The following is a 72089-nucleotide window of genomic DNA, read 5'->3' as shown; positions in this document are numbered from 1 at the left end:
GCAGAGGATCTTCGTCCTTGATGTATGATTTTCGAAGAGCTTAGTTCGTTCATGTTTTCCTTTTGATACGATTAATTGATGTTGCAAAATTAAGTCAAAATAAATATAATGCTAAGTGTGAGATTTTGTAGGGCCACTATCAACTGTTTTGAAAGTTTAAGATATTAAATGAATGTATGGTTTATTATTTAAATATTGTAATACTCCTCCTCACGCTTGGTCTATTCTTTTTGCCTAGTACGAAGTGTGGAAATTTAATTGAGAAGGTAAATAAAACTTGGAAAGATTCGAACATAGGACCTTTAACTTTGATATCATGTGAGATTTTGTAGGACCAATGTCAACTGTTCTAAAAACTTAAGTTATTAGATAAATGTGTGATATATTGTTTAAATATTCTAACACTAAGTTTCCCTACAATTGTGTTTCTGATTGGTGGTTATATGTTATTGTGGGACATCATTTACACCAAACTTATATAAATTGAAATGCAAGTGATGTCTACACTCGTAAGCTATCAACCAGAGACTAATTAGAAGAAATCCTCCGATTAGAGACAGAGGACAATATAGCCCAACGTTTTAACTAAAGCCTAATGCATAAAATAATACCGGAAGTACAATTTTGATTGAATGAGGAAAGAAAAAAACAACGTAATTCCTCTCTCATGGAAAATAGGAAGTCTAACTATTCCTCCGGTGTCATTTTCCTGTCTCTTGTATCAACTAAAGGCGCACTTTGCTCCCAAATAGTATTCCCAATTGTTGACTTGGAGGAATACGTGGTTGTAGAGGTTTCTTGGATATAGATTCTTCGGTGCAGAGTCATTTTCATAAGAAGACTTTGGCCCCGTTTGGTTCAGCATTTGGGAAAAGGCTTTTCCCAAATGCAAATGTCTTTAGCCCAAAGAGCTTTGAGGAAATGCAAGACTGCTTGGTAAACTATAACTGCAAAGTACTTCAGGGAAATGCAAGATTGTTTGGTAAACATATATTTGAAAAGCCCTTTGGTATGACCAAATTAAGTTTTTTAATTTTAGTATTTTAAAAATTGCAAAAAAAGAAACAATGACTATATAACATTTTACATTTTCATGTTGAGAGTAATGTAAAAGATACATATTAGTAAATTTATTTAAAAATTTTATTAAAAGAATTTGATTATAAATTAAATGAAAAACTCAACTTTTGGCCTAGGGTTCTTTTAGGTTTGTTTTCAACTTTGAATAATTTTTTTAATTATTATAGTATTAATCATCTTCGTTAATTAATGATCATTCTAGTATATTGATAAAAAGTTGGGCTATTGATTGTCAAAAGATAAAAATGATATAGAAAAAAAAACAGGTGAACTTATTCGGTGGACGATGAAGCAACTGATTGTAGATGATCATTCTAATTAATGATCATTCTAGTGTATCAATTATTTAGGTGAATAAAGGAGGCATCGGCATTCATTGAATAGGACCATATATAACTCCATGTAGGCCAATTGGCATCGAAATTGCATATTTGAGCCAACATAGATCATCATACATACTTACTCAGTTAAAAATTTCACAATATGAAAAGGGCATGACTACCGATCAACTTCAACGTTTGGAATCCATTTTGAGCTGAATACTATACAGCGATGTCGGGGCCCCGAAAAATGAAACTACAGAAGTGCTTGACGACTTGTATTCTGACTTTGAATGGTCTTTATTTTGGGCACATGAAGAAGCCAAAAGATGAGATAGACAAAAGGTTCTAAAGCATCCCCATTTGGTTAGATCGGATAAAGCCTCGAGTGCGAAAAGGCCACTATCTGTTACTTCAGGAATATGACACATTACTTTTCATGGGTGCTCTAACTTTGGATTATATCGAATTGTGCAAATTCCTTTCGCTTGAAACGTGCTTGATATATTTTAATTGGAAAGTACCAGCTAAAATGGCATGTCAAGATTGCAACCTTGAAATTCCTATGCCCTCCCCAAACAAATAAAAGAACTACCTAGGAAATAGTTCACTTAGAGACATTACTTTACCTAGACAAGAGTATATAGAGGCTTTCACATAATTACTGAACGGATACTATAATTTACTTGCCCAAAGCTGTTCTTACAATGCATTCATATGGCAAAGCTGTTACAGCAACATGTTTAAGAGGCATGATCATGCTGAAAATATTGATGATATCACATATTTTGCCTTAAAAAGGAGAATCAGTCAGCTCCAATCACCATTATTTCAGTGGCAAAAGTAACTTTACTTTGGAATTGTCATAAACATCTTAATTCATAGTAGGACCTTGTTACAATTTTCCTTAAGAAGTGAGAAAGGTACCTAGAAAGTGGCATTAAAAGCCTCTTAACAACATTCGAAAGAAACAGGAAGAAAATCCCTCTTCTCACGAGTACTTGAATGCCGAGAATTCACACTTCTTTCTCCTTTAGTTTGGCTAAAACTGCACACACATCTAACAATTTTTCCTCCTGCCAAAAGGGTTCATCAAATTCTTCCAGTTGAGCTAATTCCAGCTTTGACCCACCGGACTCGGCGCCACACAACAACTCGTCCTCACCTTCTTCGGTCAAAAATCCAAAACTTCTTCAAAAAGTAAGTCACAGAATCAGCACAATCAATCACAATCGCACAAGTAAAATTGCAGTGTCAAAATTTTCCCCTCTCATCAGGCCAAATTTGATAAAGCCGATCAGCAATCATATGGCCCCATATCAAGCCATGCCGCACAAACACCCCATGCTACCGATACTCCGGCATAATCGAACTCGCCACTCAGAAAATTTCTAAAAAGACCTACACAACCAATCCAATTAACACTCTAAGATTCATTGGATACACAAGAAGCAGCCCAACCTAAACTAGGTCTTCCCGAAACACACCACCAGCACATAAACCATCGAAACACATGCATGAGGGGGGAAACAAAAACCCTCCTTCCCAAAACACGCAGACAAGAAAAAACCTCTAAACAAGTCAAAAAAGCACAAAGCTTGCACCTGGTCTGCTGCTGCTGCTTCCTTCTTCCTCCCCTTCGCTTCAGTGTCCCCACGGAGTCGGCTCTAAATCTTGTCAGTAAGGAAAACACGAATCATACCCACGAATCGAAAATGAACAAATACCTGAACGAACGAACAAGAACAGGGGGAGAAATTCAGTCGATCTAGAAAACCAGAGAGAGAGAGCTGATTTGGGGACCCGAGAAACCCTAGGGATCGAACCCAGAGCGAGAGGGACGAAACCGAATGATCTCTTGCTCTTTGCGGAGGCAACAACGCAGAGAGAGACGATAGGAGAAATCAACTCAACAAAAGCGCATTCCACAAGGGAAGGCTTCTTCTCAAGGAGGTCCACTCACCGGGGATCGAACCAAGAGGGCGTTGGCCTTGTGATCAGTGACCCCACACGGCGCCTCGGGGGAGAGAGAGACGAGGACGACTGGTTGCGAGAGTGGAGGTGATGCTGCGAGAATTGGCGAGAGCGGACGTGCAAAGAAGAAAAAGCCTTTGCGTGGTGGACAATCAACAGGACAGAGGAAGTGGTCGAGAGAAGGGTAGGGTTTTGTTTTGCCTGGGATAAAATTGGACTTTTAATAAATTTTGAGGGTAAAATGGGCAATTAGCAAAAATTCATTAACCCTCTCACCAGCATCCTGAAAATGCTAAAATGCCACCTGCTTTGGGCTTTTAGCATTCCAAATGCTAGCATTTGGCCAAGTAGCCTTCAAATGTTGAACCCAAATACACTCAAATTTTTCCCAAGAGAGGCTTTGGGGGCTCAAAGCCCTTTTGTAGGTTAGCAAAAAAAAAAAAAAAAAAAAACATCTTCTTCTATTTTCTTGGTCTTGAACGAAACTTGAAGAAACTAAATGATGAAAACGCCCCATATGTTGCCTTGTGAGTTGACTAGGAGAAGCATGAGGATGGCTGCCGCCAACCACGGTGGGCGGTGGAGGCGTGACCAGCCATCGTTGGTGACATAGCCCACGACGGGGGGTACTATCTGGGGCGGCTCCCTCTCTTATTCGACATCATAGTTTACTCTTTCTTTATTATTTATTATTTATTATTTATTTTTAAATATTTCTTTAGCTAATAACCTTTTTAAGCTTAACTGGGTTAGAAGTGAGTTTGTCTTTAGACCCACTAAGATTCATATCTAAGTTGGGTTTTGCCTCTGATATTGGAAACCCACTTTAATCCGTTTTGAAATTTTCAGACAACCCATATTTGACGTAGCTCATTGAATTTGAGTTAAAAAAATTGATATTGAACCCAATTTTCAGCACTATATATATTTAAAAACAATACATGACACTAGCCCACATTAGTACTATAAGACAACATTTATGGCCCTAACCTCTTAAGGACAATCTGACATTACAATTTTTCTTCTCCTCTTTCTCACCTCACTCTCCCATACATTTGAGAAATTATTGAGTAAACTTTAAACGTGTACTAAATCAAATTGGAACTGATGATTCACCATTTTTAATGGTCCAAATTTAGTTTAGTAAAATATATCAAGCTCATGGATAATTGCTCCACACATTAACATCCCAAAGATAACTAAACATAATTTCTCAACCTCGCTGGCCTGTACGCTCTTCTGGTTGTTGCACGCACATATGCTCATTTCACAGAGAGCCGAACTTATTATGGAGGACAGGACCACAAATTTTAGGAGCAAAACGTGTTCCCCATAGGACAAAGTTTTGAGAATTCAAGTTCAGGTATGTGTTTTTTACCTTTGTATCACTAAGATGTGAGCTAAATGTGAACCAGTAAAATCCGGTATTTTCCTTTTTTTTTTGTCCTTTTCCTTTAAATGCGATCAGCGAATTTCATATAGTGTTGATGTATGCTTTCATGTTTTCCTTGATTTTTTGAAAACGACCGATCACTTCAATTGGTGTCTCCCACAATTCAAAACCCTTGATATCCTCAACGTTGATCATGTTTTGGCGCATGAATTGACTGAAAAGACCGCCGGTCAAACATGTGCCTAACGCCACCAGTTTAAGAAAATGTTTTCTAAGGATTCTGTTGCCGTTCTTTGTGCAGGTCTAACACGAATAGCGTACGTCATTTTTCCCGTGGGAAGATTTTAAGAAACTCTCATAAAGAAACTGGCCCTGATTACGACTTAGTTGAGTTTTGTTTCCTGTCTTTTTCCCTATATTCAACCTGGTAATAATATGGATTGAATGATGATTTTATTGTAACAATCTATTAGAAATAATTAAGTATCTAATACAATTGTTTTTTCTTTTTTTCTACTTTTTATTTATTGAATGTAACTGATCAGCCTTACATGAATTTGCTCTTGTTTATTACCACGGCAATGTCATGTTCTTCTATGATTTTTGGAGAAATTTCAAATAAAGAAATGAAGTTATTTTTTTTTTTTAAAAAAAAGGGTTTGGAGTGGATTTTTTTTTTTTTAAATAAGGACATATAGTGTCATCATTTTCTGAAATAACAATATGAAATGAGTTTTATTTCAAATAAGGGTTTGAAAACTAGTTTCAAATAACCTTATCAATGAAACATTAGTTTTTTTTTTTTTTTATGTTCTTCCTTTTTCTCTTTCTTCTTTCATTTTTATTTTGTTTTTTATGTTCGTAAAAGACAAATTTAAAAAAGAAAAGAGTTAAAACTTCAAATAATGAAACACAAAAAAAGAAAAAAATCCAAGCCCACCAATGGTCACCGCCCCTTTCTCGAGACAAGGCGTTGGTTACGGCCAATAGTCGCCAATGCCTTGACAGGGTCAGCTCACCCACTAGAGGTGAGGTCTTGCTATTCCTCGCTAGAACTAGTAAAGGGTTGCGACCCTATGGCAGAACGGGTTCGGTGGCGAAGGAGGAGGGGTCCGGACGGGAGGAGGTTGCCACTCGAAGGCCACATCAATGGAGGAGTTGTAGAGAAAGATTTAAGGTGCGATCGCTCCTTGCAAGAACTCCATGTTGCAGAACAACTACAAGGTCATGGTTAGCAATGAAATCTGAAACCCCCAAGAACCTGAAGACGAAGAATATGAGTCCCACCACAAAACTACTCGAATGCTTGCTTCATCATTTTCATGTGGGTACCTAAGTTTGGGCAAGTGTTGCGGCTCTCTCTTGATTCTAGCGAGGGTCACCGACCCTCACTAATGTGCTAAGGACCTTGTCGGCCATAGCCAACACCTTGATGTGATGGGGGCGATGGTCTATGAAGTATCAACACTCTCCAAAGGCTTTCGTGTCATGTTGAACACTTCGACACGTGTCTAATACTTTCGGACACTCTCGGACACTTTTGGACACTCGATCAATGCGTGTCGAAAAATCGACACCTGGTTAACATTTTCGACACTCTTCGACACTCAAGTTGGAAAGAAGAGCCTGGTTGTCCTTTTATGAAAAGAAAAAAAAATCAGGAAAAGGAAAAGGAAAGAAAAGTAAATCAAAAGGTAAAGAACAAAATATCCTTAACCAATCAGTGAGGTCAGGCCCTTCTTTAAAACCTCTCTCTTCTGCCATGAAAAGGCTAAGAATGTCCTTGTATTTCATCTACTATAATGTACTTCTACTTTTGATTCTTCTTCTATGTCGGCATCAATTCAAAATTGAAGCAATTGGTGAATTCTTCAATTGTAGTTCAAGTGGGATTCGTTTTGCTCCATGAATAACCTATTTACATCCTTTCTATCGTCTTGCCTTTTCGTTTCTCACTTCGATTTCTTGTACCGTCCACAACAATGATGCAAGTTTTTTTGAGAGTTTCTTCATTATATTCCATCTATTTTCCAAAGTCGAGATGGTCATTACTCGCTTCCTGGTTTTTTCAAACCATTGGTCACTGAAAATATTGTGTATCACTGATTCCATTAGATCGCTTGGGAACCAGACTGATTAGTCCGAAATGGGAACCGGTCTTGTTCTTGGGTGGGACTAGACTAGGAACTAATCAATCCTATGTGTGACACTTTCATCCTTTATCAAGGTTTCATCAATGGGCATCGATAAGTAATTTGCCTACATGGATGCCGTAAGCAAACAATATAGAGATGGTATTTACGTGACTTAAGTGAAATAAAAACAATGTTGTTTTAGCTTAAAAATCATGACTAAATCTTGATGGAAGGTAAATGTATCACATAGGCATAAGTTTAAAGTTTTTTTTTTTTTTTTTTATGTTATAAGATATACATCACAATAGATATAGTTTAGGATATTTTATGTCAAAAAGTTCACAATAAATGTGTTATGATGGGCATAATTTGAGAATTTGGTAGCTTTTTCCCTTTACATTGCTTAGCTAAATTGCAAGTACAATGTTTGACATTGTCCTGAAAGTCTTCCACCACGCTCGATGTCCTCATTTTGTGCCTAATTTAGCTAAACCAATAATTTATCTGAACAATGTATCGGGAAATTATATCACTGAATGTGTTAGCAAATAAGATTTATTGACAAGTCAGAGATATTGAGCAGTATAGAGGATTTAACGTGTAGTTAACATTAACTAAAGCGGGGTTATATTGCTGTCCAGTCATGTCATTGATTGGTAGATCACAAATTATCGACATCGCCGTATGCAAATTTAAGCTTGCATAACTCGTAACCTATCAATAAGAGACTCGATTGAAGAAACTTTTTGATTTAGGAATGGGGGATAACATGGACCTTTAAAATAGGTACATGTCCCCATCTCACAAAGGAGGTAGACAAATGTCGTATTGGAGCAGCAGTGGATCTTCGTCCTTGATGTATGATTTTTCGAAGAGCTTAGTTCGTTCATGTTTTCCTTTTGATATGATTAATTGATGTTGCAAAATTAATTCAAAATAAATATAAGGCTAAGTGTGAGATTTTGTGGGACTATTGTTAATTGTTCTAAAAGTTTAAAATGTTAAATGAATGTATGGTTTATTATTTAAATATTCCAACACTCCTCCTCACGCTTGGTCTAGTCTTTTGCCTAGTTCTAAACGTGGAAATTTAATTGGGGAGGCAAATAGGACTTGAAAGATTCGAACTCATGACCTTCAACTTTGATATCATGTGAGATTTTGTAGGATCACTATTAATTGTTCTAAAAATTTTAGTTATTAGTTAAATGTGTGGTATATTATTTATATATTTTAACACTAAGTTTCCCTACAATTATGTTTCCGATTGGTGGTTATACGTTATTGTGGGACATCATTTACACCAAACTTATCTAAAATTAAAATGCAAGCGATGTCTACACTCGTAAGCTATCAACAAGAAGACTAATTAGAAGAAAATCCTCCGATTAGAGACAGAGGACAATATAGCCCAACATTTTAACTAAAGCCTAATGCCTAAAATAATGCCAGAAGTACAATTTTGATTGAATGAGGAAAGAAAAAAGCAACGCCATTGCTCTCTCATGGAAAATAGGAAGTCTACCTATTCCTCCGGTGTCATTTTCCTGTCTCTTGTATCAACTAAAGGCGCACTTTGCTCTCAAATAGTATTCCCAATTGTTGACTTGGAGGAATACGTGGCTGTAGTGGTTTCTTGGATCTAGATTCTTCGGTGCAGAGTCATTTTCATAAGAAGACTTTGTAGGTTAGTAAAAAAAGAAAAAAAACCATCGTTTCTTGGTCTTTGAACGAAACTTGAAGAAACTAAATGATGAAAACGCCCCATATGTTGCTTTGTGAGTTGACTAGGAAAAACATGAGGATGGCTATCGCCAACCACTGTGGGCGGCGGCGTGACCACAAATTTCAGGAGCAAAACGTGTTCCCCATAGGACAAAGTTTTGAGAATTCGAGGTCAAGTATGTGTCCTTACCTCGTGTCTCACGTAAGATGTGAGCTAAATCTGAAACAGTGGAATAAAATCCGAGTATGCGGTCTTCCTTGTTTGCCGAAAAAGTCCTTCATGTCCTTTTCTTCTAAACGATGCAGTCATTCCGCTTCTAATTTCTTGAAGACCATTGACACTCGAAACCTCTCTGACATGTATATGCGTTGACGTATATTCAACGACGATGTTTCCTCCAATCGGGTTTTGAAAAGGACAATTGTACGTACCCAAGTTTCTCGCCCACAGCAAAGATTCCAACTGCAGAAACTTACGAAAAGATTTGTGCAGCACATTCCCCATCAATATATTTTAGGCACTTTCTGTTTTTACTATAAATAGGCCATCTAAAGCAAATCAACCTCCATCAAGAAACTTTCTTTTCCCTCTTGTGCTTTGGCTAGATCACCTTGTCCCATTCTTAACAATCTTCGCACTTCTCCTCTCCCTGTGATTAGGACTGGGAAAGAATCGGCCACCGGTTCCAGCTTCATAATGTCTCGACCTAACCAAATGCAATCATCGAGCATTGCCAAGGAGCAAACTTATCGGTAAATCCACTGATCTTAGCCTCTTATTTTCAACTTTCCTTTTCCTTCCTTAGCTCGTGAGAAAAAAAAAGAATCGCAGACGTAGTGTTTGCCTTCGAGCATTATTTCGTAGGGCATATATGACATCTTTAATGATTATTGGGATGTCTCCTCGTTCAGCGAACACAAAACTGTAGATATATTATATCTAAAGTTTTAGGGCAAATAATTACCATTTATACAAAAGAGGAAAATCCACTGATGCATAAACTTTCACATAATCTTTTCGCATAGAATTTCATACATTATGGCAAATAATTACCCAAGTTTGTCCTGATCACCCAGCTCTGTGGACGCCGTGGCCTCTTCTAGATCTGGAAATTCGTGTCTTGCCGTGCGAATTGTGTTGTGTGGATACTGGATAGGTGTAATACCCATATAGCTAATCCAAACATGACATGTTTATTAAATGTGTCGAAATGCTTTGATACGAATACAATACGCTTAATAAAACAGGTCACACGACACAACTTACATGGCTAAAAATGATTATTAAGCGGCCACCGTGTTCTTGTCGATACAAGAACACAATACTATAACTCATTTACAACTGGAAGTAGATAGAACTTTATACACAAGAATGCATGTCAACGCTTTTAGGACATTTCAAGGAGTTCCCTGATAATGTGAGTATAATTTCACTTTTCATTATAGCTAAAGTGTACTTTTTAATTTATATACTAAGGGTATGCATGGTAATGTTCTTCTTTCTTTTTTTTTTGGTTTTTTTTGTTCTCTAGAATAGAAAAAAGAATAGAAATTTGTTTGGTAACGTCAATTAATTTTTTTTTATTCTCTGGAATAAAAAAAGTGGCGAGGAATAGATTTTGAACAGAAACAAAAAGTAGAAAAAAAAGTAGTTCCTTATTCTCGAGAACAATTTCTAAAATAAGTCTTTTCTATTTTCATTTTTCTTTTCTTCTTCTTCCTCTTCTAATCGGTCGGTAGAGAATCGCCACCCACTTTCTTGCCCAAATGCTCGCGCTGCCTAGGTTGCTGTTGCCATCACTAGTTAGAGGAGGAGAAAGAAGAGAGGAAAAAAGAAAATTCTGAAAAAAATATTAAAATATTAAAAAGAAATTTTATGGCACAAAAAAAAAAAAAAAATTGTGGGTCGTACCAAACATATTCATGTTCTTTTCTATTTCAAGAGTAAAATTTTATATAGTTACCAAGTGTGATATTTTACTCAGAAATTGTTTTGGGGAATGGAAATAAAAATTTATTTCTCAAAAGAAATTGTTCCCCATGTTAGAAATTTTACCAGGCACATCATAATATTATGTTTCTATTGTATGAAATATGTTTTTGTTTTAACTTTTATTATCATTGACATGTGGATTATTTTAAATATTTTTAAGGAAACAAAATTCTTTATGTATGAGTATGAATCATATCTAAGTGTATAGTATTAAAAAAAAATGACACATTAACACCTAAATTTAAATATCTCAATTCGTATCTATATGGTTTAAGGGGAACCATCGTAAGACACAATTTTTGGTTTGCTTTAAACGTATTGACCCATTTATGACATGAACCATTTATGCCAAACCCAAATCTGGTTATAGTAATGAGTCATGAAATAAATGGTTGTGTCGACAATCCCCAGTTATATGCCAACACCTCTTTGGATTCTTCATTGGCCTATTGGTGATAGAAAGAGGAGAAAAATAAAACCAAAATAGGATAACAAGGAAGCTTATTTACCGAATATACGCAGGGAAACAAGATGTTTTCTTTCAAGGCTCAGTAGAAAGGAATCTGTAATAAAAAACCAACTTATTAACTCCCAGTTAGACTGGCTTGTAAGGTCATATATCACCTTGTGCAAATGAGCATACCAAGCTTTAATAGCATAAAATTAATATCAGCAGAAAACCTTAACAATCTCATACTAAATTACTATATATTACTATGAAAAATTATTGTCTTTGCTCTTTTGAACTTTTGCTCATTTAATATTTTTGCTTCATTACAATGATTTTTGTTAAATTACACGAGAAAATATATCGCCAATTTAGTTCATTCTTGCTTTTTTTTTTTTTTTTTCATTATAACATTGACCTCACTTGTAACTCTGGATTTCCATGATGTAGGATGATTCCAGGATCAAACACCACGAAAAAACAAAGAGCCTTATAGATTTTCTGAATAAAGTGGTGAATGAGCCGGTAGAAAGTTTGATCATTGTCGACATGATTCAGCGACTAGGAGTCAAATCCCTATTCCGAGAACAGATTAAAGCCATTCTAAGGTGGCAATACACACATTTTAGCTCTTTGAATCATGGCAAAGATGATGTCTATGAGATCGCTCTCCGGTTTCGACTTTTAAGGCAAGAAGGTTATCATGTGCCTGCAGGTTTGTTCCTATGAGTTTCATGTCGATTGCAATAGCAAAATATAGTGTTGCTATTTATACATAACAAAAAGAAGACAACTTTTTGTTGTTGTTTTGTCCAGTTACGTGGAAGCCCTAAAATTTCCAATATTTTGTTAAGGATGAAAATGGACAAGAATATAAGCTGATTTTTTAAAAATATTTCGCTGATTTAAGAATTGGAAATGTTTAATTGTGATGAACTCTCTAATGGATATCCATCAATGCATGTTACATCGTGCACTTATGCCAGATATTAAGCAATGCATTAGTGTTCTGGAGTTTTGTTCAAATGGGAAAGTAAGAACTAATTATTCATATCACAAAAACCGAATTGAAAAAACCTAGATATATGCCCATTTCCTTCACTTATTCTCTTTTTAGTTTCTCTACATTAAAAAATTAAAAATTTACATGAGATGAAATAGTTTTAACCAATTTAGGATTTTTTTTTCAAAACCAAAGTATGCACATCATAATTTTGAATGAGTGAAGCGACTTATAAATTAGATATCAGACTATGCTTTTTGATGTATTAGAGTTCGTGTGCTTTTTATGCAGATGTGTTTGAATACTTCAATGATAAGGGGAAAGGTTTTGTAATGAAACTGGAGGGAAACATCAAGGGTATGATGGAATTATACGAAGCGTCACAAATGAGCATGGAAGGAGAGGATATACTCGACGAAGCAGGATGCTTTAGCAGCAACCGTCTCAATGCATTGTTGACATGTGATCTTGATCATGAACAAGCGAGAATGATAGAAAGTACATTGCAATATCCATATCGCAAGAGCTTCGCAAGATTGCTAGCTCCTCAAAGTTTTGTAAACGATATGCCAGGCGCGAACTCGTGGATGGAAGACTCGCTAGAAGTGGCAAACAGAAAGCGAAGAATTGATCAATATGTGCACCAGGAGGAGATTCACCAAATTAATAAGTGAGTAACTAATTAACTACTTACGCAAAGTTATGCTCAATTGAAGGACTATAGATGACCAACATATAATAGTAGGCGAAATCTTAATAGTTGGCTCTAATACAAGTATATCAATGCATAAATAAGATGCTATATTTAAACTTATATATTTAAGGAGTTGGCATTAAGGTTCAAACTAATATCAAACTCACAAATCACAGTTTCAGGCATGACTTAAACTAGTTTCACCAAAAACTATAAGGAAAATGATGGACTCTATATCTCCATTTTCTCAAATCTCTATGTCATGAGATCAATAGAATTTGCAAATGAATAATTTGTTTCGTTTAATGAGTATACTCTTATGTACTTGTTGCTTTAGTTTTTCCTCATGCATATCCTATATTTCAGGTGGTGGAAAGAGTTGGGATTGGGAGAGAAGATGGAGTTTGCTAGAGACCAGCCACTAAAATGGTACATGTGGTCCATGGCAATTCTCACAGATCCAAGCTTGTCTGAGCTTAGGGTTGAGCTCATTAAGCCCATCTCTCTCGTGTACATTATTGACGACATATTTGATGTCCATGGCACGGTTGACGAATTAATTCTCTTTTACAGAAGTCATTAAAAGGTATACAATTGAAGATATCCCTTTTTACCTATTATGTTGCAACTATTACATCAAAAAAAAAAACTACATTCCACATTTATATTATGTTGACAATTTAAATATTTCTTGCAATTGTTTTTCCTTCAGATGGGATAATGCGTGTGCTGAGCAGCTTCCAGAGTACATGAAAATATGCTTCAAGGTTCTCAATGATATTGCAAATGATTTTGGCAAAATCATCTTTGAGAAGCATGGATGGAACCCCACGAGATTCTTGAAACAGATGGTATAAATATAAAACTATTATTGATAAGAACCTCCGTTAGCAACAATGTTGCTAACTCTATCTCAACTCTAAATGTACGTGACTTAATTGGAGATTCGTTGCACTGAACCAAAACTCAACCTTGACCATATCCTCGTCCCTTTTTCCTCTGTCTCACCACCCTCCAATATTTTGGTCATCATTTTGAAGTTTGTGTTCACTTCTTCAAATTAAAGCCACACAAACCAATTGCCGGCTTCATCATCGTCGAGTTTCGTTCACTCTTTTATAGAATTCTGTATAATGCCATACACGGAGATCTTATCACTGATAGGGTTAAGCTGCAATCGTCCTCCCTCCCCTCCCGCCCTCTCCCATACACACTCACACACAAATCTTGGCGAGATCTAGGCGTTTCTGTCAGATCTTGTAGCCGTGCCCTGGTTTCCTAGCAATAAAATTGAGCTCAGTGCAGCATTGAGTTCCCTTACTCTCTGAGAGAGAGAGAGAGAGAGAGAGAGAGAGAGAGAGAGAGAGAGAGATTTCCTAGATTTCCTAGATTTCCTAGATATTTGTCATTTATGACTACTACGAAAACTCAATGAGCTCAAGATTTTGATTTAAGACTACATTTTAGATATATCCTTTATCAGTCGGATAACATTTGATGTTGCAGTGGGCGAATTTGTGCAATGCATTCCTGGTGGAGTTTCAGTGGAACGCTTCTGGGAAATTGCCAAAGGCAGATGATTACTTGAAGAATGCGATTATCACTTCAGGTGTGCCCTTGGTGCTAACTCACCTGTTCTTTCTAATGGGCCAAAACATTGCCAACCAAAGTATGGATTCAAAGAAAGAAGAGTGCAGCTGCCAAATATAATATTCTTAGTCGCTGAAATTCTTCGCCTTTGGGATGACCTCGGATGTGCCCAGGTACACTAGTTCATGGTTTCGTGCTGGGCAATATTCGGGTTTTATTCATTTTTTATTTGCGTTTTGTCATTATTTTATTGATATAATTTTTTACTCGGGGGATTCGATTCCCTGAAGGACGAGAATCAAAATGGCTACGACGGGTCATACGTGGAATGCTATTTGAGGGAAAATGAAGGCTCTTCGTACCAAAGCGCAAGGGAGCATGTGATGAAGTTGATATCGAAATTGTGGAAGCTGCTCAACAAAGAGTGCCTCTCTCCGTGTCCGTTCTCTGCGCCTTTCCTTGAAGCTTGCGTGAATGCTGCTAAGATGGTTTCACTAATGTACAACTATGAAGACAAACATGGTCTTGGACTCCTACAAGACCATATGAAGTCGTTGACCTGTGATCACGAGACAATTTAACATCATTTTTCATGTTTTCATCTCTCATGCTTGATTACTTCGGTATAATGTACTACGGTCGCCTTAAATTGCAATAAAGTTGCCTTCTTTTTCCAAGCAGTATTTTTTTCCAGCTATATATTGTTTTAAGCGCTTTCCATCATAAGTGGCAATAATATTTGTTGGCATATCTAAATGAAAAAAAATGTGAATTTAACACGAGCAGAAAAATTAATTACTATTTCAAACATACTACATCGGCACATGTTTTGTTTTATTCATGCAAAACATCATAAAATGTAAGGAGATACTAAAATTTAAAATAAAGTATGGCATGTGTTTATGGAAACTATTTAAAGTAAGAACATCTGCTATATTTATGATGCGTTGTCAACAGAACACTAAAAAATCTAACTTAAAACTATCTTATGTGCATCTATACATTTTCTGAAGTTTGAATATTAGTGCACTTTGACAAAATGTCGTAAGGCTTTAATAAAAAAAGAAAAGAAAAGAAAGAAAGAGCATATTCTGCCGATGTAAAGAAAATTTTTCACAGTATTCCCATGCATCATTGACTTGAGAATTATAACTATGCATTCTCTCTAATGAATGTTGTATGAGGCTGCTTGTGTAAAACTTTTTTTTTCACACTAACGCTGCGTGTGTAGTTATCCTTTAAGTATTTATGACATTTTCCATTGGTTTATGACAACATAGTGTGAGCATTTGTAGTAATTTGTTAAATATTATAATATATATTTATCGTATTTTGAACCATGTTATGACAAAATATCACAAGCCTTAGAAAAAACATAAATTTTCTTTAGAAATTAGGATACTTAAATATCCGTGACATTGTTCATTGAGTTATGAGAGAAATTATAAGATACCTAAATATTTCCGACCATTGTGAATACATTATGACGAAAAGTAGGAAATATTTATGAATATTTATACACTACTGTAAAGCACAAATTGACAATGTAAAACACCGTTAAATCATCATAGATGTATTGTGTCGAATTAAATACCGTTAAATCATCATGAAAAACCTTATGGACCTGGATTAGTTTGATTCGAATAGGACCAACCCGTTCCATGTCTTGGATTAGGCTCAGTGGCAAAAGGTGGCTCAGTAGTTTGGATAGGTTGGACTTGGACGGGAATCTACTGGACATACAATACTGTGAATAATTGCCTTGAATTGGGCCGAGGAGGACCTGAATTGGGTTGAATGGGGCCTAATCCTCTTTCATTGGGCTGTATGTGGCCCTGTTCATCATTCTAGTTTTCTTTCTCCAGAACTCGTTGAGGATCCGATGGTAAGTTTTCGAAACCTTGATTGTTGGAAAAAAATCCTTCTGATTCGTTGGACATCCCCAACTTTGAGGTTTGATTTCTTGGCATAATTTATCCCTTTGTTGATTGATTCTAACCCAAAAAAAGAAAAAAAAAACTTTCACAAGTTTTGTGTGTGAAAAGAAACGAAGAAGGAAGAGAGTTTGATTTTCAGAGTAATGTGGAAGCTAGGTTGAGAAAGAACGCTGTGATACCATGTGAAAATATTAAGGGATGGAAAGGAGCTGAGAAATGGGAATAAGATAGATATTACTTTCTTACTTATAACATTATACAATCACAGCCCTATATATAATACATATGGTCAACCTAATTAAGGCGAAAAATATTCTAAAGACATGCAAAATAAAAGAATAAAATTCTCAAATATACAATATTCTTGTTTCCCATTGATGAATCAATTAGAAAAAATCAAGTGCAACCGTCTTCAACAATTTGTGCTCGTGAAGGCCGAGCAAGAAGGTTGGTCCTCAATTACTAGTGCTGCATTGCTCCGTCTTGTGGATCTCTCCCCGATTTGCTTGCAAAAACTCTAGCTGATGAAGTTCGCTCTCGAGTTGCTTTTTCTTTAAGCGTATCATGGAGCGTCTTGCTCATTTTATGATTCCAGTGAAGTTTATTTAACTGGAAGAGTCTGGTCAAGTTTAGGGGTCTTTGATTATTGGTATGTAATGTTAGTCCAAGGTGACGTTTTGATGGTTTTCTCTTTGCACTCTTAGTTGTTTTGTCTTCTGATGTTAGCTGAATTGATTGTCGATACTGAAGCATGGTGGTGGGGTAAAGGGGCGAGCGGTATGTGTAATATTGACAAAGCACCAGAATTAGAAATAGAATGCCATGCAAATTTTGGATTCCCAATCTTTGCAAAGAGTCAATAGCTAAGTACCCTACTTTTAGGAAGAAAAATAGGACTCACTTCTCCCACTTTTGAGCCAAATGTTATGCTCTAGGGCTCGCCCTTTCAATTTATGAGTCCTCATTTATGTGTAATAATACGACGGATGAGCCTTGTTGTTGGTTCAACCCATTACGTTCTGCCCAAACCAGTACGCATGGTCCATGTCCAAAATTCACCATTTTAAACCAAGATGCTCTCTGCTCATTCTTTCCTTCTAAACATGAAGAGTAAATGCTTTCTCTCTCGCTCTTATTAATTCAAATTTGGGGTCCCTGGTCTTCGCTCTTAGATTTTGCTGCGTCAACATTAGTTGCTGCTCGGACACTTCGGATGTCTAGTTTTCACTCTTAGATTTTGGGTCTCATTCTCAGATTTTGGCCTTCTCTTATGCTCACCTACTTTGGTCTTCGCTCTCCCTCTAATTAATAAAAATTCAGGATCGCTACTCTTTAGATTTTGCTGATGAAACGACGTGAGGAGGTTTGATATTTAACGCCCTTGGTTTGGTGAATTTTGGCTCCTCTTTTACGTTTGTTGAGGGTGTCTCCAGGAAGTTCATGGGAAGAATTTGATGAAAGATTTAAAGCAATAGGAAAAGAATTATAAAAAAGAAGAAGATTTGATTAAGATAAAAATAAAATGGGTTTAACATGAGATTAGTGTGGAATTGATAATGGAAATTGGGTTAATGTCACGGAAAACCCCAAATTAATATACAGTGACAAATTTATCTGAAAACTAATCTTTTATTCTTAAAAACTCTAAACTAATAGATTTTTGACAAATTTATCATGCGGTATTTTTCGTTAAATTTAATTGTTAAATCGTTGAGTTGGGTGACATATGACAATTTTGGATGTACCAATCTAAGATTTTGCCCTTATATAGTTGATGGTTTTTCGTGGTATTAATATAATTTCACGGAAACTAATAGAAGATAAAATTATCACAAATGCACTAATTTTAGGTTTTTTGTGATACAAAATTAATTTGCAGTAAACTTGTCACGAATGTATCAGTTTAAGACTTTTGAAGATAAAAAATTACTTTAAGGTAAAATTTGTCATAATTGTATTGATTTGAATCTTTCTTGGTATTAATCCATTATAATTAGGGTAAACAATGAGTTTAATGAGTTATAATGTAACTGGGCTTAAATTTGCTTAACGAGCTTGGGCTTAGCTTAGTTTGATAAATGTGGGTTTACTTCAACTTAGAAAATTTGGGTTTGCTTAGTTAATTCGATTATCTTCTTTGGACAATTAAACCTTGGAACATGACCCACATGAGTTTCCATGATCATAACATAACAAAGACCAGAGGAGATGGGGAGGTTTAAAAATCCATTTTGGACTTAAGGAATTGGTACAGTGGATCTTAGCCACCCCATTTGCGACCTGGTTGGCATTTTTGGGGCAATGGGCTAAGGAGACCCCCTTTTGTTGCCCCATGACTTTTCAGCAGTCTTCCACCACCGTGCACACGATCCAGAGGCTTTCTTCTTCGCCCAAAACCCACCTCACGCGCTTTTGGTTGTTAGATTCAACTTCCACACGCAGATTAGAGAAGCCACTATGCAGATCACTTTCCTTTTCCTTTTGACATCGAAGCTATAATGGAGAAGAGAGCCCTTTGCATAAAGCGAGGGTTTTTGCCATGCTAGCTAACGGGGCTTAAAAATCCTCGCAAACCTAAAGATCAAGAGTCCATCGTGGTTCCAAAGGACTCCCACAGCAGTCTTTGGAATTCCAAGTTGGTGATCACGTTTTTCTGAAAGTGTCACCAATGAGGGGAACTTCGCGCTTTGGTAAGAAAGGCAAGCTGAGTCCGAGGTACGTAGGTCCGTTTGAGATTCTTGAAAGAATCGGAAACCTAGCGTATCGTCTTGCGTTGCCGCCAAGATTGGCGCAAGTGCATGACGTCTTTCACGTGTCGATGTTAAGGAAGTACGAGCCTGACCCGACCCACGTGCTCAATTTCGAGGTGGACGTGGATGACCGTGTGTCATACGTGGAAAGCCCGGTTCAGATTGTCGATCGTAAAGAGCAAGTTCTGCGTACAAAGACCATTCAGTTGGTCAAAATGGTCTGGCAACACCACGGCACTAAAGGAGCGACTTGGGAGACTGAAGAATCGATGAGACAGTTGCACCCCCGCCTTTTTGAACAAAGTGTAATGGTTTAAATTTCGAGGACGAAATTTTTATAAGAGGGGAAGAGTTGTGACATCCTGAAATTCGACCCCGTTTCGATAAAGTGAAATGGGCATTTCGTCGGCGTGCCTATGGCCTTTTCTCGAGCTGATCACTCACGAGTTAACTAACCTATTGGGTGAAGCCGTTAAGGGATGTATCAGCTGTAAAATCTCTAAAAGCTACCTAATTGGTTTGATTGAGCTAAAATCACGTATGATCGATTTTAACCACGAAATTGAACTCGATTTCGGGAATCGAATTTTAAGTGCGTCATAATTCTTATTTTTAGGATCTGTCTCATCGCTCGTCAATTTATTGACGAGTTAAATAATAAAGAAATTATCGGAAGAAAAATTGAAGCCCAAAAGAAATTAGAAAGGAAAAGGAAAAGAGAAAGGAAAATTGCATAAAGGCATTATGCATTTTTGTTTTTGTTTTTCTCTCTCTCCCCTTTTTCTTTCTCTCCCTTTTCCTCTCCTTTTTCTCTTTTTCTTTCTCTCTCCTCTCTCTCCCTCTCCCCCTTGTGCGAATTCCCCACCGCCCATTCCCTCTCTCTCTTTTTCTTTGACCGGTCAATGCATATCCTTCTCTCTCTCTCTCTCTCTCTCTCTCTCTCTCTCTTTCTTCTTCTTCTTCTCCCTTCCTCCGCACGTCCAGCAAGCGAAAACCCGGCCGAACCGAACCAGCTCGCCCCTCGGCCGTCGCCGCCCGTCCCGCCGCCGCACCGCCGCTCGCACGCCCGCGACAGCCGCCCGCCCCGTGCGCCCGCCGTCCCGCCGTCCGTCGCTCGCTGCAGCGCTTTCCCAGCGGACCCGGCTGTTCGCTCCTGTTCTAGCTCCGTCCGGCCACCTCCGGCCACCGCCTAGCCCCGCCGGACTTCCCCGGCGTCCCCCTCGTCCTTCGCCGGCCTTCCCTCGCCGTTTTGGCCGCGGATCTGCTCCGACCAGCCAAGGCGAAACCCACGAAATGGGTTTCCAGCTGGTTTTGGGCCCGTTTTAGGCTGTTTCCCGGCCCCGAACCCGAGCCGTGCTTTGGGAACAATCGTTCCTCGCGCCGCCGCCGTCGGATTGGTCCGATTTGCGCGCGATTTGGTGAGTGATCTCACTAATCCAGGATTAGTGGCTAATTTATGCTTAAGGTTGGTTTAGATTTAATTAATCATGTTTAGATTGTTAGATTAGATTAAATTAGCAATTATTAGCCAATTGTGATGTGAATTAGATAAATTGAATGTGTAATTAGCAAGTAGACATGGTCTACTAATTATTGGAAGTGCCTCGGGATTTTTCCCGACCCTTAGTGGGCTCAATTAGGCTTTTCGGGCCTAAGTGGATTTTTAGTATTTAATTATTAATTTTCGGAATTAAATTAAATAATTATTTATTTTACGAAAATTCAACTGAGATGTCTCGGGACCGGAATATTATGCCGATGACCGTGGTGAAGTCCGTTTATTTAATCGGGCTTTATTTTGAGCTGAAGTTTAATTTTCAAAATTAATTAATTAATTAATTAATTTCCGAAAATTCAATTGAGATGGTAGATGACCGGAATATTATGCTGATGACCATGGTGAAGTCCGTTTATTTAATTGGGCTTTATTTTCTGTTAAATTGAATTTGTAATATTTATTAATTAATTATTTTTCGGAAATTAAGATTTTGATGGCCGACGACAGAAATCTCGTGCTGATCATTGTGGCGCAGTTCGTTTATTTATTTGAGCTCTACGTTGCATGGAATTAAATAAATTGTGATGTTTTAGGGATTTACCCTAATTTGATTGGAATCGATTGAGATTGAATTATTGATTTGGTGTTTGGCCAAGTATGTTATTCGGCATTTATAATGTTTTGTTGAGTTGATTTAATTATTTGATTGAGAAATTGTTGGGCATTGGTTGTCGGTATTGAAAGAAGATTGGTAATCTCTTGAAAGAGGACACGTGGGCTCGGTGAATTGGAATGTCACCTGGAAAATGCACGTGAGTTCGGTGGTTGAATATGTCACCTTGGCGAAAAGGTCGCCTGAGAGAATGCACGTGGCTCGGAGACTCGGTATGTCGTCCTGGAGAATGCACGTGGCTCGGTGACAGAGTTTGGCATCTAAAAGGACACGTGGGCTCGGTGAATTGATGCATCACTTTGGTGAGATAGCACTTAAGAGAATGCACGTGGGCCCGGGCATCGTAAAAAGGGCACGTGGGCTCGGTGAATTGATGCATCACTTTGGTGAGATAGCACCTAAGAGAATGCACGTGGGCCCAGGCATCTAAAAGGGCACGTGGGCTCGGTGACTTGATGTATCACTTTGGCGAAGAGGTCGCCTAAGAGAATGCACGTGGGCCCGAGGTTCGAGGCACGTGGACTCGGAGACTTGGAATGTCGTCCTAGAGAATGCACGTGGCCTCGCTTTTAGATACTCCTCCGTGGAGAGTGATTTGTTTGACATGTAATCGACTAGGTCGATGCTTTGATTTGATGTTGTGAATTGATTGACTGAATGGAAATGACTGTGAGTGGTCTTGTTGGCATATAATCGACTAGGTCGATTTGATCGATGCTTCGATCGGTGATATGATTGCTTGGGTGCCTATTATGAATTGTACTGACTTGCAGGGTGGGATCGAGGCCAAGGTAAGTCCTCTGCCCGTGCGTGTTTAGGCAGCCTTTAGTATATTGGTTTGCTAATCGGGCTTTGTGGGGTAGAACTCGCTGAGACGTAGTCTCATCCCAGTTTGGGGAAAACCATTTCAGGACCCCGCCGAAGAGCTGTGGAGGAGGAATCCGAGAAGGAGAACTCGGAGGAGAGATCTGAAGAAAATGATTTTTGGAAGAAGAAGACAATTCTGAGAGGGGCCTTGAGTACGGCCTAGTTCATCTAAGTTTCTGTCTTCTTTTGAGATCTCCGTTTTGATGTGAATAGTTATGAAAGGGTTTGTGGTTTGTATAAAAGTGTGGTTATAAATTTCAATATGAAAAATATGGCCCTGCTTTTCTATCCCATCGTTTTATTGTCTGGGGATTTTAACTGCTTCCGCATGTGCTTAAAAATGAAAGGGTCGGCGATACATTGTCCTGGGATATTGCATTATAAAATCGACCAAGTGAGACGGATGTGTGCGTGCCTGAGGATCGGGGCGTGACAAGTTACTTCCCACGTGAATAGATGGGATCAAGCAGCCATTTTATCAAGAGTGTATGAGAAACCATTTCTGACTAAGAAGTTATAGTTTGGCATGCTTAATGAACAAGATGACAATTTCGTACCACATAATACTAATTGACATCGAGTGTTTTTCTAAAGCAGTCGAACTTAACTTGATTAGCTTGTTCAATTAATGCTGTAATATTGCCCATGCGTCTCTTGATAACGTATTTAACGACATTTGCTCAAGTTGAGTTTGCCAGGATTCCTCAGTGAAGCCATGCAGTTTTCAATGAGTTAACGGGTGCTTCCCTAAAACCAAAGGTTCATGATCAGCTTTAAACCATGCTAGCTCTAAAGGTTCATGGTCAGCCTTAAACCATGTCGTCTACAAAGGTTCATGGTCAACCTTAAACCATGTCATCTTCTTATGACTTAGTGTGCTTCTATAACCTAGAGTCTTCCCTTTTTCTAATGACTCGGTGGGCTTTTGTAGCCAAAGTCTTCCTCTTTTCTTCTTATGACCCGGTGGGCTTTTCGTAGCCCGGAGTCCTTCTTCCTCTTCTTCTTATGACCCGATGGGCTTATATAGCCTGGAGTTTTCCTCTCTTCGTATGACCTTATGGACTTCTGTAGCTCGGAATCTTCATCTCTTTTTATGACCCGATGGGCTTTCGTAGCCCAGAGTCTTCCTCTCTTCTTATGACCCGGTGGGCTTCTGTAGCCCGGAGTCTTCCTCTTCTTCTTATGACCTGGTGGGCTTCTGTAGCCCAGAGTCTTTCCCTCTCCTTATGACTCGGTGGGCTTCTGTAGCTTAGAGTCTTCCTTTTTTCTTATACCCGATGGGCTTCTATAGTCTGGAATCTCTCCCTCTTCTTATGACCTAGTAGGCTTTTCGTAGCCTAGAGTCTCTCCCTCTTCTTATGACCTAGTAGGCTTTTCGTAGCCTAGAGTCTCTCCCTCTTCTTATGACCCGGTAGGCTTTCCGTAGCCCGGAGTTTTTCTCTCTCTTCTTATGACCCGGTAGACTTCTGTAGTCCGGAGTCTCTCCCTCTTCTTATAACTCGGTGGGCTTTTCATAGCCAAGAGTCCTTCTCCCCCTTCTTATGACCCGGTGGGTTTTCCGTAGCCCGAAATCCTTCTCCCCCTTCTTATAACCCAGTGGGCTTTTTGTAACCCGGAGTCCTTCTCCCCCTTCTCCGGTGGGCTTTCCATAGCTTGGAGTCCTTCTCCCTCTTCTTATGACCCGGTGGGCTTTCCGTAGCCCGAAGTCCTTCTCCCCCTTCTTATGATCCAGTGGACTTTCCACAGCTCGAAGTCCTCCGGTGGACTTTCCGTAGCCCAGAGTCATTCTCTCCATTCTTATGACCCGGTGGGCTTTCTGTAATCGAAAGTCTTCACTCTTCTTATGACCCGGTGGGCTTCTATAGCCCGAAGTCTTCTATTTTCTTATGACTCGGTAGGCTTTCCGTATCCTAGAGTCCTTCTCCCTCTTCTTATAACCCGGTGAGCTTCTGTAACCTGGAGTCTTTCTTCCTCTTATTCACAAGACACGCAAAGTTATGAGTCATTTTCGTCAACCTAACGTGTGCCTATGCACCTAAGGTCTCTCTACCACCAAAATAATTTAGGTGTCTTATGTCTTTGAATGTACCCTCTTCGAGGCTACATTTTAAGAGGGGCAGCTGTTGACACCTAATTTTTATTTTCAAATACATTTAAGAAAATTAGAGGAAAAGAGAAAAAGAGAAAAAAAAGAAAAAGAAAAATAACAAAAAAAATGCCTCTTTTTTCCTTTCGCGGCCTAGTCCCATTTCCCCTTTGGCTTGGTCCACGCCAGTCTTCTCCCTCCTCCATCTTTGCGCAAGCAACCCTAGAGAAAATAGAACATCATCGAGAGATAGGGAAGAGAGGAGGCAGAGAGAGCTGGAGGGAGAGAGCTAGAGAGAGGGGCGAGAGAGGGAGAAACAGAGAGAGAGAGAGAGAGAGAGAGAGAGAGACGCGAGGGAGAGACCACCGCATGGCCAACAACCTGCCGCCGTGCCTCCTTTCCCACTCCAAAACTCTAACTAGAGGAGACTCGAGAGAGCTGAGCAACAAAATAGAAGAAGAGAGAGAAGGAACAGAGGGGAGGAGGGCAACGGCGATCGCAGCCCGTCGCCATCCGAGCTCGCCGCCTCAACCTGACGTCGTCTGAGCCACTGCCCTCTGAACGCCGTTCCCCTGCAGCCTGAAGCTGTAATGCCGCCACTTCCCTCCTTGCCGCGACACCTGGCGTTGCTCGAAACCGACACTGGAAGCCACCGCCACTGCCTGCCATTTGCAGCACCTTCGAGTGACCCCTTGTAGCAACTCATCTCCACCACGCCACAGTAGCTTGCCACTACGTCCGAGCGCTGCCCATCTCCGTTTGCGATGACCTAACGCCCCCGCCCGCAACAACTCGTCACACTCTGCTTGCAACCTGACGCCGCTACCCCCAATGCTAGCAGATCCAGGGCTAGTCGCCGCGTCTCCGCCTCTTCTTCGCTGTCGTGGCCCTAGCCAGAGGGGTCGCCTGTGCCGCCACTAATCACACCACCATCGTTCCATCACCTACCGTGTCCTCATCGCAGCTGATTCACTGCTCATGTCATCACCCGTTACATCCCAATCGTCGCTGAGTTAACGCCGTTGCCGTCGTCACCGTCAAGCCCGTCATCGTTGCTGCCGCTGTTGTCAAGCTCGTCATCACCATCGTCGCCTGTCCGCCTAGCCCACCCAGCACCGCAAAGGAGCAGGGGGAGAGAAGAGGCAGAACCGGGTCGGGCGAGCCCTCCAAACTGGGTAGGGTTTGGTCTTTGAAGTGGGTCGGGCTTGGGTCGCTCTTTGGATCGGGCTTCACATTCAGGTAAATTGGGTTGGGCTCTCGTGAGCCTAGGAAATAGGTGGGTTTGATTTTCTTTAGGCCTTGACTAAAGTATAAAAAATAAAAATAAAAAATTTGGGCCCACTCGGGTCCATTGTCGCCGATTGGTCGAACTCGGGTTCGGTCATAAACTGGACCCGACCCGCACCGACCAGGGTTGAACTCGGGTCGGGTCGACCGGACTCGACCCGGTTCGCCCTTTTTTCAAAAAAATAAAAATTATTTAAAAAATGATTAAAAAATATTTTTAAAAATTAAAAAATTAAAAAATTTTGAAAATTAAAAAATGATGGGGTTTGATTAGGACCTGCGATGTATTGTCATTTTAGTTTAATTAGACTTTTATTTGATATTATATTAATTATGTTGCATGTTTAATTTGCATATCTAATTATGTTTAATTGCACGTATTTAATTTTATTGCAATTAGGATCTTGATAGTTATGATTGTTATTTTAATGTTTGCGCACCTGCATGATCACCTCACATGTTAGTGAATATGAATGAAATCAATCGAAACTATATGACAAAAACCATTTATTTTAAAATGAACAGGATTATGTACCAAAAGGGCATTAATTGGATAATTAGTGTAATCAAGTCTTCGACCCTAGATTCTCTAGTTGCGTAGGAAGTGAGGTATACTCCCACACCTCACTTGGTTTCTACCCGACCCTAATAGGCTAGTGGCGATTCCTTTTTGCAAAATTCTTAAGAATATCCTAACGTCACGCGAGGTATGGGCTTGGGAGAGCCCACGCCTCATGATGACCTGAGGCCCGTCCTTTAGGCATTACCCCTAAACCTACGCCCTCCCCCCGAGGGTAGGTCACGACAGTCACCATGTGTCATCTAGGTTAGTAAATTTAACGATAAATTTGTGAAGCTAATGGATGATAGAATTATTACAAATGTATAAGTTTTGGGCTTTTGGTGATGAAAATATTGGTTTGGAGTCTGTCATAAGTGTATCAATTTGGAGTATTTCGTGGTAAAAAAAATTAGTTTGGGACAAATTTGTCACAAGTGAATTAGTTTCTAGTTTTTGGTTTTCAAAAAATTTATTTGGGGAGAATTTGTCACATAATTACCAATTTGGGATTTTTCATAGTATTAACCCTTAAATGAAAATATGTCATTTTATGTTTACATAAATTTCAATTTTTTTCTCTTCTGCACAAATAATCTATTCATTATCCTTAGAATAAGTTCACTAAAAAATCTTTAAACTTACAGCAAAAATGCAATTGAGTCATAAAATGTACCGATATCGTATTTTTATAATTATTATTTTCTCCCTCTTAGGAGGTATTTTTCCTTTTCTTATGTAATTAACTCCTTGATGAAATAGCCGTTGGATGGTGATGATCACTGAACATCCACTTTTTTATAGTACCATCTCATCTTTCTTTATATTTGAAGTCCTTTCATCCTATCAAATATCTGGCCCCTTAAGTTTCAAAAGATTCTTGCACAAAAGTTTCTATCCTCACATCCATTTCATTTTCAAAAAACAAACATAAAAAAATCTATAGAAAATTTTGAAGCATATGAGGAGATGCCTCTTGAAGGATGATGTCAATCAAGTCCCAAAAGAAGTTTGACTGTGATGTTATCACTAATTAAAGATATGAGACAACTAGCAATCAAATAATTAGAGTTGCATTGGCAAATTCCCGGACCATTAATATGTTTATGTTAACTTTTTGTGCATTTTGTTGTGCTGATAATTTATGTATGGTTCATTATCAATATCTCTTTCTCTCGTGAATGTCTAGTGTTAAGTTTCAAAGGCCGATAATTTCATGAAATATGTGATAGCTAGTATATTGTCACATCATGTATAATTAATGTAACGAAATATTAATTTGATTCTTTTTTATGATTCATTTTTTAATCAAGTAAATACGGTACTTATAATAATCACTATAAGTCGAATAAGAATCTTCAAACTACACTCCCATCAATCTCGAGATAATGTACGGTCTCAACACGTGCAGCGCTTTTGTGACGCACCGCGGATATATTTGAAACTTTAAAGGCATACTTGATTTCTCCATAACGTGGTTTCGATTCAATGAGTGGACAAAACCAATTTTGATTGGCTTGGGTGTACGGCCACTGCGTCTCCTTTCAAGGCAAGAGTACAAACATGACATGGCCATTCATGGCCATTATTCAACACCCATTTGCATCCCAGAGCAATAAATCACGACAGGGCACGAATCACGCCCCCGCTTTATTGAATGATCAGACACGTGCAGACAAAATCTTTCTGTATTCTTTTCCGTCAACCCCCGACAATCATACGGACCGAAAAGTGGCGAGAAAATCGCGTGAACCGTGATAAAATCGTGTTAACCAGCTTTCTCGCGGTCAACAAAAATTCCCGTTCCCACATTTGGGACAGTACAAAAGAAGTCGTTTTAGGCGCTTCTTATTTTTCGTTAATTGAGTGCTGCTAATTTGACGGTATCATTATTTACCATAAACGACCACAAATTCTTATTTGTGAGGATTTGGCAGCCGGAGGTTGGCAAAGTCATAGAGATTTGTCAGCCGGAGGTTGGGACATGGCCTTTTAAAATAGGCACACGTCCGCATCTCACAAAAGGAGGTAGACAAATGTCGTATTGGAGCAGCAGAGGATCTTCGTCCTTGATGTATGATTTTCGAAGAGCTTAGTTCGTTCATGTTTTCCTTTCGATACGATTAATTGATGTTGCAAAATTAAGTCAAAATAAATATAATGCTAAGTGTGAGATTTTGTAGGGCCACTATCAACTGTTTTAAAAGTTTAAGATATTAAATGAATGTATGGTTTATTATTTAAATATTCTAATATTCCTCCTCACGCTTGGTCTATTCTTTTTGCCTAGTACGAAGTGTGGAAATTTAATTGAGGTAAATAAAACTTGGAAAGATTTGAACATAGGACCTTTAACTTTGATATCATGTGAGATTTTGTAAGATCAATGTCAACTGTTCTAAAAACTTAAGTTGTTAGATAAATGTGTGATATATTGTTTAAATATTCTAACACTAAGTTTCCCTACAATTGTGTTTCTGATTGGTGGTTATATGTTATTGTGGGACATCATTTACACCAAACTTATATAAATTGAAATGCAAGTGATGTCTACACTCGTAAGCTATCAACCAGAGACTAATTAGAAGAAATCCTCTGATTAGAGACAGAGGACAATATAGCCCAACGTTTTAACTAAAGCCTAATGCCTAAAATAATACCGGAAGTACAATTTTGATTGAATGAGGAAAGAAAAAAACAACGTAATTCCTCCGGTGTCATTTTCCTGTCTCTTGTATCAACTAAAGGTGCACTTTGCTCTCAAATAGTATTCCCAATTGTTGACTTGGAGGAATACGTGGTTGTAGAGGTTTCTTGGATCTAGATTCTTCGATGCAGAGTCATTTTCATAAGAAGACTTTGGCCCCGTTTGGTTCAGCATTTGGGAAAAGGCTTTTCCCAAATGCAAATGTCTCTAGCCCAAAGAGCGTCGAGGAAATGCAAGACTGCTTGGTAAACTATAACTGCAAAGCACTTCAGGGAAATGCAAGACTGTTTGGTAAACATATATTTGAAAAGCCCTTTGGTGTGACCAAATTAAGTTTTTTAATTTTAGTATTTGAAAATTGCAAAAAAAGAAACAATGACAATATAACATTTTACATTTTCATGTATTGAGTAATGTAAAAGATACATATTAGTAAATTTATTTAAAAATTATATTAAAAGAATTTGATTATAAATTAAATGCAAAGCTCAACTTTTGGCCTAGGGTTCTTTTAGGTTTGTTTTCAACTTTGAATAATTTTTTTTAATTATTATAGTATTAATCATCCTCGTTAATTAATGATCATTCTAGTATATTGATAAAAAGTTGGGCTATTGATTGTCAAAAAATAAAAATGATATAGAAAAAAAAATAGGTGAACTTATTCCGTGGATGATGAAGAAACTGATTGTGGATGATCATTCTAATTAATGATCATTCTAGTGTATCAATTATTTAGCTGAATAAAGGAGGCATCGGCATTCATTGAATAGGACCATATATAACTCCATGTAGGCCAATTGGCATCGAAATTGCATATTTGAGCCAACATAGATCATCATAGATACTTACTCAGTTAAAAATTTCACAATATGAAAAGGGCGTGACTACCGATCAACTTCAACGTTTGGAATCCATTTTGAGCTGAATACTATACGGCGATGTCGGGGCCCCAAACAATGAAACTACAGAAGTGATTGACAACTTGTATTCTGACTTTGAATGGTCTTTATTTTGGACACATGAAGAAGCCAAAAGATGAGATAGACAAAAGGTTCTAAAGCATCCCCATTTGGTTAGATCGGATAAAGCCTCGAGTGCGAAAAGGCCACTATCTGTTACTTCAGGAATAGGACACATTACTTTTCATGGGCGCTCTAACTTTGGATTATATCGAATTGTGCAAATTCCTTTCCCTTGAAACGTGCTTGATATATTTTAATTGGAAAGTACCAGCTAAAATGGCATGTCAAGATTGCAACCTTGAAATTACTATGCCCTCCCCAAACAAATAAAAGAACTACCTAGGAAATAGTTCACTTAGAGACATTACTTTACCTAGACAAGAGTATATAGAGACTTTCACATAATTACTGAACGGATACTATAATTTACTTGCCCAAAGCTGTTCTTACAATGCATTCATATGGCGGAGCTGTTACAGCAACATGTTTAAGAGGCATGATCATGCTGAAAATATTGATGATATCACATATTTTGCCTTAAAAAGGAGAATCTGTCAGCTCCAATCACCATTATTTCAGTGGCAGAACTAACTTTACTTTGGAATTGTCATAAACATCTTAATTCATAGTAGGACCATGTTACAATTTTCCTTAAGAAGTGAGAAAGGTACCTAGAAAGTGGCATTAAAAGCCTCTTAACAACATTCGAAAGAAACCGGAAGAAAATCCCCCTTCTCACGAGTACTTGAATGCCGAGAATTCACAGTTCTTTCTCCTTTAGTTTGGCTAAAACTACACACACATCTAACAATTTTTCCTCCTGCCAAAAGGGTTCATCAAATTCTTCCAGTTGAGCTAATTCCAGCTTCGACCCACTCGGACTCGGCGCCACACAGCAACTCGTCCTTGCCTTCTTCGGTCAAAAATCCGCAACTTCTTCAAAAAGTAAGTCACAGAATCAGCACAATCAATCACAACCGCACAAGTAAAATTGCAGTGTCAAAATTTTCCCCTCTCATCAGGCCAAATTTGATAAAGCCGATCAGCAATCATATGGCCCCATATCAAGCCATGCCGCACAAACACCCCATGCTACCGATACTCCGACATAATCGAACTCGCCACTTAGAAAAGAGTTTCCCACTCAGAAAATTTATAAAAAGACCTACACAACCGATCCAATTAACACTCTAAGATTCATTGGATACACAAGAAGCAGCCCAACCTAAACTAGGTCCTCCCGAAAGACACCCACTAGCACATAAACCACCGAAACATATGCATGCAAAGAGGGGGAAACAAAAACCCTCCTTCCCCAAAACACATAGACAAGAAAAAAACTCTAAACAAGTCAAAAAAGCACTGAGCTTGCACCTGGTCTGCTGCTGCTGCTGCTTCCTTCTTCCTCCCCTTTGCTTTAGCGTCCCCACAGAGTCGGCTCTAAATCCTGTCAATCAAGAAAACACGAATCATACCCACAAATCGAAAAAGAACAAATACCTGAACGGACGAACAAGAACAGGGGGAGAAATCCAGTAGATCTAGAAAACCAGAGAGAGAGAGCTGATTTGGGGACCCAAGAAACCCTAGGGATCGAACCCAGAGCGAGAGGGACGAAACCGAATGATCTCTTGCACTTTGCGGAGGCAACGACGCAGAGAGAGACGATAGGAGAAATCAACTCAGCAAAAGCGCATTCCACAAGGGAAGGCTTCTTCTCAGGAGGTCCACTCACCGGGGATCGAACCGAGAGGGCGTCGGCCTTGTGATCAGCGACCCCGCACGGCGCCTCGGGGGAGAGAGAGAGACGAGGATGACTGGTTGCGAGAGTGGAGGCGATGCTGCGAGAATCGGCGAGAGCGGACGTGCAAAGAAGAAAAAGCCTTTGCGTCGTGGACAATCAGCAGGACAGAGGAAGTGGTCGAGAGAAGGGTAGGGTTTTGTTTTGCATGGGATAAAATTGGACTTTTAATAAATTTTGAGGGTAAAGTGGGCAATTAGCAAAAATTCATTAACCCTCTCACCAGCATCCTGAAAATGCTAAAATGCCACCTGCTCTGGGCTTTTAGCATTCCAAATGCTAGCATTTGGCCAAGTAGCCTTCAAATGCTGAACCAAATACACTTAAATTTTTCCCAAGAGGCTTTGGGGGCTCAAAGCCCTTTTGTAGGTTAGCAAAAAAAAAAAAAAAAAACATAAAACATAAAAAAAAAAAAAAAATCTTCTTCTATTTTCTTGGTCTTGAACGAAACTTGAAGAAACTAAATGATGAAAACGCCCCCATATGTTGCCTTGTGAGTTGACTAGGAGAAGCATGAGGATGGCTGCCGCCAACCACGGTGGGCGGTGGAGGCGTGACCGGCCATCGTTGGTGACATAGCCCACGACGGAGGGGTACTATCTGGGGCGGCTCCCTCTCTTATTCGACATCATAGTTTACTCTTTCTTTATTATTTAGTATTTAATATTTATTATTTAATATTTCTTTAGCTAATAACCTTTTTAAGCTTAACTGGGTTAGAAGTGAGTTTGTCTTTAGATCCACCAAGATTCATATCTAGTTGGGTTTTGCCTCTGATATTGGAAACCCACTTTAATCCGTTTTGAAATTTTCAGACAACCCATATTTGACGTAGCTCATTGAATTTGAGTTAAAAAAAATTGATATTGAACCCAATTTGTCAGCACTATATATATTTAAAAACGATACATGACGCTAGCCCACATTAGTACTATAAGACAACATTTATGCCCCTAAACTCTTAAGGACAATCTGACATTACAATTTTTCTTCTCCTCTTTCTCACCTCACTCTCACATACATTTGAGAAATTATTGAGTAAACTTTAAACGTGTACTAAATCAAATTGGAACTGATGATTCACCATTTTTAATGGTCCAAATTTAGTTTAGTAAAATATATCAAGCTCATGGATAATTGCTCCACACACTAACATCCCAAGGATAACTAAACATAATTTCTCAACCTCGCTGGCCTGTACGCTCTTCTGCTTGTTGCACGCACATATGCTCATTTCACAGAGAGCCGAACTTATTATGGAGGACAGGACCACAAATTTTAGGAGCAAAACGTGTTCCCCATAGGACAAAGTTTTGAGAATTCAAGTTCAGGTATGTGTTTTTTACCTCTTGTATCACGTAAGATGTGAGCTAAATGTGAACCAGTGGAATAAAATCCGAGTATGCGGTCTTCCTTTTTTGCCGAAAAAGCCCTTGATGTCCTTTTCCTTTAGACAATGCGATCATTGCGCTTCTAATTTCTTGAAGACCATTGACACTCGAAACCTCTCCGAAATGTATATGCATTGATGTATGCTTTCAACGACGATGTTTCCTTGAATCAGGTTTTGAAAACGACCGATCACTTCACTCCGGTTGGTGTCTCCCACAATTCAAAACCCTTGATATCCTCAACGTTGATCATGTTTGTATCTTTGACCTGTCAATTGGCGCATGAATTGACTGAAAAGACCGCCGGTCAAACATGTGCCTACACGCCACCAGTTTAAGAAAATGTTTTCTAAGGGATGGGACGCTCTCACGTTGCCGTTCTTTGTGCAGGTCTAACACGAATAGCGTACGTCATTTTTCCCGTGGGAAGATTTTAAGAAACTCTCATAAAGTGCGGTCCAACTTATTTGGCCCTGATTACGACTTGGGGAGTTGAGTTTTGTTTCCTGTCTTTTTTCCCTATATTCAACCTGGTAATAATATGGATTGAATGATGATAGGTTTATTGTAACAATCTATTAGAAATAATTAAGTATCTAATACAATTGTCATGTCATTCTCTTTTAGTATTTCTACTCTTTGTATATTTATTGAATGTAACCTATGATCAGCCTTACATGAATTTGCTCAGTTGTTTATTACCACGGCAATGTCATGTTCCAGTGTATCTATGATTTTGGAGAAATTTCAAATAAAGAAATGAAGTGCTCTCATTTTTTTCTTTTTTAAAAAGGGTTTGGAGTGGATTTTTTTTTTTTTAAATAAGGGCATATAGTGTCATCATTTTCTTAAATAACAATATGAAATGAGTTTTATTTCAAATAAGGGTTTGAAGTGGTCGTTTTAGTTTCAAAGAATGGCCTGACCTTATCAATGGCATTTTCGTCCATTAGTTTTTTTTTTTTTTTTTTTTATGTTCTTCCCTTTTTCTCTTTCTTCTTTCATTTTGTATTTTTTGTTTTTTATGTTCGTAAAAGACAAATTTAAAAAAGAAAAGAGTTAAAACTTCAAATAATGAAACACAAAAAAAGAAAAAAAATCCAAGCCCACCAATGGTCACCGCCCCTTCTCGAGACAAGGCGTTGGTTACGGCCAATAGTCGCCAATGCCTTGACAAGGGTCAGCTCACCCACTAGAGGTGAGGTCTTGCTATTCCTCGCTAGAACTAGTAAAGGGTTGCGACCCTATGGCAGAACGGGTTCGGTGGCGAAGGAGGAGGGGGTCCGGACGGGAGGAGGTTGCCACTCGAAGGCCACATCAATGGAGGAGTTGTAGAGAAAGATTTAAGGTGCGATCGCTCATTGCAAGAACTCCATGTTGCAGAACAACTACAAGGTCATGGTTAGCAATGAAATCTGAAACCCCCAAGAACCTGAAGACGAAGAATATGAGTCCCACCACAAAACTACTCGAATGCTTGCTTCATCATTTTCATGTGGGTACCTAAGTTTGGGCAAGTGTTGCGGCTCTCTCTTGATTCTAGCGAGGGTCACTGACCCTCACTAATGTGCTAAGGACCTTGTCGGCCATAGCCAACACCTTGATGTGATGATGGGGCGATGGTCTATGAAGTATCAACACTCTCCAAAGGCTTTCGTGTCATGTTGAACACTTCGACACGTGTCTAATACTTTCGGACACTCTCGGACACTTTTGGACACTCGATCAATGCGTGTCGAAAAATCTGACACCTGGTTAACATTTTCGACACTCTTCGACACTCAAGTTGGAAAGAAGAGCCTGGTTGTCCTTTTTATGAAAAGAAAAAAAAATCAGGAAAAGGAAAAAGGAAAGAAAAGTAAATCAAAAAGGTAAAGAACAAAATATCCTTAACCAATCAGTGAGGTCAGGCCCTTCTTTAAAACCTCTCTCTTCTGCCATGAAAAGGCTAAGAATGTCCTTGTATTTCATCTACTATAATGTACTTCTACTTTTGATTCTTCTTCTATGTCGGCATCAATTCAAAATTGAAGCAATTGGTGAATTCTTCAATTGTAGTTCAAGTGGGATTCGTTTTGCTCCATGAATAACCTATTTACATCCTTTCTATCGTCTTGCCTTTTCGTTTCTCACTTCGATTTCTTGTACCGTCCACAACAATGATGCAAGTTTTTTTGAGAGTTTCTTCATTATATTCCATCTATTTTCCAAAGTCGAGATGGTCATTACTCGCTTCCTGGTTTTTTCAAACCATTGGTCACTGAAAATATTGTGTATCACCGATTCCATTAGATCGCTGGGAACCCAGACTGATTAGTCCGAAATGGGAACCGGTCTTGTTCTTGGGTGGGACTAGACTAGGAACTAATCAACCCTATGTGTGACACTTTCATCCTTTATCAAGGTTTCATCAATGGGCATCGATAAGTAATTTGCCTACATGGATGCCAGTAAGCAAACAATATAGAGATGGTATTTACGTGACTTAAGTGAAATAAAAACAATGTTGTTTTAGCTTAAAAATCATGACTAAATCTTGATGGAAGGTAAATGTATCACATAGGCATAAGTTTAAAGTTTTTTTTTTTATGTTATAAGATATACATCACAATAGATATAGTTTAGGATATTTTATGTCAAAAAAAAAGTTCACAATAAATGTGTTATGATGGGCATAATTTGAGAATTTGGTAGCTTTTTCCCTTTACATTGCTTAGCTAAATTGCAAGTACAATGTTTGACATTGTCCTGAAAGTCTTCCACCACGCTCGATGTCCTCATTTTGTGCCTAATTTAGCTAAACCAATAATTTATCTGAACAATGTATCGGGAAATTATATCACTGAATGTGTTAGCAAATAAGATTTATTGACAAGTCAGAGATATTGAGCAGTATAGAGGATTTAACGTGTAGTTAACATTAACTAAAGCGGGGGTTATATTGCTGTCCAGTCATGTCATTGATTGGTAGATCACAAATTATGGACATCGCCGTATGCAAATTTAAGCTTGCATAACTCGTAACCTATCAATAAGAGACTCGATTGAAGAAACTTTTTTGATTTAGGAATGGGGGATAACATGGCCCTTTAAAATAGGTACATGTCCCCATCTCACAAAGGAGGTAGACAAATGTCGTATTGGAGCAGCAGTGGATCTTCGTCCTTGATGTATGATTTTCGAAGAGCTTAGTTCGTTCATGTTTTCCTTTTGATATGATTAATTGATGTTGCAAAATTAATTCAAAATAAATATAAGGCTAAGTGTGAGATTTTGTGGGACTATTGTTAATTGTTCTAAAAGTTTAAAATGTTAAATGAATGTATGGTTTATTATTTAAATATTCCAACACTCCTCCTCACGCTTGGTCTAGTCTTTTTGCCTAGTTCTAAACGTGGAAATTTAATTGGGGAGGCAAATAGGACTTGAAAAGATTCGAACTCATGACCTTCAACTTTGATATCATGTGAGATTTTGTAGGATCACTATTAATTGTTCTAAAAATTTTAGTTATTAGTTAAATGTGTGGTATATTATTTATATATTTTAACACTAAGTTTCCCTACAATTATGTTTCCGATTGGTGGTTATACGTTATTGTGGGACATCATTTACACCAAACTTATCTAAAATTAAAATGCAAGCGATGTCTACACTCGTAAGCTATCAACAAGAAGACTAATTAGAAGAAAATCCTCCGATTAGAGACAGAGGACAATATAGCCCAACATTTTAACTAAAGCCTAATGCCTAAAATAATGCCAGAAGTACAATTTTGATTGAATGAGGAAAGAAAAAAGCAACGCCATTGCTCTCTCATGGAAAATAGGAAGTCTACCTATTCCTCCGGTGTCATTTTCCTGTCTCTTGTATCAACTAAAGGCGCACTTTGCTCTCAAATAGTATTCCCAATTGTTGACTTGGAGGAATACGTGGCTGTAGTGGTTTCTTGGATCTAGATTCTTCGGTGCAGAGTCATTTTCATAAGAAGACTTTGTAGGTTAGTAAAAAAAAGAAGAAAAAAACCATCGTTTCTTGGTCTTTGAACGAAACTTGAAGAAACTAAATGATGAAAACGCCCCATATGTTGCTTTGTGAGTTGACTAGGAAAAACATGAGGATGGCTACCGCCAACCACTGTGGGCGGCGGCGGCGTGACCACAAATTTCAGGAGCAAAACGTGTTCCCCATAGGACAAAGTTTTGAGAATTCGAGGTCAAGTATGTGTCCTTACCTCGTGTCTCACGTAAGATGTGAGCTAAATCTGAAACAGTGGAATAAAATCCGAGTATGTGGTCTTCCTTTTTTGCCGAAGAAGTCCTTCATATCCTTTTCTTCTAAACGATGCCGTCAATGCGCTTCTAATTTCTTGAAGACCATTGACACTCGAAAACTCTCTGATATGTATATGCGTTGACGTATATTCAACGACGATGTTCCCTCCAATCGGGTTTTGAAAAGGACAATTGTACGTACCCAAGTTTCTCGCCCACAGCAAAGATTCCAACTGCAGAAACTTACGAAAGATTTGTGCAGCACATTCCCCATCAATATATTTTAGGCACTTTCTGTTTTTTACTATAAATAGGCCATCTAAAGCTAATCAACCTCCCATCAAGACAGTTTCTTTTCCCTCTTGTGCTTTGGCTAGATCACCTTGTCCCATTCTTAACAATCTTCGCACTTCTGCTCTCCCTGTGATTAGGACTGGGAAAGAGTCGGCCACCGATTCCAGCTTCATAATGTCTCGGCCTAACCAAATGCAATCATCGAGCATTGCCAAGGAGCAAACTTATCCGGTAAATCCACTGATCTTAGCCTCTTATTTTCAACTTTCCTTTTATCTTCCTTAGATCGCGGGAAAATAAAAATAAAAATCGCAGACGTAGTGTTTGCCTTCGAGCATTATTTCGTAGGGCATATATGACATCTTTAATGATTATTGGGATGTCTCCTCGTTCAGCGAACATAAAACTGTGGATATATTATATCTAAAGTTTTATGGCAAATAATTACCATTTATACAAAAGAGGAAAATCCACTGATGCATAAACTTTCACATAATCTTTTCGCATAGAATTTCATACATTATGGCAAATAATTACCCAAGTTTGTCCTGATCACCCAGCTCTGTGGACGCCGTGGCCTCTTCTAGATCTGGAAATTCGTGTCTTGCCGTGCGAATTGTGTTGTGTGGATACTGGATAGGTGTAATACCCATATAGCTAATCCAAACATGACATGTTTATTAAATGTGTCGAAATGCTTTGATACGAATACAATACGCTTAATAAAACAGGTCACACGACACAATTTACATGTCTAAAAATGATTATTAAGCGGCCACCGTGTTCTTGTCGATACAATAACACAATACTATAACTCATTTACAACTGGAAGTAGATAGAACTTTATACACAAGAATGCATGTCAACGCTTTTAGGACATTTCAAGGAGTTCCCTGATAATGTGAGTATAATTTCACTTTTCATTATAGCTAAAGTGTACTTTTTAATTTATATATTAAGGGTATGCATGGTAATGTTCTTCTTTCTTTTTTTTTTTTGGTTTTTTTGTTCTCTAGAATAGAAAAAGAATAGAAATTTGTTTGATAACCTCAATTAATTTTTTTATTCTCTAGAATAAAAAAAGTGGCGAGGAATAGATTTGGAACAGAAACAAAAGTAGAAAAAAAAAAGTAGTTCCTTATTCTCGGGAACAATTTCTAAAAGTAAGTCTTTTTCTATTTTCATTTTTTTTTTCTTCTTCTTCCTCTTCTAATCGTTGGTAGAGAATCGCCACCCACTTTTGCTCGCCGTTCGCTAGTTGCCGGTTGCTGTTGCCATCACTAGTTAGAGGAGAAGAAAGAAGAGAGGAAAAAGAAAATTCTGAAAAAAAATATTAAAATATTAAAAGAAATTTTATGGCACAAAAAAAAAAAATTGTGGGTCGTACCAAACATATTCATGTTCTTTTTCTATTTCAAGAGTAAAAATTTTATATAGTTACCAAGTGTGATATTTTACTCAGAAATTGTTTTGGGGAATGGAAATAAAAAATTTATTTCTCAAAAGAAATTGTTCCCCATGATAGAAATTTTACCAGGCACATCATAATATTATGTTTCTATTGTATGAAATATGTTTTTGTTTTAACTTTTATTATCATTGACATGTGGATTATTTTAAATATTTTTTAAGGAAACAAAATTCTTTATGTATGAGTATGAATCATATCTAAGTGTATAGTATTAAAAAAAATGACACATTAACACATAAATTTAAATATCTCAATTCGTATCTATATGGTTTAAGGGGGAACCATCCTAAGACACAATTTTTGGTTTGCTTTAAACGTGTTGACCCATTTATGACATGAACCATTTATGCCAAACCCAAATCTGGTTATAGTAATGTGTCATGTGAAATAAATGGGTTGTGTCGACAATCCGCAGTTATATGCCAACACCTCTTTGGATTCTTCATTGGCCTATTGGTGATAGAAAGAGGAGAAAAATAAAACCAAAATAGGATAACAAGGAAGCTTATTTACCGAATATACGCAGGGAAACAAGATGTTTTCTTTCAAGGCTCAGTAGAAAGGAATCTGTAATAAAAAACCAACTTATTAACTCCCAGTTAGACTGGCTTGTAAGGTCATATATCACCTTGTGCAAATGAGCATACCAAGCTTTAATAGCATAAAATTAATATCAGCAGAAAACCTTAACAATCTCATACTATATTACTATATATTACTATGAAAAATTATTGTCTTTGCTCTTTTGAACTTTTGCTCATTTAATATTTTTTTTGCTTCATTACAATGATTTTTTTGTTAAATTACACGAGAAAATATATCGCCAATTTAGTTCATTCTTGCTTTTTTTTTTTTTTTTCATTATAACATTGACCTCACTTGTAACTCTGGATTTCCATGATGTAGGATGATTCCAGGATCAAACACGACGAAAAAACAAAGAGCCTTATAGATTTTCTGAATAAAGTGGTGAATGAGCCGGTAGAAAGTTTGATCATTGTCGACATGATTCAGCGACTAGGAGTCAAATCCTATTCCGAGAACAGATTAAAGCCATTCTAAGGTGGCAATACACACATTTTAGCTCTTTGAATCATGGCAAAGATGATGTCTATGAGATCGCTCTCCGGTTTCGACTTTTAAGGCAAGAAGGTTATCATGTGCCTGCAGGTTTGTTCCTATGAGTTTCATGTCGATTGCAATAGCAAAATATAGTGTTGCTATTTATACATAACAAAAGAAGACAACTTTTTTGTTGTTGTTTTGTCCAGTTACGTGGAAGCCCTAAAATTTCCAATATTTTGTTAAGGATGAAAATGGACAAGAATATAAGCTGATTTTTTTTAAAAATATTTCGCTGATTTAAGGATTGGAAATGTTTAATTGTGATGAACTCTCTAATGGATATCCATCAATGCATGTTACATCGTGGACTTATGCCAGATATTAAGCAATGCATTAGTGTTCTGGAGTTTTGTTCAAATGGGAAAGTAAGAACTAATTATTCATATCACAAAAACCGAATTGAAAAAACCTAGATATATGCCCATTTCCTTCACTTATTCTCTTTTTTTAGTTTCTCTACATTAAAAAATTAAAAATTTACATGAGATGAAATAGTTTTAACCAATTTAGGATTTTTTTCGAAAAAAAGTATGCACATCATAATTTTGAATGAGTGAAGCGACTTATAAATTAGATATCAGACTATGCTTTTGATGTATTAGAGTCCTTGTGCTTTTTATGCAGATGTGTTTGAATACTTCAATGATAAGGGGAAAGGTTTTGTAATGAAACTGGAGGGAAACATCAAGGGTATGATGGAATTATACGAAGCGTCACAAATGAGCACGGAAGGAGAGGATATACTCGATGAAGCCGGATGCTTTAGCAGCAAGTGTCTCAATGCATTGTTGTCATGTGATCTTGATCATGAACAAGCGAGAATGATAGAAAGTACATTGCAATATCCATATCGCAAGAGCTTCGCAAGATTGCTAGCTCCTCAAAGTTTTGTAAATGATATGCTAGGCGCGAACTCGTGGATGGAAGACTTGCTAGAAGTGGCAAACAAAGCGAAGAATTGATCAATATGTGCACCAGGAGGAGATTCACCAAATTAATAAGTGAGTAACTAATTAACTACTTACGCAAAGTTATGCTCAATTGAAGGACTATAGATGACCAACATATAATAGTAGGCTTAAATCTTAATAGTTGGCTCTAATACAAGTATATCAATGCATAAATAAGATGCTATATTTAAACTTATATATTTAAGGAGTTGGCATTTAGGTTCAAACTAATATCAAACTCACAAATCACAGTTTGAGGCATGACTTAAACTAGTTTCACCAAAAACTATAAGGAAAATGATGGACTCTATATCTCCATTTTCTCAAATCTCTATGTCATGAGATCAATAGAATTTGCAAATGAATAATTTGTTTCGTTTAATGAGTATACTCTTATGTACTGTTGCTTTAGTTCTTCCTCATGCATATCCTATATTTCAGGTGGTGGAAAGAGTTGGGATTGGGAGAGAAGATGGAGTTTGCTAGAGACCAGCCACTAAAATGGTACATGTGGTCCATGGCAATTCTCACAGATCCAAGCTTGTCTGAGCTTAGGGTTGAGCTCATTAAGCCCATCTCTCTAGTGTACATTATTGACGACATATTTGATGTCCATGGCACGGTTGACGAATTAATTCTCTTTACAGAAGTCATTAAAAGGTATACAATTGAAGATATCCCTTTTTACCTATTATGTTGCAACTATTACATCAAAAAAAAAAACTACATTCCACATTTATATTATGTTGACAATTTAAATATTTCTTGCAATTGTTTTCCTTCAGATGGGATAATGCGTGTGCTGAGCAGCTTCAGTACATGAAAATATGCTTCAAGGTTCTCAATGATATTGCAAATGATTTTCGCAAAATCATCTTTGAGAAGCATGGATGGAACCCACGAGATTCTTGAAACAGATGGTATAAATATAAAATTATTATTGATAAGAACCTCCGTTCGCAACAATGTTGCTAACTTCTATCTCAACTCTAAATGTACGTGACTTAATTGGAGATTCGTTGCACTGAACCAAAACTCAACCTTGACCATATCCTCGTCCCTTTTTCCACTCTTTGTCTCACCACCCTCCAATATTTTGTTCATCATTTTGAAGTTTGTGTTCACTTCTTCAAATTAAAGCCACACAAACCAATTGCCGGCTTCATCATCGTCGAGTTTCGTTCACTCTTTTATAGAATTCTGTATAATGCCATACACGGAGATCTTATCACTGATAGGGTTAAGCTGCAAACGTCCCTCCCTCCCTCCCGCCCTCTCCCATACACACTCACACACAAATCTTGACGAGATCTAGGCGTTTCTGTCAAGATCTTGTAGCCGTGCCCTGGTTTCCTAGCAATAAAATTGAGCTCAGTGCAGCATTGAGTTCCCTTACTCTCTGAGAGAGAGAGAGAGAGAGAGAGAGAGAGAGAGAGAGAGAGAGATTTCCTAGATTTCCTAGATATTTGTCATTTATGACTACTACGAAAGCTCAATGAGCTCAAGATTTTGATTTATGACTACATTTTAGATATATCCTTTATCAGTCGGATAACATTTGATGTTGCAGTGGGCGAATTTGTGCAATGCATTCCTGGTGGAGTTTCAGTGGAACGCTTCTGGGAAATTGCCAAAGGCAGATGATTACTTGAAGAATGCGATTATCACTTCAGGTGTGCCCTTGGTGCTAACTCACCTGTTCTTTCTAATGGGCCAAAACATTGCCAACCAAAGTATGGATTCAAAGAAAGAAGAGGTGCAGCTGCCAAATATAATATTCTTAGTCGCTGAAATTCTTCGCCTTTGGGATGACCTCGGATGTGCCCAGGTACACTAGTTCATGGTTTCGTGCTGGGCAATATTCGGGTTTTATTCATTTTTTATTTGCGTTTTTGTCATTATTTTATTGATATAATTTTTTACTCGGGGATTCGATTCCCTGAAGGACGAGAATCAAAATGGCTACGACGGGTCATACGTGGAATGCTATTTGAGGGAAAATGAAGGCTCTTCGTACCAAAGCGCAAGGGAGCATGTGATGAAGTTGATATCGAAATTGTGGAAGCTGCTCAACAAAGAGTGCCTCTCTCCATGTCCGTTCTCTGCGCCTTTCCTTGAAGCTTGCGTGAATGCTGCTAAGATGGTTTCACTAATGTACAACTATGAAGACAAACATGGTCTTGGACTCCTACAACACCATATGAAGTCGTTGACCTGTGATCACGAGACAATTTAACATCATTTTTCATGTTTTCATCTCTCATGCTTGATTACTTCGGTATAATGTACTACGGTCGCCTTAAATTGCAATAATGTTGCCTTCTTTTTCCAAGCAGTATTTTTTTTTTCCAGCTATATATTGTTTTAAGTGCTTTCCATCATAAGTGGCAATAATATTTGTTGGCATATCTAAATGAAAAAATGTGAATTTAACATGAGCAGAAAAATTAATTACTATTTCAAACATACTACATCGGCACATGTTTTGTTTTATTCGTGCAAAACATCATAAAATGTAAGGAGATACTAAAATTTAAAATAAAGTATGGCATGTGTTTATGGAAACTATTTAAAGTAAGAACATCTGCTATATTTATGATGCGTTGTCAACAGAACACTAAAAATCTAACTTAAAACTATCTTATGTGCATCTATACATTTTCTGAAGTTTGAATATTAGTGCACTTTGACAAAATGTCATAAGGCTTTAATAAAAAAAAAGAAAAAAAAAAGAAAGAAAGAGCATATTCTGCCGATGTAAAGAAAATTTTTCACAAGTATTCCCATGCATCATTGACTTGAGAATTATAACTATGCATTCTCTCTAATGAATGTTGTATGAGGCTGCTTGTGTAAAACTTCTTTTTTTCACACTAATGCTGCGTGTGTAGTTATCCTTTAAGTATTTATGACATTTTCCATTGGTTTATGACAACATAGTGTGAGCATTTGTAGTAATTTGTTAAATATTATAATATATATATATATATATATATATATATATATATATTGTATTTTGAACCATGTTATGACAAAATATCACAAGCCTTAGAAAAAAACATAAATTTTCTTTAGAAATTAGGATACTTAAATATATGTGACATTGTTCATTGAGTTATGAGAGAAAAACTTTGTAAACTAAAGAAATTATAAGATACCTAAATATTTCCGACCATTATGAATACATTATGACAAAAAGTAGGAAATATTCATGAATATTTATACACTACTGCAAAGCACAAATTGACAATGTAAAATACTGTTAAATCATCATAGATGTATTGTGTCGAATTAAATACCGTTAAATCATCATGAAAAACCTGATGGACCTGGATTATTTTGATTCGAATAGGACCAACCCGTTCCATGTCTTGGATTAGGTTCAGTGGCAAAAGGTGGCTCAGTAGTTTGGATAGGTTGGACTTGGACGGGAATCTACTGGACATACAATACTGTGAATAATTGCCTTGAATTGGGCTGAGGAGGACCTGAATTGGGTTGAATGGGGCCTAATCCTCTTTCATTGGGCTGTATGTGGCCCTGTTCATCATTCTAGTTTTCTTTCTCAGAACTTGTTGAGGATCCGATGGTAAGTTTTCGAAACCTTGATTGTTGGAAAAAAAAATCCTTCTGATTCATTGGACATCCCCAACTTTGAGGTTTGATTTCTCGGCATAATTTTTCCCTTTGTTGATTGGTTCTAACCCAAAAAAAGAAAAAAAAAACTTTGACAAGTTTTGTGTGTGAAAAGAAACGAAGAAGGAAGAGCGTTTGATTTTCAGAGTAATGTGGAAGCTAGGTTGAGAAAGAACGCTGTGATACCATGTGAAAATATTAAGGGATGGAAAGGAGCTGAGAAATGGGAATAAGATAGATATTACTTTCTTACTTATAACATTATACAATCACAGCCCTATATATAATACATATGGTCAACCTAATTAAGGCGAAAAATATTCTAAAGACATACAGAATAAAAAGAATAAAATTCTCAAATATACAATATTCTAGTTTCCCATTGATGAATCAATTAGAAAAAATCAAGTGCAACCGTCTTCAACAATTTGTGCTCGTGAAGGCCAAGCAAGAAGGTTGGTTCTCAATTACTATTGTTGCATTGCTCCGTCTTGTGGATCTCTCCCCGATTTGCTTGCAAAAACTCTGGCTGACAAAGTTCGCTCTCGAGTTGCTTTTTCTTTAAGCGTATCATGGAGTGTCTTGCTCATTTCCTGAGTCCTGTGAAGTTTATTTAAGTGGAAGAGTCTAGTCAAGTTTAGGGGTCTTTGATTATTGGTGTGTAATGATAGTCCAAGGTGATATTTTCATGGTTTTCTCTTTGCGCTCTTAGTTGTTTTGTCTTCTGATGTTAGCTGAATTGATTGTCGATACTGAAGCATGGTGGTGGGGTAAAGGGGCGAGCGGTATGTGCAATATTGACAAAGCACCAGAATTAGAAATAGAATGCCATGCAAATTTTGGATGCCCAATCTTTGCAAAGAGTCAATAGCTAAGTACCCTACTTTTAGGAAGAAAAATAGGACTCACTTCTCCCACTTTTGAGCCAAATGTTATGCTCTAGGGCTCGCCCTTTCGAATTTATGAGTCCTCATTTATGTGTAATAATACGACGGATGAGCCTTGTTGTTGCTTCAACCCATTACGTTATGCCCAAACCAGTACGCATGGTCCATGTCCAAAATTCTCCATTTTAAACCAAGATGCTCTCTGCTCATTCTTTCCTTCTAAACATGAAGAGTAAACGCTTTCTCTCTCCCTCTTATTAATTCAAATTTGGGGTCCCTGGCCTTCGCTCTTAGATTTTGCTGCGTCAATGGGGAGGTTTAAAAATCCATTTTGGACTTAAGGAATTGGTACGATGGGTCTTAGCCACCCCATTTGCGACCTAATTGGCATTTTTGGGGCAATGGGCTAAGGAGACCCCTTTGTTGCCCCATGACTTTTTCAGCAGTCTTCCACCACCGTGCACACGATCCAGAGGCTTTCTTCTTCGCCCAAAACCCACCTCACACGCTTTTGGTTGTTAGATTCAACTTCCACAAGCAGATTAGAGAAGCCACTATGCAGATCACTTTCCTTTTCCTTTTGACATCAAAGCTATAATGGAGAAGAGAGCCCTTTGCATAAAGCGAGGGTTTTCGCCACGCTAGCTAATGGGGCTTAAAAATCCTCGCAAACCCAAAGATCAAGAGTCCATCGTGGTTCCAAAGGACTCCCACAGCTGCAGCCTTGCGTGTTTCATCGCACCAAGCCGCGTTGACATTCAATTCAAGGTTCCCCTTTGCTGGCGAGGATAGGGTGTCGCTCGATGACAAGTAATCCCCAAACCACTTGTCAATTCTAGAGATTTTGTTAGGTGAGGTGTCTAGATTTAACTGAGAGTCTAACCAAAAATTTCTTCTCTAATCGCAAAGGAGGAGGTGTTTTGGAGTCTTCGGGACTTGGCAGCACAGCTAGCTAAAAGGATGGGATGCCAACTTTCTTCTCAATAGATTTTCTTTTGTAGGTAGCATTTGTGCATATGCTCCATAAGAAGTAGCGAACTCTGGGGTAGACTAGGATCTGCCATATTTTGGTCCATAAGTTCTGGGGAGGCTGATATGATGATGATCTGGAAGCATAATCTATTGTAGCCACTTTTGACCAAATAGGCTCTTTTTTTGTTCCTTGTCCATACCAAGGTCCTCTGAGGGGCACATGTTTAGCAGGATTGCCAGTATTTCCTGCACCACATCCTCATTGTAACTTTTCACAATCGACTATGATTTCCACTCACGACTCTCCTAGTTAATCAGTTCTGCTATGAATTTTGGTTCATCCTAGTTTGACAGGCCTTCAAATTTGTCAGAAGGGATTTTGAGAGAACAAGTTTCATTTGGTTTATTTTTTAAAAGGCTTAAGGTAAGAGCTTGTGTGTGTCTAGGGTTGAAGCCCATGAGACTTGATGTCATGCCCTAATCCATCGAGCGCGTGCCCATCCCTCGGTGATCGATAAATATGCGACGTCCCAGGACGCGTCGCTGACCCATTCATTTTATAGCGCATGCGGAAGCGAAACAATACCCTTGACAACAAAAGCTTGGGATAGAAAAGCATGCAACAAATCACAACCACAACAAGCCTTTTATAAAACACATAGGTTTATATATACACCATTGGGCTGTCACAAAAAGATCAGCTCAACAAAAGGGAAACTGTCCTATGACTAATTAGTCGGACACATCCACCGATCCTTCGGTCTCCACCTCCCTAGGCTCTAGGGCTTCGAGTCCTCCACGACCGCCATCTAAAGACCTAAAAATGTTGAGCTCATGACGGGGTGAGACAATATCTTAGCAAGTTCACCCCCTAAACTTCGACTAGGAAGGAAATACGCCTAGAGGCAATCCATGCACACAAGGTAGAGTACTTACCTTGCCTCAGTCCTTCCTGCACGTCAGTACTATTCATATTCAATCATTGCTTGTACAAGCATGCATTACTGACACACATCGATCCATCCATTCAGTTAACCCAATCAATTAATTAGTCACTACTCACACAAGCTAAGATACACTAATACTCACACAAGTTGATTTCTAACAATGCTCACACAAGCTAACTTCTATCTAAGCTCACACAAGTTGACAATTCGTTGCTCAACCAAGCTGATGTCTATAATTGCTCACACAAGCTGACGTCTATTAATGCTCATAGAAGCCGTCAAGTGATCCTTAGTTCACATAAGCTGCTATAGTACTTAAAAACCACATTCAGTGTCACAACCCGACACTCGGTATTTTCGAGTTAAATACCAAAACTTCACCAACATCATACAATTGTACCATTTAACAATCCATTTGCACAAACTAACGACACTACTATGATTAGTGCAAAATTCTAACGACCAGCCATCTCGGCATAATTTTCGGAAATAATTATTAATTAAATAATTAAATAAATTCCGAAATTAAATGAATAAATAAATAATATATTATATTAATATAATTTAATAAAATAATATTTAAAATTTCGAAATAATTAATTACTTCAAAATAATTTATTAGGGACCTAATCAAGATTATGCTAATCTAATAATCTAATAATCTAATTAGTCTTAATTAATTATTCACTAAACTAATCACATCCCTTAATCTAATTAACAATTAACTAAGCTAATCTAACCACCTAACCATACTTAGCCTAATCTAAACACCCTTAAGCATCATTAACTCCCTAAGCGGAGATTAGTGAGTAAACTCATTGGTTTTGCGTTCTAGTGAGTCCATAGTGATAGTGACGCGGAGGCGGCCAACAATCCTCCTAGCGGTGACACCAACGAAGGTCGAGAAGGGCTCAGAAATGGGCCACGAAGTTCGAAGACCCTTGTTGGTTCGGCTTCATCTTTTGCTTGTTGGACCAAGGAGAACCAAGGCTAAATGGCAAGGAGGCGGGCTGATCGAAGCTTCGGCGAGCGGGTGGCCGGTAACCAACGGCTCTTAGGGGTCGAGGGGGACTTGCTGGTGGTTGGTATGGATGGAGGAAGGGTCAGAATGGGAGGAAAAATGAAGAAAACACGAAACAGTTCACTCTAGGCGGACTCTAAGCGGTCCGGTGAGCGGCGGCTTTGATTTGTCGGGAATTGAGGAGGACCTTCGATTTCCTTAATCTTGTCACTGGAAGCAGCTCATTTGTTAGATGAGGGTTGCCGAGGATACTTAACAACTGTCGTAGATACGACAATTGAGGAACTGAGAATGGAATATATTGCAATGGTACAGGAGTTTCCAGATATCTTTCTAAAAGAATTGCCAGGGTTACCGCCAGAAAGGGAGATTGAATTTGTAATTGAACTAGCACCGAGGATAGAACCGATTTCAAAAGTACCTTATCAAATGGCGTTATCTAAGTTGAGGGAACTAAAGGTGTAGATGCAAGAATTACTGGATAAAGGATTTATTCATCCTAGTGCATCACCTTGGGAAGCGCCAGTTCTATTTGTTAAGAAGAAAGATGGTTCGTTGCATTTGTGCATCGACTATCGGCAGCTCAATCAGGTAACGATCAAGAACAAGTATCCATTGCAGAGGATAGATGACTTGTTTGATCAACTACAAGGAGCATCAATATTCTTGAAGATCGATTTGAGGATAAGATATCATCAGTTGAGGATTAGGAAGGAGGATATTCCTAAGTCGGCATTTCGTACCCGGTATGGTCATTACGAGTTTACAGTGATGCCGTTCGGGTTGACAAATGCTCCAGCTGCCTTTATGGATTTGATGAACATAGTGTTCAAGGATCATCTGGATCAGTTTGTGATTGTGTTCATTGATGACATCTTGGTCTATTCGAGAAGTGATGAAGAGCATGAGAATCATCTGAGAGTAGTACTCCAGACCTTAAGAACTCATCAGTTGTATGCTAAGTTTAGCAAATGCGAATTTTTGTTGACTCGTGTTGCGTTCTTAGGTCATGTGATTTATGAGGAAGGAATCTTCGTCGACCGTAGCAAGATAGAAGCCGTGATCAAGTGGCCGAGACCATCAACAGTGACAGAGATCATAAGTTTTCTAGGGTTAGCAGGTTATTACAGATGGTTTGTGGAAGGGTTCTCATCATTAGCGTCACCTCTAACAAAGCTCCTGAAGAAGGAAGAGAAATTTGTATGGTCAGACAAGTGCAAGCGTAGTTTCCAAGAGCTGAAGGAAAAGCTGACTACCGCACATGTGCTGACGATTCCATCTGGTTCTGGAGGATTCGAGATCTATAGTGATGCATCATTCAGGAGATTGGGTTGCGTGTTGATGCAACATGGCAGAGTTGTTGCATACGCTTCCCGTTAGTTGAGACCTCATGAATTGAATTATCCGGCGCATAACTTAGAACTCGCAGCCATCATATTTGCGCACTACTTGTGCAAGGAAATTTTTTAGATCTTCATAGACCATCAGAGTCTCAAATATTTGTTCTCTCAGAAGGAGTTGAACATGAGACAGCACCGATGGATGGAATTGCTAAAGGATTATGACTATGATATTCTATATCACCCAGAAAAGGCGAATAAGGTCGCCGATGCATTGAGTCGGAAGTCTTCAGTGGTGCGGATCTTGGTTAAGGAGTGGAACTTAATCGAGAGAGCTCGGGATTCATAATTCAAATTTGAGGTAGGCCACCTTTCAAGTTTTATGGCCACCCTTAGAATTGAACCGGATGTCCAGGTCAGAATCAAAGAACTCCAACCGACAGGTCCAAATGTACAGAAAATTCTTCAAGAGGATACCAATAAAAGAAAGGCTTATTTTTCAAGTTTCTGATGATGAGGTACTGAGGCTCTGTGGACGTTTGGTTGTACCTGACGATGTAGAGCTTAGAGAAGAAATTTTATCTGAAGCACATTGTAGCAGTTATAGCATTCATCCCGGAAGTACTAAGATGTATCAAAATCTGCGTCAACACTATTGGTGATCAGGTATGAAGGCGGACATTGCTAAGCATGTCGCCAAGTGTTTGACTTGTCAGTAAGTAAAAGTCCAGCATTGCAAGCCGGGAGAATTTCTGCAACCTCTTGCAATCCCCGAGTGGAAATGGGAGCATATCACGGTGGACTTTGTGACTAGACTACTAAGGAGTCAGAGAGGGAATGATTCGATTTGGGTAGTAGTTGACAGGCTGACAAAGTCGGCTCACTTCATTGTAATTTGAAAGGACTTTAGTCTTGATAGGCATGCAGACCTGTATGTGCATTAGGTGGTTCGTATGCATGGAGTGCCGGTTACGATAACATCCGATAGAGATCTAAGGTTTGCTGCTGCTTTTTCTAAGAGCTTGCAGAGTGCTTTAGGTACAAAACTCGGTATAGTATGGCATATTATCCTCAGACGGATGGCCAGTCTGAAAGGACAATTCAAACTCTAGAAGACATGCTGAGAGCTTGTTTAATAGACTTCAAAGGAAGTTGGGAAGATTAGTTGCACCTGGTAGAATTTGCCTACAACAACAGTTATCAGCAGAGTATTGAGATGACTTCATTTGAAGCATTGTAAGGCAGAGCATGCAGAACTCCAGTATGTTGGGATGAAGTCGGGGAAAGGAAAATCACAAGCCCAGAGTTGGTTCAGCAATCAGTAGATGTTGTGGCAAAAATCAGAGACAGATTAAAGACCGCGCAGAGCAGACAAAAAAGTTATGCAAATAAGCGCGAAGGTCTTTGGAATTCCAAGTTGGTGATCATGTTTTTTTGAAAGTGTCACCAATGAGGGGAACTTCGTGCTTTGGTAAGAAAGGCAAGCTGAGTCCGAGGTATGTAGGTCCGTTTGAGATTCTTGAAAGAATCGGAAACCTAACGTATCATCTTGCATTGCCGCCAAGATTGGCGCAAGTGCATGACGTTTTTCATGTGTTGATGTTAAGGAAGTACGAGCCTGACCCGACCCACGTGCTCAATTTCGAGGAATTGGACATGGATGACCGTGTGTCATACGTTGAAAGCCTAGTCCAGATCATCGATTGTAAAGAGCAAGTTCTATGTACAAAGACCATTCCATTGGTCAAAGTGGTCTGGCAACACCCCGGTACTGAAGGAGCAACCTGAGAGACTGAAGAGTCGATGAGACAGTTGTACCCCTTCCTTTTTTAAGAGGGGAAGAGTTGTGACATCCTGAAATCCGACCACATTTCGATAAAGTGAAATGGGCATTTCGTCGGGCGTGCTTATGGTCCTTTTTCTCACGAGCTGATCACTCACGAGTTAACTAACCTATTGGGTGAAGCCGTTAAGGGATGTATCCGCAGTAAAATCCCTAAAAGCCACCTAATTAGTTGGATTGAGCTAAAATCACGTCTAATTGATTCTAACCATGAATTTTTAATTTGATTTCGGGAATCGAATATTCGAGCGTGTCACAATTCAATTTTAGGACTGTCTCATCGTCCGTCAAATTATTGAAAGAGTCCGAAATTTCGGGAAATAAATTATCGGAGGAAAAATTGAAGACCGAAAGAAAATAAAAAGGAAAGAGAAATGGAAAATAATATGGTAACAAGAATAAGGTAATTTTCTTATGGTTGTACTATTTTCTTTTTCTTTTTCTCTCTCTCCCTTTTCCCTCTCTCTTTTTCTCTCTTCCCTCTCCCCTTCGTGCGAAACAACCCCCCCTTTCCACCAAATAGTGGGCTGTCACCTACTTACTTTTCCCCTCTCGACTTTGACTTTTCAAACCCCTTCTCCTTATCTCTTCTCCCCCATTTTCCCCCACGTGACCGAAAGCCCCCCTTCTTCTTGTTTCTTGCTCGTGAAAACTAGAAACGGAGGAAGAAGGACAGCAGCTCACCGAAGACTGGACCAGCCGCCCATCGTCGCCGCATCGGAGCCGGACTGCTTGCACGCCCACCGCTTGCTATCGTCCCCGCCATCCGTGCACGTCCCGTCTGCCGCTTGTTGTCGTCCCTCCCCGTGCAATTTTGGCCTCTGCCCAACCCTTGTCCAGCCACCTCCGACCACCTCTGGCTGCTGTTTGAGCTCGTCGGACCTCCACCGGCCTTCCCCCGCACCTTGCCACCCTTGCTGCTTTATTTGGTTGCTGTTTGGTGTTCTTTTTCAGCCCGGATAGCCACCCTGCCGAGTGAGATTCCAATAGCTTTGGGCTCGCTTTTGGGCCATTTTCGGGCCTTGAACCCGAGCCGTGCTTTGGGGTTTATCGTTCTCGTGTCGTCCCCATCGGATTGATACGTTTTGCGCTTAATTCCAGTGAGTAATCTCACTAATCCTTGCTTAATGGGCTAATTATACTTAATGGTTGTTTAGTTTTATTTAATTAGGTTTAGGTGGTTAGATTAGTGTTTATTAGTTAATTGTGATGCAAATTAGACAAATTGAATGTGTATTTAGAAAGTAGACATGGTCTACTATTTATTGAGGGTAGCTCGGGATTTTTCCAATCCTTTATCGGGCTTCAATTTGACAATTCGGGCCTAAGTGGAATTTTTTTTGGTATTTAAATATTATTTTTCGAATTAAATTAATTAATATTTATTTTTCAAAATTCAACTGAGATGGTCATGACCAGAATATTATGCTGATGACCGTGGTGAAGTCCGTTTATTTAATTAGGCTTTATTTTGAGCTAAATTGATTTTTTAATATTAATTATTTATGCTGATGGCCAGTGACTAGAATATTAGGGTTTACCTTAAATTGTTTGAAATTCAGTGGGATTGCTTGATTTACTAGTAGTTGGCCGAGTATGTTTATTTAGCATTTACAATGGCTGGTTGAGTTATAAAGTGAGTAGAATCGTGAGAGTGAATCCGAAATACTCTGGGCTTGAATCGATGAGACACGCTGTATGGGCCTCTATGGTTCGGTGATTTTGGATATCACTGGCGAAAATGGCGCCTTAAAGAATGCACGTATCGGTCTAGTACATACATTATTGTGGACCTACGTGGTTCGGTGATTGGGATATCACTGGCGAAAACAATGCCCTAAAGAACGCATGTATCGGTCTAGTACTCATATTGTTATAGGCATGTATGGTTCGGTGATTAAGGACATCGCTGGTGAAAACAACGCCTTAAAGAATGCATGCACTTGTCTATTAAACACATTGTCATAGGCATGTGTGTTTCGGTGACTAAGCATGTCACTGGCGAAAACGGCGCCTTAATGAATGCACGCAATTGTCTAGTGGATAAGTCACCTTGGCGAACTTGACACCCGAGAGCATTGATGTGGCTCTGTGACTGAGTGCCCGATGGGAGGTTATATGGTGTGGAATCAATGACCTTGAATGATCCGTCTGACATGTAATCGACTGGTTCAATTGATCAATGATTTGATCAGATTGTCGTGATTTGATTGATTGTTCATTATGATTTATGAAGCATTCGTATATAACTTTGAATTGCAGGTTGAGACTGAGGCCAAGGTAAGTCCTCTGACTCGTGCTGTGCTTAGGCAACCGAGTACTGTATTGGTTTCCTAATTGAGTCTTAGTGGGGTAGAACTTGCTGAGACGTAGTCTCATCCCGGTTGTGGGACAACATTTCAGGCCCGTAGATGAACCTGAGGAGGAGGAATCGGAGAAGGAGAACATTGAAGTGAAACCTGAGGAGGAGAAAGATTTTTGAAGAAGAAGAAGATCCAGGAAGGGATCCTGAGTACGATCGGATGAGAACTGAGGTCCCATCCTCTTTTGAGAATCCCGTTTTAATGTGAATAGGGTGAAATTAGAAAGTCGTGAATAGTTTGTGAAATACTTTGAGTTATGCTCTGTATAAAAGTATGGTTGTGAATTTCAATATGAAAGATATGGCCTTACTTTTCTGTCCCATCGATTTACTGTCTGAGGATTTATAACTGTTTCCACATGTGCTTAATAAATGAAAGGGTCGGCGATACATAGTCCTGGGATATCGCATTATAAAATCGACCAAGTGAGAAGGATGTGTGCGTGCCCAAGGATCGAGGCGTGACAATAGGCGCATCGATGACAAAGTACCGACTTGGGGCTTCACTTTGCTCTAAAATTTTTGTTAACCCACATTACCCATTTTAAGATAGGATGGTCTCTAAAGTCGAGCTCACAGGGTTTGCTGTCCAAGGCCTTAATAATGAGACGACGTTATATTCTTTGTCTGACTCATATCAGGTTACTTTATTGCACTTTACTTTTTACTTGTTCTTTCAATGCTTTCTTAGATCAATTGATTGCATTTCTTTTATATTGCTTTTCTAAGTTATGTTTTGTTTCTTTTAGTTGAATGGTTAGATTACATTTTAGGACTATATTAAATACAAAAACATTGCATGGACGCTTAGGAAAAAAAAATGCATGACTTCTAATTGGATAAAAGGGTTGCATCTAACTAAAATGACACTAGTTAACTATTATAATAAAGTCCCCAATTCAAAATTTCTAGTTGTGTAAGAAGTGAGATATACTCTTGGTTTCTAACCGATCCAAAGAAGCTAGGGATGACTCTTCTTCACGCGGAATTCTCATGAGATTAATCGAACGAAAATGAAATTTCTAACGTCATGCGAGGTAAAGTTTTGGGAGAACATGTACCGATTAGAATATCAAAATACTTGTAACATTTTGAACTGCATACATTACGAGGAAAGTGGTAACCTTTTGGAAGACATGATAAATGATTAGAGTTTTTATGACGTATCCTTTCAGTTTGGCAACCATTTGGTTTGTGATTAAATAATTCAACATAAATAGTAAATGCCAAGCATGTAAAACATGCTTAGGTCTAATAAGTTTTCACATTATGTATATTATAAATCCTTGTTGTGTTTTTGATATCATATTTTAAACATTGTTTTTGACCGGGAGGGGACAAAATGAAGTTCAAGTTGTTTTATTCTATAGTGCAAAATACCTTCAAAATGCACGTTAACATTACAAAATTACTTTAAATCATTATAGATGTGATCTTTCTAAAACTCAGGTCAAATCAAGTGTGGATCTCTAATCTTAAACCCGACTGTCGCAAAGGCTAAAGCTTCAAAATATAGAAGAAAGTGCACTTTCTAGGTATAGGTTTTTAAAGAAAAACTTGAAGTGCACAAAATTATCATTCTTTTTCTACACCACCAATATCCGAATCAATGAAGATGAAAGGGGGTTGTGAACGACAGAGTAAAAAACTTGTGTCCCATATAAAGTTCAAACAAGTATCTTGATAAATTTGTGGCAAGTAAACGTTAACGTTCATAAGATAGTACGGACCTTCAGTCTTTCTCAGATATATCCTTTGAATTAGTAATGGTTTTGGCTTGCAGTTAAAGTAGAATCAACACAAATAATTGTTTGAATGGATTATGATGGCATGTGACAAGTGATTTTTATGACTTATGTTCAAGTATGATTATTTATCCTCCATTATATGTCATAATGGGGTGATGAATCATATTGTGGTGATATAACATACATGATGTGATTTTGTAATGAAGCATGTTATTTAAATAAGTCTTTGATAGATTATGATGGTAGTGTATTATATGTGTTCATTGGAAGTAGTTGTTATACAAATGTTATGTTCATTGTCCATGGTCGATGCATAAGAACACCTTAGGCCTTTGAGACGAGATATATGATGGTCCTTGGACGTGTAAGGAAGCACGCAGGGCAAAGTCTCTCTCTTAGGATCGGAGATATTGAGACATATCATTCCCAAACCAAGTTCAGTACTAGATTGGTGATCATGCCATGACAGGTTGATCTTTTCTTGGTCTTAGTGCGATACTGAGACGTATCGTTCTTAACCCAAGTTTGGTACCAAGTCAGTGATCATGTCATGACGGATTGGTCCTTTCTTGGTCTCGGTGCGATATTAAGGCTATTGTTTCCTATCCGGATTGGACTTAGGCTGGTGCTCAACATAATTGGTCAAGCCATAGATTCTTGTTTTATGCTCGGCATATTTATTAATGTATTTTAGATAGGTCATGAGACACACTCTGCTTGGCACGTCATAGAGACATTCATACTTGATTAATGAGTAATATATAAAATCAGTTGGACGATGGTATGCCCGTGTGATCACTAAAGACCCTAATGTGTTTTACGTGGGGTGTGAATCCATCCTAATGCATTTTATGCGAGACTACTCGATTAAGTTTGGATACCCCCAAGTCAACGGAATGCCATTGGTGGATGGATTTTAGAATGAAACTCCTTACAGGAATGTTTTCTGGATGCGTTTATGGAAGACAATACTATGCCGGTTACGCCGGATGACTGCAAATCTTTGGGTTGGCCTTGGGCCCTGAGCGGTCATAATAATCTAAAAGCATGGTATTGAGATCAATATATGAGCAATTGTGGATTATTGCATGACATGGATGCATGATTATAACATATTGCACGTTTTTGTGTTTGACTTGTGAATATGCAAAGTGTTATAAGAATTGCTTACGCGCTTTGTTATGATGGCTTAAGAAGGTAAGAAGATCATTCCTATTTATAGTTAAGGCAAAGCATGGGTTGTTTTGCTATTAATCTGCCATCGATAGATAACTTGCATGTTTAAGGCATTTTCAAGGCGAATGACTTCCCTACGCAAGGTCTAGGGAGTTCACTCATTGAGTTTATTGCACTCCTCATTGTTTAACTTTTTTAGGCCCTCATCATGGCTATCCAAGCCCAAGCCAAAGTACCTTGAGATAGATGCATACTAAACGCGTAGGGGATACAACTTTGAGAGGTCGCCCTCATAGAATAAAGGTGCTAGGTTAACCCCACCCCTAGTTCTTGGACAAGTATGAAGGAATCTGTTACGTTAACCCCACTTGTGTGTTCTGATGTATGCCTTATACTATCTCTATTATTTGTTAATGGTTGGGAGATGTTTATTCTGCTTCCACTTGCATATAATAAAATGATAAAATAAATGGGTCGATGACACGTTCGATGACACGTCTTGGGACGTTGTAAGAAAATGACCTAAGTGGAAAGCAATGGCATAGGTTGTTGCAAGCCTGGATGTCTATAAATTTCTTCAATTGTCCATTGAGCTGTAGTCTATTGGGTGAAATTCCGAGTCTACGATTTTGTGTAAGGATATACCAATCAATATTGATATCTTTATCTAGTGAACCAAAACCAAGGATTTTTGTAGTGACTGATCACTGGGGAAAGAATTGTTTAATGATGGGTTTGCGTCGATCTCTTGTGGCAAATGTATCTTTAGAAATAGAGTTAAAATACAGGGTATGTGAAGTCCATTTTTTTTTTCTAGAAGTACTTGCTCCAGTTTCAATGAGCGCAATGATAGAATTAGGCTTGTCATATTTGGATGGGTATATTTTGGCAGGGAAATATGAGAGAATAGAGGAAGTGTATGCACAAAGATCTTGGATTATTGGTGATCGGGGCTATTCAACATCATTATCACAAAGTGATACTCCAGTTTGCTTTTTTATTTTCTGGATCAAATGAGAATTTCTTCCTATGGCTTTTGGATAATTTTTAGAAAAAAATGATCTTTCTCGTTGCAAACATAGCATTTGTCAAAAATTTTACGCTTTCTAGAAGAACCCCATCTAGAACATTTTTTTGCAAGAATCTTCATTTTCACCTTCTCCCATTACCAAAGGAAAATCTTTTGAAGGGTTTTCGCTTCTTGCATCTATCACCACAAGATTCTTTCTTTGAGCATTTGATTATTAACTTGGGTTTTCGGCAAGCCCGATTGAGTTCTTTTATTGCTTTGAAAATAACTGCTAAAGGCCTTTTTAGCGAATACATAGATCATCAAGAGCAAGATGTAATTCTTGTTGAAGTTCTCCAATGTGAACATCAATAATTTGTTTTACTTGGCCAGAAGAGATCTATCCCCAAATTGTCCAATTTCTTTCGGATAGAGGACAAGAATATTTGCTTCAAATTTGGATTAGCTCTAAGAGCATAGAAGAATTTAAGCATTTCTTGGAAATGCTTATTCAAATGCTTTTCTCGCAAAGAGCAACATTTTTTCTCAAAAATTCTCTTCTTCTAAGCTCAAGAAAATCTTTTAGCTTACCAATAAAGAAGTGGTGGATTACACGGATCGTTTAATGGAAATATCTTTCGAGTGAAAATGCCATTTGATTACGATTATTATAAGTTCTCTACTAATCTTTTAAGCTTCCCGTAAATCTACTCAAAAAATCGATCAGTATATCAAACCAATTTTGACCATTAAGCTCTCTAGTATTGAGCAAAGTATGAAACTCCTGTAATCTTTTTGGCCATTTTGAGTATAGACTATCATTGAGGGTGAAGTAACATTTTAAGGTTGAAGACTTATGGTCTGGGTTTAGGTCATAAAGGTGCCGTGTTTCTAGCTAAGATGAATTTGATTGCATTTCTGCCTTAGGGGGATAGCAATAAAGATAGCATGTTCAAGAGACTTTGGTGTTTCTGGTTCGGAGTTTAAAGTGTTTTCATAGGAATAGGAATCTAATTTTGAAGTCAATTCAGAGATGTTTTGTTTGGAGGGGTGTAGCAATGGTTGAGACCTCTTGTTGACTTTGGTCTCGCAAAAAAGCCTCAAGTGGATTTGAGATCATATGGGCAAAGGAGGCTCTTGGAAAGGTTCCAGAGCTGGCTTATTTTCCTCTTTTAACTTCTTTTGCCTTTCCATTTCCTTAATATGATTTCGAAGTATAACAATATCGAAGTAGCTAGAACTAACACCAAGACTTCTGCAGATACTAGAAAATATGCAATAGATTTAAAATGAAGAGTTAAAAAAAGAGAAGATTGCATATGAATTTTATAGTGGTCCGGTTTAGATCATGTCTACATTCACTCTCTTACGTTGATAGCAGACTGGTTGAACTTCACTATAAGATCAACAAAAGATTACAACTTATGAGTGCAAGCACTCAGTGGTAGAACTCTTTGACTTACTAAGTCACTCTTTTTGTGTTTATCTCTCTTGATGACAATTTGCAAAGCTCAAAGACAAAGACAAGTGGTTGAGAGAAGCTTCAAACTTTGGAATTCTAAATTCACTTTTCTATGTCCATCTTGATCAAATGACCTCCTTTAAAATTCCTCAACACCATACTAGTCGTTGATATTCTCCAGAAAAATTTCTTCCAATCAAGTTGTTGGAAAGAATCCATCAAAGGGATCTTGTGGCCATTAGAAGACAGGATTTAAAATTTTATTGATTCTAGTTGCTCATACAATTAGAATATAGGTTTCATAAGTAGAAGTTCCTCATGAAGAACTTATCGTCATATTGATCTTATCAATTTGTGATTGACTTAATCAATGTATATGTATAACGAAAGTGAAGTCCTTGGCCAGAAAATGATCGTTGAAAGAAATTGTTTCAGAAAAAGTTCATTCTGATTTTTTGTCGCATGTCACTGAGTTTGGTTCTAGACTCTTTCTCGTTTTGGACATGATCTTTTTTTGTACTTCGTTAGAGTGGGAAATACTTCTGGGATGGAATAGGCTTAGATAATAGTCTTCGATAGATCCTCAAAAACAACTCACAAGCAATTTGTACTTAAGATAAGCATTAGAAATAGAAAGTTTTGTCAACTTCAAAATCTTGGTAGGAGTTTTCTAAACAAATATCATTTCGATTTTCTTTGGGGCTTCTTCAAAGATTAAAGTAATTGATATAACCTTAGGAGGAATCACTTCCATTTGAGTTAAACTCCAAGGTTGAGAAATGGGTCTGAAGGAAAATAGACTTTCCTCTTGAAGAGTTTGATCTCTCTCCTCAATTTTTCAAATTCAGTTGTTGCATCCTCTAGATAATGATAAGAAAAACAAATTTGCTAGATTTCAACTATCGTAGTTTCTTTTGGAACGTCTCAAGCAATTTATTTGTGACCAGTGAGCTATTTAATCAACTTTCTAGTCAACATGATCAATAATCTTAAACTGGTACATTTATAATAAATTTATCCTTTGTTAACTTTTGCCAAAGTTTACAATTAAATTTATTGATGTGGATGAAGGGTGGGTGTGGTCAAGCGGCTTCGGTGAGCTCGGTAATGCTTGGATGACGATGAAGGGTGGTCGACGGCTGCAAGGGGTGTTAGCTGGTTTCTCTGGTTCTTTGGCTTGTGTTGCAGCAACAATGGAAGCTAAGGAAGCAAGATGGAAGAGGGGCTATTGCTGGCTTGAGGGGGACAAATGGCCACCAAAGTCTTCTCTAAATATCTCAAACACTCAAGTGTAGGCCCCCAATGTCCACAGCTCTACCCAATTGCCTCATCCCCTCTAAATCTTCCTCAAGAAACCAAGGATGAAGTTGAAATGTTGCACCCCACAAGACATACGAATTTCCGAGCATTTCACCTTCAATTCAACTTAATTCATATTCAATTGGCCTCAAATCAATGGCCAAATTTCCAAGGTAAGAACCCACATCAAATTCCATAATTTTCCTCATCATTTGATCCAACGAGAAGGTCAAAAGTGCACTCAATTTAGTCCATTCAGATTCTTCAATCAATTTCACCAAATTTTTATTTTTTCCGAAAATCCAGGCTCGCGGAAAATTCTTCAAATGATGAGTTGACATTTGTAATATAAATCGTGACATGAATGAATTTTCAATTTCTGAAATCGGGTTCAATTTCGTGGTTAATTTCAACCGGACACGATTTTAGTATGACTCAACCTACTAGAAAGTTTTTAGGAATATTTAGCGCATTTGACCCATGGTCGATTATTTTCGATCCACATTGTTTATCTTCGACTCATAGGCGACTCTCGGCTGTCGTAAAAATCTCGAGGTTTTAAATACGAGCACAAGGTGTGACATCTTGAAAATTCAGTTTTGTTTTCAATTGAATTAGTTGGGCCTTTCATCAATGCGACTATAGTACTTTCTCTAAGATGGCCACTCACGAGATAACTAGCTTATCAGGTGAAGTTGTTAAGGAATATAATCGCAATAGACTTGAGAATTTGATCAAAAATCAACTACTCAACCGTTCTAGTCTGCAAGGGTCATTACGGCATAGTTAAAAATCAATCAGAAATCAGAGATAGGTTAGTTCGACTGAGATGTGTGGCTAAATGTGGGTGATCCTACTAATTTATAAAATTCTCGTCGATTAGCACTAGACCAAATTTTTTGTCGTTTTGGTGCCCAGTGTTCGTATTTGAAATCTTGAGATTTTCACGACAACCGAGCCACCAATGTGTTAAAGAGGTACGTTAAAATCGCATCATATTGAAATTAATCCCGTCAGATTTGAACCTGATTTCAAAAATTGAAAGTTTTGTCGTGTCATGATTTATTTTAGGAACATCGACTCCCCTTTTGAGGAATTTTCGTCGACTTCAGGATTTTTACGGAAAATCGATTCAGACAAGTTGGAAAAGAACGGAAATTCGAATGGGCTAGTTTGAAAGGATTTTTGGCCTCCTGTGTGAGCTATTTGGTGAAAGAAAATTGTGTGGGCTTTTTCTTCAACAAAATTTGACATCAATCAAAGAGATTTGTTAAGAAATTGATTCGGGAAAAAGTAAATAGAATTCGGAATTGAGGAAAATGACCAATTTTGCTGTCCAAAGTTGGTTATTTGGGGAATTCCGCATGCAAGAAAACAAGTGAGGATCAAATATTTTAGCATGGAGATTTTTGGGACCAAATTGGATGAAATTGAAGTCCAAAATGGATAAAATTCGTAGGCTAGAGGGGCTGTCTTATTTTGGCCTTCAATTGGACTTCAAATTGTGTAAGTAGTGTCGAAATTGGTCTTGGATGACCAATTGATATTATCGGTTGAAAGCGAGCTGAAGATAAGCTTGAATAAGCACTCGAGTATTCAAGATTTTTTGTGTTTGATTGTCTTTTTTCCTTTCCCCTTCAATGGACTCCCTCGCACACGTCTCACTCTATTTGCCTCTCTCTCGCACGTCTTCTCCCCATCCAACAACTCTACCGTGGTCTTCGATTTCTTTTTCCTTTGACTTTGTGGGCTCCATCTTATCCTTCCCCTATGCCGACATCTTTCCCTCTCTCTCTCTCTCTCTCCCTCCCTTTCCCTTTTATTTTTGCACGTTCATTCCCCTTGGCTAACACACTGGTCCCCTTATCCCCTCTCTCTCCTTCGGTCCCTCTCTCTCATCCCTTCTCTTTTGCTTTCTATTTTGTCAAAGACTTTAGCCTGCATGTTCTCTACCCCCTCCATCTTGTGCCTCCATTTTCCCTGTAGCAACCCACCGAAGCTGCCACAAAGTCCACGCCTCCACACTTAGTCAAATTCCAACCCCTACACACCGAAGTCAACCCACCAAACTTCTCTCTCGCCTCTCGCCCTTGTCGCATGCTTGTCCTTCACTCACGCCAACCCCATGATCGCCATCTCTCTCTCTCTCGGTCTTTGTTGTGACCGACCTCTCCATTTCCCTTCCACCAAAGCCGCTGGCTTCATCTGCTCGACCAAGCCGTGCCGCTGCAACATCGTTCATCCTCAAGGCAAGCAGGAGCTAGCCCACTTGGACAGACTAGCAACCCCTTTGAAGACCGCAACAACAATAAGCTTTGTGGGGCCAATTTTGGCCTCGATATGGTCCTCGTTGATGCAACCGCTTTGGAGTTCATTGGCCACTGTCGTGTCACCATCGTCGTGAACCGGTTTTCGCGTTAATCTAGTGAGTTTACTTCCTAATCCCTGCTTAGGAAGTTAACGATACGTAAAGATTGATTAGTTTAGGTTAAGCTTAGATTAGTCGGTTAGTTAGAACATATTAGTGATTTAATGATTTGATATTGCATGTTAGGTGGTTAGAGTAGCGCAATTAGCAAGTAGATAAGTTGTAGTATTTGTCCAAACAGGTTTAGAAATTTTACGGGCCCATCTCGACTTTTAATTAGGCTTTTTCGGCTTAAGTGTGCATTTTTGCTATTTATTGGTATTTATTAATTAATTTTTGTAATTAATTATTTATTTAGTTTTCAGAAATTATACCAGGATAGTCGGTGACTGGAATTTCATGCTAATTGCATTGGTGTGATTGATTTATTTAATTGACTGTTATTTTGTGCAATTTGATCAATTTTTAATTTTGGGAATTTATCCCAAAATTTAATAATTTCGATATTTAATTAGAAAATCACCGGGCGTCGGTTTACGGTGCCAATTTTTTTTTTTATCGACTCTATAATTAGTGGGAGCTTATAAAGTAAATATATTATATTTTTGGCGGATGGGTGACCGTGTACCCACACATAATTATTTTGATCGGGTATGATAAAAGTGATAAAATGGTTGGTTAGGTAGAATGGTATATTATATCACCCTGAGGGCTTGGTATATTAGCTTAGAGTGAGCAGTATACCCTAATTATCGTACAGCTTCGGTGAGCAATTAAGTACCGCACAGTTTCGGTGAGCAATTAAGTATCACATAGCTTTAGTGAGTAATTAACTACCGCACAGCCTTGATGAGCATTAGTCATATACTATATCAGCCTGAGGGCTTCAATATATCAGCTTAGGGTGAGCAGTATACATGGTTTTCAGTTTTTGGTAAGCATTTTTATCTATATTTAGCTTAAGGGGAGCAGTCCTTGATGTGATCAGATTTTATAGATAGTATTGAATAAGTTGATCGAGAGATGGTCTTGATGACATGGAATCGACTTGGTTGATTGATCGATAATTTAATTTGATTTGATGACTTGAGTTGATTTGAGTTGAGTTGAAATGATTTGATGATTATATGAACCGTACTGACTTGCATAATGGAATGGAGGCAAAGGTAAGTCCTCTTACTCGTGTTTGTGCTTAGGCAGCCCTTAGGGCATATTTGCTTCCTAGTCGGAGCTTAGGAGGTGACCTTGCTAAGACGTCATCTCATCCTATTGTGAGATCACATTTTCAGGTCCTTAGATGGCAATTGAGGAGGACCCGAAGCTCCGAAGTTTGATGCGGAGGAGATTGAAGAATCGGCGAACATGTTTGACTAGCGGGTCATAGGACATTTCCCTTTTGTTAAGCTGATCTTTTGTAAATAGCCTAATATTGTGTATAAACCTGGAGTGTTTACAAAAGGTTTGCTTTGGTTGAGAATTGTTGCCTGCTTTTCTATCCCATCATGTTGTTGTCTAGGGATCTATTATTCGCTTACGTATGCTCATTAAAATGAATGGGTCAACGACATGTCTTGGGACGTCGCTACTTAATCGACCACTAAGGAATGGGCACGTGCTCGGAGGATCGAGGCGTAACACAGGGTACAAAAACGATAGAAAAATCACTTTAGTGTTATTCAACAAGAATTTTGTAATCAGGTGGAATCACCCACACTTTAATTACAAGCCTTTGTCGAATTGACTTGTCTCCAATCTCTAATCAATTTTGATAGTGCCATATTGACCCTTGTAAATTATCACAGTCGAGTAGTCGATTTCTGATTGAATTTTCAAATCACTCACGTTTATATTTCTTAATAGCTTCACCTGATAGATTAGTTATCTCCTGAGTGATTAATTCGGAAAAAAAGACTGTAGGCACATCGATGAAAAGCCCATTTCATTTACTCAAAAGCAGGGTTGAAAATCAAGATGTCACATTTACCTTATGGATTTCTATGTAAACTTGTGATGTCACCATACCATGTCACTGTTGACACCTAATTTTTGTTTTCAAATACAAAAAATAAAAAATAATAAAAATAATAAAAAAAAGATTAAAAAAAGATAAATAACAAAACAACAACAAAAAACGAAAAGAAAATGCCACCGATCATACCACCATCGTGCCATCACTTGCCGTGTCCTCACCGCAGCTGAGTCACCACCTATGCCATCACTGCTACGTCCCAACCATCGTTGAGTCAACGTTGTTGCTGTCATCGCCATCAAGCCCATCGTCGTCGTCATCGCCGTCGTCGCCGTCAAGCTCATCATCACCATCACTGCCTATCCGCCTAGCCTACCCAGCGCTGCGAAGGAGCAGGGGGAGAGAAGAGGCAGAACCAGGTTGGGCGAGCCCTCCAAACCAGGTAAGGTTTGGTCTTCGAAGTGGGTCGGCCTTGGGTCGCTCTTTGGGTCGGACTTTAGATTCAGGTAAATTGGGCTGGGCTCTCACGAGCTTAGGAAATGGGTTGGTTTGATTTTCTTTGGGCCCTAACTAAAGTATTACAAAAAAAAAAAAATTTTGGGCCCACTCGGGTCCATTGTTGCCGACTCGGCCAAACCCGGGTTCGATCTATGACTGGACCCGACTCGCACCGATCGGGCTGAACCTGAGTCGGGTCGATTGGACCCGACCCGGTTCACCCATTTTTTTAAAAAATTAAAAACTAGTTTTAAAAAAATGATTAAATTTTTTTTTTAAATTTAATTTTTTTTTAAAAAAATTGAAAATTAAAAAATGATGGGGTTTTATTAGGACCTGCCATGTATTGTCATTTTAGTGTAATTAGACTTTTATTTGCTCGTATATTAACTATGTTGCATGTTTAATTTGCATATCGAATCATGTTTAATTGCACATATTTAATTTTACTGCAATTAGGATCTTGATAATTATGATTGTTATTTTAATGTTTGCGCACCTGCATGATCACCTTTCATGTTAGTGAATAGGTATGAAATCGATCCAAACTAATTGACAAAAATTCTTTATTTTAAAATGAACAAGATTATGTACCAAATGGCACTAATTGGATAATTAGTGTAATCAAGTCCCCGACCCTAAATTCTATAGTTGCGTAGGAAGTGAGGTATACTCACATACCTCACTTGGTTTCTAGCCGACATCAATAGGCTAGTGGCGACTCATTTTTGCAAAATTCTTAAGAATATCCCAACATCACACAAAAAGTTATGGGCTTGGGAGAGCATATGCCTAATCATGACCTTAGGCCTGTCCTTTAGGCATTACCCCTAAACCTACTCCCTCCCCTCGAGGGTAAGTCGCGACAACTTGGCGACTCTACTGGGGACTTGGTTTTAAACCTTAGAGGATTTAGGCCAAAATTAATCTTGTTCAAAAATATTTTTATTTGTCAGCAAGGATTTCAGGTATGCCCCTAATATTAAAAGTGTTAAATGTTTTTGCAGAATGAGAGGTATGAGGGGAAGTGTTTGCTCACCTTTGCCTTGCAGGGAGGTGTAGAAATTGTTGTGCTGTTATATGAAGTGTTGTTTGCCTATAGATTGTTGTGCATGTATCCTTTGCATTGCACTACACCTTAGCACACATAGCTTGCCATCGGACCTGAGCCGCATAGGATCACCTAAGATGGTGTTGAGGTGGATACCACTCCAACTACAACCATGTAGTACGAGTCGCCCATCTCTACCCCGAAATTTCTTTCATGTCAAACATACCCACCCTGGTCTGCAATCATGCGACATAGGTCAGTTTTTTTATAAAGCCAGATTCATGGGTAACATAACCTAGCCGCAAGCATGTTGGTTCAGTCTTGTGATCCCATGGCTTCATTTTGAGTCGATAGAGTAAAAATCGAACCACATCCCATGTGCATGTCTATGTAATTGAAAAAAATAGAGACAAAAGTCGATACCCTTGTAAGTATCGTTTTCCTTTTTATTTGCTCATTTTGTATTGAACTTCCATCTTGAAATTTGCAAACATCAATCGATTGCCCTCAGTCTTGTAGGCTTATAATTGAAAAAATTGGCAGTCACTTTTGACAACTGAACATTGAATGCAAGTTCTAAACACTTTGATTTGGCCCTATTAAACACATGATTTTGTTTAAATCTCTAGTTTTGGACTCGAAATTATTTTGAAAAAAAAAAATTCAAGTTGTGATTTTATATAGGGGTACAAAAATTGAAATTGCATTTTTATCAAATTTTCTCATTCTCACATTTTGGGACTAAAATGCAAAACATTTTGTGTACAAATTTCTCAAAATAGAAGTCAATTCGTTTTTCTAGGAGTAAAATTACAAATCAATCTTTCAAAAATCAATGATACTTTGGTGTACAAAACTTTTGGAATAAAAGTGGTCATTCGATTGATGCCGTGGATTAATCATTCTAATGTCTTCTCTTATGAGAAAACCTTGGCGAAATACTAAAATCTTGTGATAAGAATTGTGGGGGCATGTATTGTCGCCTCGATTTTATTGTAAGAAGCGACCTCATTGAGATATTATATTTCTCTCATTCACATACTGATATTGTCGTCTTTTTGCAAGTTATGCACAATGCTCCTTGACATTCTCATGGTGACCACACAAAGAAGTGAATTCTAGAGCTATGACAAGAGTTGATTTTTACTATTATCTGTGCAAGAGTTTCTTATATTTTATCACTGTCTTTATTCTTGTTAAGAACCATATTTTCCGTTTTGGGTTTTGATTGTGAATTCAATTGATGCTTTTGTAAATCACGCGACACATTTTTTTAATGATGGAATTCAATTTCGGGAAAATCATCCTAAACTTAAAAGAAAAAAAAATCATAAGTGTTTCAAGTGAACCTATACATTTACCTTCCAAAGTGAATTTCAAGAAAACTCTACTCAAACCCTCTCTTCACGTGATCGCTTTCTCAGGTAGCATGAGGAGTTTATCTAAGTTTGGCATCTGCCCTTCAAAAATAAAAGTGTGGGTTCATAGGACTCGAGAAGCAAACATGCGTTGAGGCTTCGTTAGTGCCAATCTTCCATAAAGGCATAACGAAGTTGAATTCCGTTCTAAGAAGTTGAGGAAATGCAACAAATGCCTTAGGTGCCAAAATAACTCATTGAGCTCGCTCACTTTGCATAATGAGACAAATGAAGGTAGTTGTCAAGCATCCAAAATGGCGGATTCAAAGGAAAAGTAAACTGTATCAATTCCAGTTACCGGTTTCTGATACCGTTTCTAACATGACTTTCTTTTTGTTGTCAATGAGATATCAAGAGTACAAATTTTTGTAACGTTCCAACAGATGCGATGGAGCATTATTAAGTCATGTTCATCTTAAACAAAGAAGGATTCACAAATGAAACAGAGGGGCAATATTACCCCTTCCTTCATAAGGGGCACCTTTGGATGTTGATTGCCCGACCATGGAAAGGGATGTATTTCGTTCCTAAACTTGATTCTTTTTAATATAAAAAATGACATATCATCTTCTTTGATACAGGACAGACTCGAACATAACAAAGGTTTGTCATATAAAGAATGGGAGATCAACTTTTGATTTAGAGAAAAATGTCTCTTTCCCCCACCAATGAAGTGTGCTGGAACAATATTGTCAAATTCATCAAGAAATGATGTATTGTTCCTAAATTGAACCTAATTAAGTATGGAGATAACCTGTTTCATCTCCTCTTCTTACAGGGCGATAAATTAAAAAAAAAAAAGGGTTGCACATTGACCGTAGAAGCATCACCTTCAACCAAGGAATTAGGAAAATGTCAAACATTTAAAGGTGAATGCAAGGGAAGGGTATTGTCGAGTTACCAAATATCCATGAAGGTAAATTTAAGAGATGTTAGCACCAAAAGAATGAAAATGAATGAAGGGTAATAGTGTATCGTTTCCAACATTTCAGTCCCTAAAGATTTTTGTGCTAACATATTCTTTCACATTCTTTACAAGATTATCGAGAATTTCCAACATTTCAGTCCCTAAAGATTTTTGCCCAAAGAAGTACCATTTTCTCAAATTAAAAAAAAAAACAAAGAATTTCCATCTTAAAAAAGAACATTTTGCGCTTTCCTAGAGACAAGCACAAAAATGAATAATTGAAAAAAAAAAAAAAAGGACTTTCTACAAGCTTTTTGAACATCATTTTTATCTCAAAATTGTTTTCTCGTTTTGGGGATTATTCATTTTGTATCAAAATTCCCTATGGAGATTGATCTACTCAAACGATCACAGTAGAGTGAAATGGAGACGTTAACTATGCCAAACAAGAAGTGCATAGAATGAAGAAATGTAAGCCATTTTCAAACACATCCTTCAAACACTTTTGAGAGTTGAGTGAAAAACAACCTTCTCTTAGGACAAAGGATTCATTCGCATTGAGCACAAAGATCGAAATGATGAAGGCATCTCCTTCATCAATCTCAAGCATTGCACTAATCTCTTACTACCCCTTTGGGAAGAATAAAGATGATCCTTCAAAGTACCCCTATTAAGAATGACCCTACATTAAGGCAGCATGGAGGTTACAATGTGTTGTAGAACGAAATATTGAGAAAGATTCTATTACTTTTACTTGCATCAATCTTCTAGTGGTAGCTTCAGAGGAATTCTCATCAGAGCTTGACTCATTCCAAGGTGAAGAAGAGCATTTCATTCTCTGCCCAAACACCGATACCCATTGCTTTAACCAATTTGGGTCTGATTATTCATTTCCGAACCCCGAGCAGTGATCATCTCCCTTAATTGGGGCAAGGCATAAGAATTGACCAAATACAATTGATAGTTACGAGAGAATGTGAAAAGCATCTCATAAGTCATAAGAGCTACAAAAGTTCAAAGAGCGAAAAGTTCGACAAAATTATGGGACATGAAAAAGTAGTGTGTCTGGTAAAGGCAAAGCTAATGCCCGCCAAGAAAAGAGTCAAAATGCTATATCTTATGTGAAAAAATTATCAAAGTCCAAGTGCTTGTGTAAAAAAAAAAAAAATCATTGCAAGTGCAAAGGAAATAATAAAAAAAAAAGGAGCAAAGCTCCTGTGCAAAATGATTAGTCAAGGGACTTTCGAGATGTGCCGTGTTTCAAAAGCCAAATGAATCCAAAAGATCGAGTGACCTAGTCACGATGCAATGATAATCATCGACTCTTAAAACCCTCTTTGAAAATTTTAAGCCTTTCGAGCCTCTCCCAAGCCAACATTACAACCCTCTTCCGAAGTCTCTTCGATTGGGATGGTTTGAGTGAAGATGAGAATGCCACAAAGAAGCTACGGCTTGAAAGAGTGATGTAATTCTATCTTGTCTTATCTTCTAAATTCTCAACTTTTAAATCTGATGAAGATAGTGACAAATGTTCCTTTATTAGCCACAAAGCGATAATTCCCTTTGTGTAAACCCTAACCGAGCCTGTATTACAGTCCTTTCAAATACCCTTTTGATTGATAAGATTGTGCTCATCGCAAATGTTTCTGAAGGCCTTTGACATGGGTTATGTGAGATACCCTTAGCAATCAGTTACTTCCCACGTGAATAGATGGGATCAAGCAGCCATTTTATCAAGAGTGTATGAGAAACCATTTATGACTAAGAAGCTATAGTTTGGCATGCTTAATGAATAAGATGACAATTTTGTACCACATAATATTAATTGACATTGAGTGTTTTTCTAAAGCAGTCGAACTTAACTTGATTAGCTTGTTCAATTAATGCTGTCATATTGCCCATGCGTCTCTTGATAACGTATTTAATGACAATTGCTCAAGTTGAGTTTGACAGGATTCCTCAGTGAACCCATGCGGTTTTCAAGGAGTTAGCAAGTGCTTCCCTAAAACCAAAGGTTCATGATCAGCTTTAAACCATGCTAGCTCTAAAGGTTCATGGTCAGCCTTAAACCATGTTGTCTATAAAGGTTCATGGTCAACCTTAAACCATGTCATCTTCTTATGGCCTGGTGTGCTTCTATAACTGGAGTCTTCCCTTTTCTAATGACTCAAAGGGGCTTTTGTAGCCCAAAGTCTTCCTCTTTTCTTCTTATGACCCTAAGTGGGCTTTCATCTCTGAGTCATTCTTCCTCTTTTTCTGATGACTCGATGGGCTTATATAGCCTGAAGTTTTCCTCTCTTCGTATGACCTTATGGGCTTCTGTAGCTCGGAATCTTCCTCTCTTTTTATGACTCGATGGGCTTTCGTAGCCCGGAGTCTTCCTCTCTTCTTATGACCCGGTGGGCTTTTGTAGCCTAGAGTCTTCCTCTTCTTCTTCTGACCTGGTGGGCTTTTGTAGCCCGGAGTCTTCCCTCTCCTTATGACTCCTGGGCTTCGTAGCTCGAATCTTCCTTTTTTCTTATACCCGATGGGCTTCGTAGTCTGGAATCTCTCCCTCTTCTTATGACCTGGTAGGCTTTTCGTAGCCCGGAGTCTCTCCCTCTTCTTATGACCCGGTAGGCTTTCCGTAGTCCGGAGTTTTTCTCTATCTTCTTATGACCCGGTAGACTTCTGTAGTCCGGAGTCTCTCCCTCTTCTTATAACTCGATGGGCTTTTCATAGCCCAAAGTCCTTCTCCCCCTTCTTATGACCTGGTGGGTTTTCCGTAGCCCGAAATCCTTCTCCCCCTTCTTATAACCTAGTGGGCTTTCTGTAACCAGGAGTCCTTCTCCCCCTTCTCTGGTGGGCTTTTGTAGCCCGGAGTCTTCCCCTCTCCTTATGACTCGGTGGGCTTCTGTAGCTCAGAATCTTCCTTTTTCTTATACCCGATGGGCTTCTTTAGTCTGGAATCTCTCCCTCTTCTTATGACCTGGTAGGCTTTTCGTAGCCCGGAGTCTCTCCCTCTTCTTATGACCCGGTAGGCTTTCTCTCGTAGTCCGGGAGTTTTTCTCTCTTCTTATGACCCTAGACTTCGTAGTCCGAGTCTCTCCTCTTCTTATAACTCGATGGGCTTTTCATAGCCCGGTCCTTCTTCCCCTTCTTATGACCTGGTGGGTTTTCCGTAGCCCGAAATCCTTCTCCCCCTTC

General features: G+C 38.4%; 1 protein-coding gene across 1 annotated transcript; it reads left to right on the top strand.

Annotated features, from left to right (window-relative positions):
- Positions 1 to 31497: 31497 nt before the first annotated feature.
- On the top strand, positions 31498 to 43226 carry LOC104445481 ((3S,6E)-nerolidol synthase 1). The gene is given in 8 exon segments (XM_039313866.1): positions 31498 to 31616; positions 40000 to 40085; positions 40665 to 40983; positions 40985 to 41041; positions 41432 to 41650; positions 41776 to 41898; positions 42548 to 42818; positions 42936 to 43226. Coding segments are annotated over 8 exon segments (1485 nt in total).
- The last annotated feature ends 28863 nt before the right edge of the window (positions 43227 to 72089 follow it).

Source organism: Eucalyptus grandis, chromosome 5 (assembly GCF_016545825.1).
Source record: "Eucalyptus grandis isolate ANBG69807.140 chromosome 5, ASM1654582v1, whole genome shotgun sequence".
NCBI lineage: Eukaryota > Viridiplantae > Streptophyta > Magnoliopsida > Myrtales > Myrtaceae > Eucalyptus > Eucalyptus grandis.
This window is presented reverse-complemented; position numbering and strand designations above follow the sequence as displayed.